At 43.7% G+C, this 63,288-nt stretch overlaps 2 protein-coding genes and 1 pseudogene across 2 annotated transcripts; all 3 read left to right on the top strand.

Annotated features, from left to right (window-relative positions):
* The first annotated feature begins 1,255 nt into the window (after nucleotides 1-1,255).
* Nucleotides 1,256-2,285, top strand: LOC139574731 (ladderlectin-like). The gene has a single exon (XM_071399619.1). It carries the CDS (start codon nucleotides 1,323-1,325, stop codon nucleotides 1,881-1,883), a length of 561 nt encoding a protein of 186 aa, XP_071255720.1. The 5' UTR covers nucleotides 1,256-1,322; the 3' UTR covers nucleotides 1,884-2,285.
* A 34,146-nt stretch (nucleotides 2,286-36,431) lies between these two features.
* Nucleotides 36,432-43,042, top strand: LOC139571168 (immunoglobulin lambda-1 light chain-like). Its single transcript, XM_071393784.1, has 4 exons — nucleotides 36,432-36,498; nucleotides 36,600-36,932; nucleotides 41,582-41,611; nucleotides 42,464-43,042. The coding sequence occupies exons 1-4, from the start codon at nucleotides 36,459-36,461 to the stop codon at nucleotides 42,787-42,789; spliced, it is 729 nt and encodes a 242-aa protein (XP_071249885.1). The 5' UTR covers nucleotides 36,432-36,458; the 3' UTR covers nucleotides 42,790-43,042.
* Nucleotides 43,043-46,442: 3,400 nt separating this feature from the next.
* LOC139571230 (immunoglobulin lambda-1 light chain-like) lies at nucleotides 46,443-51,017 on the top strand (annotated as a pseudogene).
* Nucleotides 51,018-63,288: the final 12,271 nt, after the last annotated feature.

Raw genomic sequence — 63,288 nt, 5'->3', positions numbered from 1 at the left:
TATTGTGGTGAAATAGTATAGGAGAGACTTTGTAACTACTGTGACCTCAAAGAGGTAGAGAAAGAAATTCACTCAATACTCTATTGCCCTTTAAAACATGATATATGTGTCTTTCTATTCCAGAAAGCCCACCAGGTATACCCTGGCATTATGTGGCTGAGCGACGATGAAAATGTTATATAAACCTATAATTGAATTACATATTTAGTTATAGGCGTATATCAGGTCCATGTACGTATGGATTGTGCATAGGCTTATACAGCTTTCACATTTTAATTATTTCTTGGGGCCCGAATGTGTTTAAATCGGTTTTTTTCAGTTTCATTCACCTGTATTTATACATCTGTATTTATTTATTTTTGTTTTTGCTCTTTAAAGGTAGTTGTTTTTGCCTAGACAACCTTGTAATCATGTTGATTCTTTGTATGCGGTGCACACTGCACAGCACACCAGAGGACTCTTTGTAAGAATCATTGTCATTTTCTTTTAAAGTGTCAATTGATCCTGTAACGGATGGGTCGCCAACTGACAATTTGACACTGAAATAAAACATGAAATCAATCATTCAGGTGTTTCACTGTTCATGTGTCTGATTGTTTAATTTAGGTAGTTGCAAGTGTTTGTGTGTTCTTGGCTTTTGAGTGGTTTCAAATAGGATCACACCACCAGCATGGTTATAGTTTGTGGGCTGGTATAGGGATGTGTGTGTAAGTTGTCTAGGTAGTTGTGTCAGCTGACTAAAGATGTCAGATGTTCTCTCTATAGATGAAGAAGAAGAGGGGAAGGGGGGGGGGGGTGGCTGGAACTCAATATTAGGAAGATGATCTTAATGTTTTGTAGACACCAGAAACTGTTGAGCGTGAAAACCCAGCAGCGTTGCAGTTCTTGACACAAAAAGGTGCGCCTGGCACCTACATGTACTGTCATACCCCGTTCAAAGACACTTCATTATTTTGTTTTGCCCATTCACCTTTCGAATGGCACACATACACAATACATGTTTAAATTGTCTCAAGGTTTAAAAAACCTTCTTTAAGCATCTACATTGTTTGAAGTGGGTTTAACAAGTGACATTAATAAGGGATTATAGCTTTCACCTGGATTCACCAGGTGTTCTTAATGTTTTGTACACTCTGTGTATGTTTGGCAGAAGGATTAGGATACATTTCCCAATAGGATGTGGAATCAGTATCAACATGTTTTTTTGTACATTGTCCTTGTGGCTTGGTGGGCTACATGTATAAAAGGGTTCCTCTTTCTCAAGCTGAACAGAACCTACAGACTACCACCTGTGATTCCTTCTCTGACAGGAAAAGATTACCATGGAGAAGTTGGCCGTCCTTCTGCTTCTGAGTGCTGCCATTGCACTGGGCGACGCAAACCTGATCCAGCTCCTTGGTTTAGAACCCTTACTGAAGACTAAGGTGGAACAGACTCCTCCTGCCGAGGCTCACGTGGCAGCAGTGCAGGAGGGGATAAAGGAAAGTTCATGTCCCTCAGACTGGCACACATATGGATCACACTGTTTCAAGTTTGTCAGCATTCAGCAATCATTCGTAGATTCGGAGCAAAACTGTTTGGCACTTGGTGGAAACCTAGCATCCGTGCATAGCCTTTTAGAGTACCAGTTTATGCAAGCACTGACAAATGATACCAATGGCCACCTACATAGCACCTGGCTTGGAGGTTTTGATGCAATCAAGGAGGGCACATGGATGTGGTCAGATGGGTCCAGATTTGATTACACTAACTGGGACACCGATGAGCCCAATAACGCTGGAGAAGGAGAGGACTGTCTGCATATGAACGCTGCAAGTGCGAAGCTCTGGTATGACGTGCCCTGTGAGTGGAAGTTTGCATATCTCTGTTCCAGAAGAATGTAGGCTAGGAAATGCCACAGCTACTTCCCCTCCACCTCCAGGGGTGAACAGTCTGCACTTCAATAATCAAACCAAGATCTGCCACTCACTGCAGCTCACCAACATGACAAATAAAACCTGTATTCACAAAAAAAGCTAGCCACCTATCTAATAATTAGCTAACGAGCCACATCTAACAGTTAAAAATAATGACAGAGGAATTTACAAGAAACAGCAAACAGAAAACATGTAGTTATCGAAGGAACAGTCTTTGAAGCTCAATGCAGACTCATTATCTGCTGTTAGCTAGCTACTGTTTAGGTAGGCTAACATTTCAGGTTAACTAACATTAGCTAAGCTTGTGATGAAACTGTGTGTTGTTGCTAATTCTGCTTTTGAAATTAAAGATACATTACATACTCTGAATTGTTTTAGTTTTTTTTTTTTTGCTAATGCTTGACAAGTTGTCATGCCGCATTAATAAGTCAATGGTATATGTGTGATTTGTACCAACTGTACAATGAGTCTCACAAAGACACTTGGCTAATTAGCATTAAGAAATAATACTTAAAGCACACACAATCTATTTTTAAACTAGAATAAATATAATCTCTCAATAACATGAACCTGCATCACTAAAAATGATTGATACATGATAAAACCTTAACATACTGTTAATATTAATTGTTAACTCTTTACTAACATACCATTCGTTAATGAATGGTTTAGATGTGGGACATTAAGGTTATTTAACTATTAACTCAAATGAATTATCAGCTTTATAAACAATGTATTAATGCATTTTTTATGGCTTAGTAAAAATGCATACAATTAATAAATGCTTAGTAGATACATTCACAAAATGATTTTTTTAGGTTAACTAATGCATTGACTAATGTTAATGTAACCTTATTGTAAAGTGTTACCTTTCCCTGTCTTTCATATCTGAGGCTAAATCCATGAGGCTGATTAATGTGATAGGGAACATGTCCAGACAGAGAGCGAGAGAGAGGGAGGGAGCGAGAGAGAGAAAGAGATAGGGAGTGAGAGAGAGGGAGTGAGAGAGAGAGATAGAGGGGGTGAGAGAGAGAAGGAGAGAGAGAGAGGGAGTGAGTGAGACAGAAGGAGGGAGTGAGTGAGTGAGAGAGAGAGGGAGAGAAAGAGGGAGTGAGTGAGGCAGAAGGAGGGAGGGAGTGAGTGAGTGAGTGAGTGAGTGAGTGAGTGAGTGAGTGAGTGAGTGAGTGAGTGAGTGAGTGAGTGAGTGAGTGAGTGAGTGAGTGAGAGAGAGAGAGAGAGAGAGGGATAAAGTGCTATTCTATTTCTCCATTGAATGACGGACTGAAACAAAAACAGAAAAGAAAGAGAAGGCAGAGTGTCCCTCAGACAACAATGTTACAGTCAGTAAGAGGAGGGAGATATGAGGAGGAAGCTGCTTCTATTGGGCTGTTGTCGGAGGATATTAGTTTGTGACAGTAGGGTATATTGAAATTATACTTCACTTGATTAGCAAGTACATGTCACGCCCTGACCGTAGATTGCTTTGTATGTTTCTATTTTTAGTTTGGTCAGGGTGTGATGTGGGTGGGTATTCTATGTTGTCATTCTATGTTGTATGTCTAGGGTGTTATATTTCTATGTGTTTGGCCTAGTATGGTTCTCAATCAGAGACAGGTGTCGATCGTTGTCTCTGATTGAGAATCATACTTAGGTAGCCTGTTTTCCCACTGTGTTTGTGGGTGGATGTTTAGTGTTTTTGTTTCACCTTTCAGGACTGTTCGTTTGTCGTGTTTGTTGTTTTGTCTAGTGTTGCGTATTTCATTAAATAATATGAACACTTACCACGCTGCACCTTGGTCCTCCTCTCCTTTCCCAGATGACAAGCGTTACAGTACAATGCTTAAGGCGATATTAGCGTATAGGCTCACTGTCAACAAAGTTGAAGAAAGTGCAGTGTCAGTGACACAAATTACGATCAAATGAAAACATCTGTTTTCTCCATTCCATTATAAGTATAATTTGAAGATAAATACACAACGCAGAGCATGAGAGGACTAAAAACTAGAGTACTAATAGTCAATAGCAAATTGTAAATAGGAGGTGAATTTCAGTTCAACATCTGTTAGAATCTGTGGAATGTCACTCCTGAACTCAGATCGACGTGTGCCAGGTTTTCATTGGTCTGTACATTGAGTCGGGAGCAGAATACTGGTTATTTGGCCATTGGCCCAGTCGTTCTGCAAGGACATCTGATTGGTCAACCCCAGGATGGAGTGGGGGTTATAAATGGCATCCGGTTCCTTTGTTCAGTGGGGAAAAGCTGAGGACAGGGGAGACTGAACATCTGACTCCCAGCATAACATCTTGATTTGTCCTCTCTGAATAAACCTATTTTTCTCCCCCTAATTTGCTTTGGAGTTAGTGTTATTGAAGAATAACATCAATTGCCAACACCGTCATGAGTGTAGCAATTATTACAAAATGTTAAAAACAAATGATTTAAATGACTCTTTATACACATTTCCATTAGAACCATCAGAACTCAAAACTATGAAGCGGTCGGATATAAGCTTACCTCATGCTTCAGATCGATAGTGAAGTCAATCTTGACAGGGTCCTCTCTCACTTTGTTTGTGAGCCTGGAATATCAAATCACTGTCTATTAGAGTTTGTAGTTAGAACTGAATAGAAGTGTTATTACTTTCCCTAGACCACTTGGAATTTTGATGACAGAATGAAATAGACAGTTTAACCTCTACGGGATCGGTGTCGCTATACCGGGACGGTTGAGCTAATGTGCGCTAATATGAAAGCTTACATTCTTGTTCATCTAACAGCAATGTCCAATTTACAGTAGCTATTACAGTGAAAAAATACCATTGTTTGAGGAGAGTGCACAACAACAAAAACTTTTATCACAGCAACTGGTTTGATACATTCACCTCTGAAGGTAAATAATGTACTTACATTCAGTAATCTGGCTCTGATTTGTCATCCTGAGGGTCCCAGAGATAAAATGTAGCCTAGTTTTGTTTGATAAAGTCCATTTTTATATTTAAATGTAGGAACTGGGTTCTACAGTTTGAACCCTTGTATTCTCTGGCTCACAAGAGGGAGGTGAGGCTCTCCTCCGCCTACACCAGGGGTCCAGGACAGCATCGGAGTACGCTCTGGATTTCCGGACAGTGGCAGCGCACCCTGGCTGGAGCGACCAGGCCCTGTTGACGGCTTTCCGCAGGATGGCTGTCCTGCCCTAGTGGACTCAGGTGCTGCAGGCAATTTCCTAGGCCGGTCAGTGGCCTTATCATTACGCGTTCCTCTAGTCCCTTTACAACCCCCTATCCCAGTCTCTGCCCTAGACAACCGTCCCCTAGGAACAGGACTGGTGCGCTAGACCACGATTCCCATTTCCCTCACAGTTACTCACAACCACCATGAATGGATCACTTTCCTCATCTTAAACTCTCCTGCACAGTCAGGACCAGGACTTTTAGAAGACTCGTGCCACGTGCCTGCCCCCTCATCGCCCATGGGAAACCGTGGATTGATGGCAGCATTCGCGCAAAACTAAAAGCGCAAACCACTACTTTTAATAATGGCAAGGCAACAGGAAACATGACCGAACACAAAAATCTGGTTGAAAATCTGCCACCAAATCCAAACAGGAAGTGGAACTTCTCAGGTTTTTGCCTGCCATATGAGTTCTGTTATACTCAGACATAATTCAAACCGTTTTAGAAACTTCAGAGTGTTTTCTATCCAATACTAATAATATGCAAATATTAGCAACTATGACTGAGGAGCAGGCCGTTCTTAGGGTTTGCCAACTACTACCGGAGGTTTATCTGGGCCTTTGGTCAGGTAGCGGCCCCCATTACCTCCTTGCTGAAGGAAGGACCGGTGCGACTGCAGTGGTCAGCTGGGGCGGACAGGGCTTTTAGTCACCTGAAGGCTCTGTTTGCCTCGGCTGCTGGCTCATCCTGATCCCTCCTTGGCATTCATAGTAGAGGTGGACGCGTCCGAGGCTGGGATAGGAGCTGTGCTGTCTCAACGCTCGGGTACACCACTAAAGCTCTGCCCCTGTGCTTTCTTTTCGAAGAAGCTCAGCCCGGCGGAGCGAAACTATGATGTGGGGGACCGGGAGCTGTTGGCTGTTGTCGGGGCTCTGAAGGCGTGGAGACATTGGCTTGAGGGGGCTAGACACCCTTTCCTCATTTGGACTGACCACCGCAATCTGGAGTACATCCGGGCGGCGAGGAGACCAAACCCTCGACCAGGCGAGGTGGGCCATGTTTTTCACCCGCTTTGTTTTCACCCTATCATACAGACCAGGTTCCCAGAACGTGAAGGAAGACGTGCTGTCCCGGATGTATGACACAGAGGAGCAGTCCACGGATCTCACTCCCATAATTCCGGCTTCTTGCCTGGTGGCACCGGTGGTATGGGAGATGGACGCGGACATCGAGCGGGCGTCACGTACAGAGCCCACTCCCGCACAGTGTCCAGTTGGGCATCTGTACGTTCCGTCTGATGTCCGCGATCATTTGATCTGTTGGGCCCACACGTCACCCTCCTCTGGTCATCCGGACATCGGTCGGACAGTGCGCTGTCTCAGTGGGAAGTACTGGTGGCCCATGTTAGCCAAGGACGTGAGGGTTTATGTTTCCTCCTGCTCGGTGTGCGCCCAGTGCAAGGCACCTAGACACCTGCCTAGAGGGAAATTACAACCCCTACCCGTTCCACAACGGCCGTGGTCACACCTATCGGTGGATTTCGTGACGGATCTTCCCCCGTCACGGGGTAACACCACAATCCTGGTCATTGTGGATCGGTTTTCAAAGTCCTACCATCTCCTTCAATTTGCCCGGTCTCCCTACGGCCCTACAGACTGCGGAGGACCTGTTCACCCACGTATTCTGGCACTACGGGGTGCCTGAGGATATAGTTTCTGATCGGGGTCACCAATTCACGTCTAAAGTCTGGAGGGCATTTATGGAATGCCTGGGGGTCTCGGTCAGCCTCACCTCAGGTTTTCACCCCGAGAGTAACGGGCAGGTGGAGAGAGTTAACCAGGATGTGGGTAGGTTTCTGGGGAGTGGGGTGGGGGTCGGGGGAGTGGGCGGTTCTCATTCCTTGGGCGGAGATGGCCCAAAACTCCCTCCGCCACTCCTGCACTAACCTATCACCTGTTCAGTTTGTGCTGGGTTATCAGCCGTTTCTGGCACCGTGGCATCAGAGCCAGATCGAGGTTCCTGCGGTGGATGAATGGTTTCGGCACTCGGAGGAAACATGGGACGCTGCCCATGTGTGTCTACAACGGGCCATCAGGCGGCAGAAGACGAGTGCCGACCGCCATCGCAGTGAGGCCCCGGTGTATGCACCGGGGGACCGGGTCTGGCTATCGACCCGAAACCTGCCCCTTCGCCTGCCCTGCCGGAAGTTGGGTCCGCGGTTTGTGGGGCCATTTAAAGTCCTGAGGAGACTGAACGAGGTTTGTTATAAGTTACAACTCCCACCTGATTACCGTATTAACCCCTCGTTCCATGTGTCTCTCCTCAGGCTGGTGGTGGCTGTTCCGCTCCAGCAGTCTGAGGTGCGGGAGGTTCCTCCGCCCCCTCTGGACATCGAGGGGGTCCCGGCGTATACGGTGCGAGCCATCATGGACTCAAGGCGTCGGGCGAGAGGCCTCCAGTACCTCGTGGAGTGGGAGGGGTACGGTCCGGAAGGGAGATGCTGGGTGCCGGTGGAGGACATCCTGGATTCGTCCTTAATGCAGGAATTTCACCGTCTCCATCCGGATCGCCCTGCGTCTCGTCCTCCGGATTGTCCCCGAGGCCGGTGTTCGGCGGTCGACATCACCGGCTTTCTAGGCACCACCGATCCATGTTTCATTTTAGTTTTGTTTTGTCTTCATTATACTCACCTGGTTTTCATTCCATAATCAGTGTTCCTTATTTAACCCTCTGGCTTCCCCTTTTGTTTTGTGCGTGATTGTTTTTGTCAAGTGGTTCCGTGTACGTGATCTGGATGTTTTATGTTCATCCTTGTTGTATTATTGTTGAATTTGAGTAAATATCGTGGCTTTACTCATACCTGTGTCCTGCGCCTGACTGCGCCTAATTCCATTCACCTAGAACATTGACACACATTTTGTTGTGTTAGATCATTAGCTAGATCACCAATGTAATATTTTACCGAGTTAGCATCTATTGATGCTTGTTACGTCCCAAAAAACAAATCTGTACTTCTCACAGAAACCCCTTCATGTTACAACCCCCCCCCCCCCCCCCCCCAATTGACACAACATTTGCTCATCTAAAAAAAGTAATGTCTCATCACAGTTGAAGTGACTCCCCCCCAAAAAATAATATTGAGGTAGGGTGGCGTTTTACCCAAAGTTACCGTACAGTTGACCCATTTTACATTTAGCCCCACTCTCCGCTATACACTCATGGGGAATTGCAGGGTGGTAACGTTTTTAACCAGGACTTTGCTAAAAGGTTTTTAGGAGTTGAGAAATAAATAAAGTAGGAATTGAAAGCTGGGATCACCCTCTTTTTAACATTGGCCATTAAAACTGCTGTTTTGTTGTGCATTGACTGCTTGTCAGAATGCATGTTTCCCTCCCTATGGCACTCGTAACTTGAATACGCCTTCAGAGGAATATTTATCTTGCATAGAACACACAACAACAAGCCGATTGTCACTCCCTGACCGTAGAGAGCCTTTTAATGTCTCTATTTGGTTTGGTCAGAGTGTGATTTGGGGTGGGCATTCTTTGTATTGTGTTTCTATGATTTTCTATTTCTATGTTTTGGCCAGGTATGGTTCTTAATCAGGGACAGCTGTCTATCGTTGTCTCTGATTGGGAACCATACTTAGGTAGCCTTTTTTCCCACCTGTCTTTGTGGGAAGTTAACTTTGTTTGATGGCACATTGCCTTAAGCCTCACGGTTTGTTTTGGTATTGTTTATTGTTTTGTTGGAAACATCTACTATTAAAAGTATGTACGCTTACCACGCTGCACCTTGTTCCTCTTCTTACGACAGCCGTGACAGAACTTCCCACCACCAAAGGACCAAGCAGCGTGGTAAGAAGGAGGACTGGACATGGGAGGACATTTTAAATGGCAAGGGATTCTGGACGTGGGAGGAGATCCTGGCCGGGAAGGATCGCTTGCCCTGGGAGAAGGTAGAAGCAGAGAGGAAGGCGAAGGCAGCAGCTAAAGCGGAGCGGCAACGTTATGAGGGAACATGGCTTGCAAGGAAGCCCGGGCTAGGGTGAGCATCCAGCCAGGACGGATTGTGCCAGCCCTGCTCTCCAGACCTCCAGGGCGTCTCCTCGGGACAGGATATCCTGCGCCGGCTCTGCGCACTGTGTCTCCAGTGCGTCTGCACAGCCCAGTGTGTCCTGTGCCTGCGCCCCGCACGTGCCGGGCCAAAGTCACCATCCAGCCAGGACGGGTTGTGCAGGCTCTTAGCTCGAGACCTCCAGTGCGCCTCCACGGCCCAGTGTATCCGGTGCCTCGGCCAAGGACAAGGCCTCCTGTATGTCTCCCCAGCCTGGTGAGTCCTGTGCCTCGGCCAAGAACTAATCCTCCTGTATGTCTCCCCAGCCTGGTGAGTCCTGTGCCTGCTCCCAGAGCCAGGCCTCCTGTGTGTCTCTCCACTTCAGTGATGATCCATGGCAAGAAACCTCCAATGATGATCCATGGCACGAAGCCTCCAGGGATGATCCATGGCACAAAGCCTCCAGTGATGATCCATGTCACGAAGCCTCCAGTGATGATCCATGGCAAGAAGCCTCCAGAGGTGAGACATGGCACGAAGCCTCCAACGAAGGCCTCCAGTCCGGAGCCTCCAGCGACGGCCTCCAGTCCGGGGCCCACAACGAGGGTCGCCAGTCCGGGGCCCGCAGCAACGAGGGTGCCCATTCCGGGGCCTGCAGCAACGAGGGTGCCCAGTCCGGGGCCCACAACGAGGGTGCCCAGTCCGGGGGCGGCGGCGAGGTCCCCCACACCAGAGGCGTCACCAAAGCGGGGTGAGCCAGAGGTGTAGCGGGTTCTGCGTCCCGCACCTGAGCCGCCACCGCGGATGGATGCCCACCCAGACCATCCCCTATAGGTTCAGGTTTTGCGGCCGGAGTCCGCACCTTTGGGGGTACTGTCACACATTGCCTTTAGCTTCACGGTTTGTTTTGGTATTGTTTATTGTTTTGTTGGCGACATCTACTATTAATAGTATGTACGCTCACCACGCTGCACCTTGTTCCTCTTCTTATGACAGCCGTGACACCGACTAGGTAAACAGATCAACTATTCTACTATGGGGTTGGCCGATTTTTGTATTCAGAACACAAAAAGTAAATGTGGACTGTTCGAGTATTTTCAAAGTGTGCCTCTACATAAATATTTTTGGGCAATGATTTTGCAGTGACGAAGCACCACAGTTAATGACTGCAGCTGAAACACTGTTACTTAGTAAACTGACCACTGAGTGTCTTATTGTAATCTTTACTGTTAAATGACTGCAGCTGAAACACTGTTACTTAGTAACCTGACCACTGAGTGTCTTATTGTAATCATTTACTGTTAATTCTTGTGAATAGGGGGGCGCTGTTTTCACTTTGGAAAAAATCGTGCCCAATTTAAACGGCCTCGTACTCTGTTCTAGATCATACAATATGCATATTATTATTACTATTGGATAGAAAACACTCTGAAGTTTCTAAAACTGTTTGAATTATATCTGTGAGTAAAACAGAACTCAATTGGCAGCAAACTTCCATACAGGAAGTGAAAAATCTGAAAACGAGGCTCTGTGTCAGGGCCTGCCTATTCAACTGGCTTTTATTTATGGATCTGTATGCACTTCATACGCCGTCCACTAGATGTCAACAGGCAGTAGAAGGTTGAATGGGGTGTCTAGCTTGATGTGAGGCCGAATAAGAGCTTTTGGAGTGGCAGGTCCGGTCTTTTGTCAGTTTTCGACGGCGCGTGAGGGAGCTCCACATTGTCTTCTGGAAAGTGTTCGGTATACACGGCGAATTGCTCCGGCTCTGATTTTATTTGATACATATGAGAAAATCATCATAAAGTAGGATTTTTCACCCGAGTTTGACCAGTTTATTCAACGTTTATTGGGAACTTTGGAATTTTTCGTTCCATGCGCTAAGAGTTGATGGGCATGTTCGCGCCACAATGCTAGCCAAAGTTCCCAATTCGACAGAAGAAATGGACATTCTAAAACCAAACAACGATTTATTCTGGAAATAGGACTCCTTGCACAACATTCTGATGGAAGATCAGCAAAAGTAGGAGAATATTTATGATGTTATTTCGTATTTTTGTGGTAAATGTTGGCTCCAACACGGTGAGAATAGGTGAGCGCTGTCTCACAATAATGCATTTTGTATGTTGTAGTAAAGTTATTTTAAAAAATCTAACACAGCGGCTGCATTAAGAACCAGTGTATCTTTCATTTGCCATACAAGTCTTTTTATGTCAAGTTTATGATGAGTTCTTTGATTAGATTAGGTGACTGTCCAAAATATCTCCGGAGATTTTGGTGAATTGTTGCTACGTATTCACAATGTATAACCACGATTTGCAGCTCTAAATATGCAAATTTTCGAACAAAACATAAGTGTATTGTATAACATGATGTTATAAGACTGTCATCTGATGAAGTTGTCCAAAGGTTAGTGATTAATTTTATCTCTATTTGTCGGTTTTGTGAAAGCTATCTTTACGGTGAATAAATGGCGTTGTGTGTTTGGCTATTGTGGTGAGCTAATATAAATACATATTGTGTTTTCGCTGTAAAACATTTTACAAATCGGAAATGATGGCTGGATTCACAAGATGTTTATCTTTCATTTGCTGTATTGGACTTGTGATTTCATGAAATTATATTATATGATATCCCTGTCGCGTTAGGCTAGGCTACAGTGAGGGAAAAAAGTATTTGATCCCCTGCTGATTTTGTACGTTTGCCCACTGACAAAGAAATGATCAGTCTATAATTTTAATGGTAGGTTTATTTGAACAGTGAGAGACAGAATATCAACAAAAAAATCCAGAAAAACGCATGTCAAAAATGTTATGAATTGATTTGCATTTTAATGAGGGAAATAAGTATTTGACCCCTCTGCAAAACATGACTTAGTACTTGGTGGCAAAACCCTTGTTGGCAATCACAGAGGTCAGACGTTTCTTGTAGTTGGCCACCAGGTTTGCACACATCTCAGGAGGGATTTTGTCCCACTCCTCTTTGCAGATCTTCTTCAAGTCATTAAGGTTTCGAGGCTGACGTTTGGCAACTCGAACCTTCAGCTCCCTCCACAGATTTTCTATGGGATTAAGGTCTGGAGACTGGCTAGGCCACTCCAGGACCTTAATGTGCTTCTTCTTGAGCCACTCCTTTGTTGCCTTGGCCGTGTGTTTTGGGTCATTGTCATGCTGGAATACCCATCCACGACCCATTTTCAATACCCTGGCTGAGGGAAGGAGGTTTTCACCCAAGATTTGATGGTACATGGCCCCGTCCATCGTCCCTTTGATGCGGTGAAGTTGTCCTGTCCCTTTAGCAGAAAAACACCCCCAAAGCATAATGTTTCCACCTCCATGTTTGACGGTGGGGATGGTTTCTTGGGGTCATAGGCAGCATTCCTCCTCCTCCAAACACGGCAAGTTGGGTTGATGCCAAAGAACTCCATTTTGGTCTCATCTGACCACAACACGTTCACCCAGTTGTCCTCTGAATCATTCAGATGTTCATTGGCAAACTTCAGACGGGCATGTATATGTGCTTTCTTGAGCAGGGGGACCTTGCGGGCGCTGCAGGATTTCAGTCCTTCACGGCATAGTGTGTTACCAATTGTTTTCTTGATGACTATGGTCCCAGCTGCCTTGAGATCATTGACAAGATCCTCCTGTGTAGTTCTGGGCTGATTCCTCACCGTTCTCATGATCATTGCAACTCCACGAGGTGAGATCTTGCATGGAGCCCCAGGCTGAGGGAGATTGACAGTTCTTTTGTGTTTCTTCCATTTGCGAATAATCACAGAAACTGTTGTCACCTTCTCACCAAGCTGCTTGGCGATGGTCTTGTAGCCCATTCCAGCCTTGTGTAGGTCTACAATCTTGTCCCTGACATCCTTGGAGAGCTCTTTGGTCTTGGCCATAGTGGAGAGTTTGGAATCTGATTGATTGATTGCTTCTGTGGACAGGTATCTTTTATACAGGTAAGAAACTGAGATTAGGAGCACTCCCTTTAAGAGTGTGCTCCTAATCTCCGTTCGTTACCTGTATGAAAGACACCTGGGAGCCAGAAATCTTTTTGATTGAGAAGGGGTCAAATACTTATTTCCCTCATTAAAATGCAAATCAATTTATAACATTTTTGACATGCATTTTTCTGGATATTTTTGTTGTTATTCTGTCTCTCACTGTTCAAATAAACCTACCATTAAAATTATAGACTGATAATTTCTTTGTCAGTGGGCAAACGTACAAAATCAGCAGGGGATCAAATACTTTTTTCCCTCACTGTATGCTAGTCAGATTTTTTGATGAGGATGCTCCCGGATCCGGGAAGGGTATCAATGAAAGGTTAAATGACTGCAGCAGAAACACTGTTACCTAGTAAACTGACCACTGAGTGTCTTATTGTAATCCTTTACTGTTAAATGACTGCAGCTGAAACACTGTTACCTAGTAAACTGACCACTGAGTGTGTTATTAACCTGTTGAGGACAGAGGGCACTGTTTTCACTTTGGGGGAAAATCGTGCCCAATTTAAACGGCCTCGTACTCAATTCTTGCTCGTACAATATGCATATTATTATTACTATTGGATAGAAAACACTCTCTAGTTTCTAAAACCGTTTGAATTATATCTGTGAGTAAAACAGAACTCCTTTTGCAACAAACTTCCTGACAGGAAGTGGAAAATCTGAAATCGATGCACTGTTCCAGGGCCTGCCTATTAATGTCCTTGATATTTATTAGTATAGATGCACTTCATACTTCTTCCACTAGATGTCGACAGGCAGTGAGAGAAGAAATGGAGTGTGTAACTTGATCTGGGGTCGAATAATAGCTCTCGGCATGACGTGTCACCAGTTTCCTGTTTTCTGGAGAGCGCGAAGGGACCTGGATTTGCCTTCTGATAAGCTGTCGTTATGGACGACTAATATTTCCGGCTTTGATTTTATTTGATACATGTGACAATATCATCGTAAAGTATGTTTTTTCAATATAGTTTTATTAGATTATTGAAATTTATTCGGGACGTTAGGCGTGTTGCGTTGTGTGCCTTTGTTCAGGAAGGAGAGCTTAGCGCCACTTTGCTAGCTTTCCGTGCTAATTGACTGGAGAAGAGGACATTCTAAATCCAAACAACGATTGTTCCCGACAAAGGACCCCTTGTACAACATTCTGATGAAAGATCATCAAAAGTAGGACCCATTTTATGATGCTATTTCATATATCTGTCGAACATGTTGTACTAGTCGTTTGCGCCCAAATTTTGGGTACTCTCTCGCTATACCTAAGCTGGATGTCGTAATGAAGTTATTTTTAGAATTCTAACACTGCGATTGCATTAAGAACTAGTGTATCTATCACAACATGTATTTTCTAGTAACGTTTATGAAGAGTTATTTGGTCAGAATAGTTGGAGTGTCATAAAAATATCCGCACATTCTGGGAAAAAGATGCTACGTTAGCACAATGTATAACCACTGATTTCAGCTCTAAATATGCACATTTTCGAACAAAACATAAGTGTATGTATAACCTGATGTTATAGGACTGTCATCTGATGAAGGTTTATGAAGGTTAGTGAAAATTAATATCTTTTGCTGGTTTATTCCCTATCGCTAACGTGCCTATTGCTATCGCTAACTAACGTGCCTTGATGAATGAATGCGGTAGTGTGGTAGGCTATTGTAGTAAGCTAATATAATGCTATATTGTGTTTTCGCTGTAAAACACTTAAAAAATCGGAAATATTGGCTGGATTCACAAGATGTTTGTCTTTAATTTGCTGTACACCATCGATTTTTCAGAAATGTTTTATGATGAGTATTTAGGTATTTGACGTTGGTGTCTGTAATTACTCTGGCTGCTTCGGTTCTATTTCTGACGGTAGCTGTGATGGTAGCTGCAATGTAAAACTGATTTATACCTCAAATATGCACATTTTTCGAACAAAACATAGATTTATTGTATAACATGTTATAAGACTGTCATCTGATGAAGTTGTTTCTTGGTTAGTTTGGTTGGTTCTTGGTTAGTTAGGTTGGCTTTGTGCATGCTACCTGTGCTGTGAAAAATGTCTGTCCTTTTTTGTATTTGGTGGTGAGCTAACATAAATATATGTGGTGTTTTCGCTGTAAAACATTTAAAAAATCGGACATGTTGACTGGATTCACAAGATGTGTATCTTTCATTTGCTGTATTGGACTTGTTAATGTGTGAAAGTTAAATATTTCTAAAAAATATCTTTTGAATTTCGCGCTCTGCCTTTTCAGTGGAATGTGGGAGGAGTTCCGCTAGCGGAACGCCGGAGCCAGACAGGTTAAAAACCTCTGACTGCAACACTTCTGCTTCTTGACTGAAAGAGGGACAAGCCATTAATCAGATGTGTCAGTTCAAGTGAGTCAGTGATTATTGATTACAATGAGATAAAGGATCATTCAAAGACATTGTCTGAACATCATCATCATCACCAAGTCAACACTGCATCACATGGATATTGCTCAAATGGACCAGACACCAACAGCAGAATATGATGCTATACTATATACTGTTACTTCATAGAGAGGAACTCTAGAAAAACCTGAGATGTTTGAAGAGAGAGTGAAGCTCTGTCTGAATGGATGTTTCAGTTCCTGTCCTCTCAGTAGAGAGAGTGAAGCTCTGTCTGAATGGATGTTTCAGTTCCTGTCCTCTCAGTAGAGAGAGTGAAGCTCTGTCTGAATGGAATGGTTCAGTTCCTGTCCTCTCAGTAGAGAGAGTGAGGTTCTTGTACGGCCGTGTAAACAAATGTAATCACTGTGGTATTCGGACGAGGAACCAAGCTCATAGCTACTGGTGAGTTCCCTTCTAATGTTTTAATCTACAGAATATGTTTTGTTTCTAATGTACTGTTGGTCAGATATATATATTTTTAAATGTTTATTTAATAAAATGTCATTTATATTCACTGATTTAATATTTTGCACCTGCTTTAATCCTGTCTCGTATGTTGTTTGTAAATTACTTATGAAACAGTTTGATGACAGTGTTAATGTCTCTGGTTGGTCTGCTCTGTTCATGTTTTATCATTCATATCTTGTGTTTCTGTTGTCTATATAACTCAATGTAAAGAGATCTTTCATCTCCAGAAATTTTATCCAGCTCAATTCTTAGACAAATATATATATTTTTTAATCCCATTTCCTTGTGAATTATTTGTATTTTACAGTTAAAATGTCCACATTTCGTTCAGCTTTTAGCATTTTAGTCTTCCAGAGCTGTGATGTAATATTATAAATAATGTATTAATAAATTGCTCTGTCTCTCATTTTAAAACCTTAACACCGTATGATTCCTTCTATCAATGTCATTGTGAACATAATGAAGAGCAGTTCTCTATTTAATTGCTCTTAATGCAGGGTGTATTGGTAATGATACCCACATGTACTGAAATATAAACTGTTATCCATTGTGTTTTCTTCTCATCCCATCCGTTGACTACTTTCTACAGATGGAGATCTTGCTACACCTGCTGTGACTCTGTTCCCTCCATCCACTGAAGACCTCAAGTCCAGCAGAGCAACACTGGTGTGTCTGACTAGTAACCTGTCTCAGAAGTCCAAGGGGTTGGCAGATGTCAGATGGATGTCTAACAGTGAATCAGTGACAGAAGATGTTTCTACCAGCCCTGCTGAGCAGCAACCAGACAAAACCTTCAAGATCAGCAGCTATCTGACCATTCAGACTGCAGAGTGGGATAAGGGCGTGGTTGTCGTGTCTTTACTATCATTAAATTGAAGACTTATAGTATTTATCAAAAATTCTCTGTAATTAGTTATTACGCGTTCAACTGATTAATAACGTAACTAATTAACTAGGAAGTTGGGGCACCAAGGAAAAATATTCAGATTACAAAGTTATCATTACCTAAAATAACTTTTCAGATATTTTATCTGATCAATTAGTCTTCGAATTAATTAATTATTTACTTTACCTCACGTTAGTCTCATTCCAAACGTCGTAAATTGTTGGTTATCTGCACGAACCCAGTCTTCACTATGAGTCATCCATACATCAATTGTCTTAAATCATTTATTTATTACTAACTAAGTAATTCACAGAAATGCATAAACAAACAAACAAACAAATTAAATGTGGTTACAACAAATGATAGGAGAATCGGCCCTAGTGGGCTAAACCGGCATGGCGGCTTGTTAGACAAGAGGGGGAGTGGGGGTCGACTAAGAAGTCACTACAAAGTGATAACTATAACAATTGAGATGCTAATCCTTTGCACATGAACGCTCACTCATTCGGGAACAATTGCAATCAATATATATATATTTACGCTTAGTGTGTCGTCTTGATCGCTGGTGAAAAGTTTGTTTCTGTTGGAGAGTTTCGTCCTCTCTCTCCCTCTCTCTGTCGTGGTTATTGTGGATAGTTCAGAGTGACATTCGTTATAGAATGGATGTTTCGGCGGTTGTCGTTCTTCGCGTTCAATGATACCGAATTCCTAGATGTAGACTAGTAATCAATATCAAAGACTTGTTCTTATTCTGTCGGTATCGATAGTCTAAGAGTTTAACCACGTGGTATGGTTAAAAGATTCAGCAATGGTCTGCAACCTTCTTCCACTCCTAATGGAGAAAAACATGGTCTAGTGATAATTTCTCAAAGTTGGGTTTTTATTCAGAATTGCAGAAAGGGGCTGTCCCAGGATGTCTGACCCTAACTGGGCTCAGGGGCGGTCCTCTGATTTAGTTCAAATCAAAAGTGATTAAATTTTTCTTCATTAAACAGTCCAAAATCATATTGCACAATTATACAAACAGTATCATACTCACTCATTCATCTTATACAACAATTAGATGTAAACCTCATATCTGAGGCTATTATATAAACAGCGGTATGGTAATGTAGCCACACAGTCTCCCGTGAGTTTCCCAAGTTGTGACAAACGGACCAGTTCATTGCTGGAATCTTCACCGATCTTTTATACTTTTCCCGGAACATGAAATTTGTTCGTACCTCAAGTTCTGTGAGGTGGAAGAAATCCCTTTGTTCTCTATGAAAGTGTACCCTCTGCTATACTGTGTGTCCATGAGGAGATTCTCAGGAATTTACGACGTCTCTCTGACCACAGCAACCTAGTTGAAGGAGGAAAGGGGAAGGCAGGGAGTGGCAGGGAGAGGGGGATGGGGCTTGCTGTACCCAAACAGGCAATGTCATGACATGGTGTTCACATGTAAAGTGTCGTTGGGGTCAACATTCTCTGAGAAAGAGATCAGAAAGACTAGTTGTAGTCTGTAAATCAATAGTTTCAGACAATCAATACAACTGGTAGTTCGTTATAGCTTCACAGCGAGTGAAGCTGTTATTTTGTTAGAACGTTTTAGTGATGTTTTGATCCTTGCTTTGCTGTTAAATATAGAAGTTAAAATCTTAACATGGATGATATTGGGCTGAAGTCTGAATGCAGCAGTGAATAGTATGACAATAACCAATGTAATGTCAAATAGTTGTTGAGGGTTGTTTCTCATGACAAGTTACTATTGATGCATTCACTGTACCAGCATCATGTTCTCTAAAACATAACATCTGAAATACTGTCATGATGACTAGGTCTCTCTACTATTGTGAAATGAGTTGAATTACTAATGATTAATAGAGGAATAGTTAGAGCTTTGTTGTATTGTAGATATTAAATAAAGAACATTCTAAAGAACAAGTGTTTGTATTTGAGCATGTTGATGAGCATCAGTGTTAGCAGCACTAAATGAGGGTGAATCTGGATAATGACTGTTTAAATTGAACCAAGACAGAGGAGCCCAGAATCCTTACCTGGTTTATTATCATAAGAAGGATTCTGACCAACCAGTGATGACCTAACAGTTGACTGTAGCCTTACATTGAAGAGCCTGTGGTTAATATGATGGAAATGTAGGCAGAATTTTTCACAGCACTGAATGAGGTGGAATCTGGAAACTATTGAACCAAGATAGAGGGTGGAGGGATGTGGAGTGGAACTATGGACACTTAGAGACACAGAGGAGGGAGAGAAAGTTACAGAAGTTAGGCGGAGAGAAAGAGAAGCATCCAGGTATTTCAGACTAAAACACCGGCCTCCATTTTAACTGAGGATGCAGGAATGACAGGTCAATGTTTAGAGAGTTTGAAGCTGTCATTATTACATGGTTTAAACTGTTCTCTAGTATTAATATTAGATGTTGGACTCAGTATCATTTCAGCATGAATTACAACTGTATAAGTCTGGTCTTCACTTAGTCTCCAATTGGCATCAATCCATGACTAAGTAAACACTCAATGAGGTCCTTTATCTACTTCCCCAGAGTCAGATGAAGATCGCACAATGACTGGAAGTCTATGGGAAACGCTAGTTAACATTGACTGACTAAACTAACTAACTTCCTTCAAACTGGACACAGAGAAATACAAATGGTATGAACAAGTCCATCTGACTCTGGGGAAGTATATAAAGGGCCTCATTGCCAAAATTAGAAGGGATGGTAAAGTATCCCCTTAAGTGGAAGTTAGAATTGGTCCAACATATAGAGGGTCATGTCATGCTGTGTTTCATATTCTGCATCAGTGATCAGAACAGAGGCTGCAGTTCTATCAACGTACAGCAGAGGAGGACATACAACCACCAATAATGACTGAGGAAAGATCTACATGTACTTTACAACAGGAACAGCTGTCTGTAGACCACTGGTTTCAGTCCCACCCAAAGACCAGCTGATAGTTTCATGTCTACTATCTCTAGTTATCAGAGTCATTCACCAGGGACGTGTTCTCGCTCTGACACTGAGTTACAGGCAGTGATGTGTTGCTCCCTTTCTCCCCCTTTCTCCCCCAGGACACCTGCTTCCCCTCCTCCCCTTATTTATAGCTTCATGTAAATTAAGAGGTTGTTTTATCTCCTCTCAGAACTGTGTGTGTGGGGGGAGAGGACAAAAACTGAGACTATGTCCCTAATTGCACTCTATTCCCTTTACAGTGCACTACTTATGACAAAGTCTCATTGGGTTCTGGTCAACAGTAGTCCACTATAAAAGGATTAGGGAGACATTTGGGACTAAAATTGAGTACCTCATCATTATGTTGGTCCTGTGTAGAACTAGTATAGGATATTAAACTACAGTTATGGTTTGATGGAGGTAGAATATGAGTCAGTGATGAAGACAGGTCCTCATGTAGAGCAATGAGAGTAGCTGGTGATTGGTTAACTGTAGAGGTCCCTCCCTCTAGTCCTCCCTGTCTGTCTCCTTATAGTTGGGTCCTGCAGCCTCTCCTCTCCTCACACTCCAACCCTGCTCATCTCTCAGCTGGACAGTAAGGGCCGTTCACACCACACACTGACAACATGCTGGGGACACTCTGCACTCTCATCACTGCTCTAACATGTAAGGAATTTACTGTTTGTTCATTCTGAATCTAAAAACAATGCCAATGAAGTTTTACATTCATGTATGATTAATTGTCTTAATAAATGGTGTGTTTAATTCCCACAGATGTCAGTTGCCAGAAAGCAGTGACACAGACACCTTCAGTACTGACTGTCAGTACAAAGGGGACTGCTACTTTTTACTGTGACATTACCAAACATGAAGGCAATTATGTAAGCTGGTATAAACAGGTTCCAGGAGGAGCTCCTCAGTATGTATTAAGGTTTTACCGTACTCATGCCTCTCCTGATGAATATGGATCTGGTTTCTCCTCTGATCGTTTCACATCTAAAGCCACGTCTGATAAGGATTATCAGTTTATAATCAGTAATGTGGAGGAGACAGACTCAGCAGTGTATTACTGTCAGACTCGGAATGACTCTCCTTATGCGCAAGTATCACAGTGATATACACCATGACAAAAACCTCCTCACCAAACACACTCACTTCTGCTTTCAGATGTTCTGAATATAGACACTAACTGAATGTCAAGTCATCCTGAACCAGTGTGTCTGCAGTAGGAGAACATTCCATGCTTGTGTTTTACACAAAACCCTTCACACATTTACTAGAATGTTGTCATTAACAATTACACCTAGTTGTCACAAAGCATGAATGATAAAGTGATATTCCAGAAGGTTCAGTCCTAACAGAAGACTCCATGTATCAGACAACCTCCATGATAGTCAGTCCCCTGGTTTACAGTAGAGACATATTACATCAACAGTCATTTAGTGACGTACTGTTAGTTCAGAACCCCACTATCAGGTCCAGATAATATTATTATAATGTTATTATCTATATTATGACATGCTGATTTTAAGGAAACTTACCAACATAACTCAAATGAAACCAAATACTGCTCTTTTCAGTGTAACCAAAATGATCCCATATGGTTGTTGTTAGTCCAATATAAAATATTGATATTTTTGATTGTTGAATAGTTACAGTAATTTAAATTTATTAAATGTCCATCATACAGAAGTTGATAGGGTGAGATATAGAGGCCCCTCCCTCTGGTCCTCCCTGGTTTGGTGATAGGTTAACTACAGAGGCCCCTCCCAGTGGTCCTCCCTGTCTGTCTCCTTATAGGTGGGTCCTGCAGCCTCTCCTCTCCTCACACTCCAACCCTGCTCATCTCTCAGCTGGACAGGTCGTTCACACCACACACTGACAACATGCTGGGTACACTCTGCACTCTCATCACTGCTCTAACATGTAAGAAGTCTGACTTCCCGGAGGTTTTACTTCCTGGTTTATTGATAATGAGTCTGTATGTTTCTCTTCACTACATGTCATCTTATTATTTCCCAGGTGTCAGTGGTGTGACTGTGGTGACACAGAAGCCAATTGTTGTAACGGTGAGGAAAGGAGAGACGGCCACTCTGGACTGTAACCTGGGGACTGTTGATAATAGAGACGGGCACTCTGGACTGTAACCTGGGGTCTGTTGATAATAGAGACGGCCACTCTGGACTTTAACCTGGGGACTGTTGATAATAGAGACGGGCACTCTGGACTGTAACCTGGGGACTGTTGATAGTAGAGACGGCCACTCTGGACTGTAACCTGGGGACTGTTGATAATAGAGACGGGCACTTTGGACTGTAACCTGGGGACTGTTGATAATAGAGACGGGCTCTCTGGACTGTAACCTGGGGACTGTTGATAATAGAGACGGCCACTCTGGACTGTAACCTGGGGACTGTTGATAATAGAGACGGGCACTCTGGACTGTAACCTGGGGACTGTTGATGATAGAGACGGGCACTCTGGACTGTAACCTGGGGACTGTTGATAATAGAGACGGGCACTCTGGACTGTAACCTGGGGACTGTTGATAATAGAGACGGGCACTCTGGACTGTAACCTGGGGACTGTTGATAATAGAGACGGGCACTCTGGACTGTAACCTGGGGACTGTTGATAATAGAGACGGCCACTCTGGACTGTAACCTGGGGACTATTGATAATAGAGACGGGCACTCTGGACTGTAACCTGGGGACTGTTGATATTAGACACGGCCACTCTGGACTGTAACCTGGGGACTGTTGATGATAGAGACGGCCACTCTGGACTGTAACCTGGGGACTGTTGATAATAGGGACGGGCACTCTGGACTGTAACCTGGGGACTGTTGATAATAGAGACGGCCACTATGGACTGTAACCTGGGGACTATTGATAATAGAGACGGGCACTCTGGACTGTAACCTGGGGACTGTTGATATTAGACACGGCCACTCTGGACTGTAACCTGGGGACTGTTGATAATAGAGACGGCCACTCTGGACTGTAACCTGGGGACTGTTGATAGTAGAGACGGCCACTCTGGACTGTAACCTGGGGACTGTTGATAGTAGAGACGGCCACTCTGGACTGTAACCTGGGGACTGTTGATAATAGAGACGGCCACTCTGGACTGTAACCTGGGGACTGTTGATAATAGAGAAGGCCACTCTGGACTATAACCTGGGGACTGTTGATAATAGAGACGGCCACTCTGGACTGTAACCTGGTGACTGTTGATAATAGAGACGGCCACTCTGGACTGTAACCTGGGGACTGTTGATAATAGAGATGGCCACTATGGACTGTAACCTGGGGACTGTTGATAGTAGAGACGGCCACTATGGACTGTAACCTGGGGACTGTTGATAATAGAGACGGCCACTCTGGACTGTAACCTGGGGACTATTGATAATAGAGACGGCCACTATGGACTGTAACCTGGGGACTGTTGATGATAGAGACGGCCACTATGGACTGTAACCTGGGGACTGTTGATGATAGAGACGGCCACTCTGGACTGTAACCTGGGGACTGTTGATAATAGAGACGGCCACTCTGGACTGTAACCTGGGGACTGTTGATAATAGAGACGGCCACTCTGGACTGTAACCTGGGGACTGTTGATGATAGAGATGGCCACTCTGGACTGTAACCTGGGAACTGTTGATAATAGAGACGGCCACTATGGACTGTAACCTGGGGACTGTTGATGATAGAGATGGCCACTCTGGACTGTAACCTGGTGACTGTTGATGATAGAGATGGCCACTCTGGACTGTAACCTGGGTACTGTTGATAATAGAGACGGCCACTCTGGACTGTAACCTGGGAACTGTTGATAATAGAGTTGGCCACTATGGATGGTAACCTGGGGTCTGTTGATAATAGAGACGGCCACTCTGGACTGTAACCTGGGGACTGTTGATGATAGAGATGGCCACTCTGGACTGTAACCTGGTGACTGTTGATGATAGAGATGGCCACTCTGGACTGTAACCTGGGGACTGTTGATGATAGAGACGGCCACTCTGGACTGTAACCTGGGGACTGTTGATGATAGAGATGGCCACTCTGGACTGTAACCTGGTGACTGTTGATGATAGAGATGGCCACTCTGGACTGTAACCTGGGGACTGTTGATGATAGAGATGGCCACTCTGGACTGTAACCTGGGAACTGTTGATAATAGAGACGGCCACTATGGACTGTAACCTGGGGACTGTTGATAATAGAGACGGCCACTCTGGACTGTAACCTGGGGACTGTTGATAATAGAGACGGGCACTCTGGACTGTAACCTGGGGACTGTTGATAATAGAGACGACCACTCTGGACTGTAACCTGGGGTCTGTTGATAATAGAGACGGCCACTCTGGACTTTAACCTGGGGACTGTTGATAATAGAGACGGGCACTCTGGACTGTAACCTGGGGACTGTTGATAGTAGAGACGGCCACTCTGGACTGTAACCTGGGGACTGTTGATAATAGAGACGGGCACTCTGGACTGTAACCTGGGGACTGTTGATAATAGAGACGGCCACTCTGGACTGTAACCTGGGGACTGTTGATAATAGAGACGGGCACTCTGGACTGTAACCTGGGGACTGTTGATAATAGAGACGGGCACTCTGGACTGTAACCTGGGGACTGTTGATAATAGAGACGGGCACTCTGGACTGTAACCTGGGGACTGTTGATAATAGAGACGGACACTCTGGACTGTAACCTGGGGACTGTTGATAATAGAGACGGGCACTCTGGACTGTAACCTGGGGACTGTTGATAATAGAGACGGCCACTCTGGACTGTAACCTGGGGACTATTGATAATAGAGACGGGCACTCTGGACTGTAACCTGGGGACTGTTGATATTAGACACGGCCACTCTGGACTGTAACCTGGGGACTGTTGATGATAGAGACGGCCACTCTGGACTGTAACCTGGGGACTGTTGATAATAGAGACGGGCACTCTGGACTGTAACCTGGGGACTGTTGATAATAGAGACGGCCACTCTGGACTGTAACCTGGGGACTATTGATAATAGAGACGGGCACTCTGGACTGTAACCTGGGGACTGTTGATATTAGACACGGCCACTCTGGACTGTAACCTGGGGACTGTTGATAATAGAGACGGCCACTCTGGACTGTAACCTGGGGACTGTTGATAGTAGAGACGGCCACTCTGGACTGTAACCTGGGGACTGTTGATAATAGAGACGGCCACTCTGGACTGTAACCTGGGGACTGTTGATAATAGAGAAGGTCACTCTGGACTATAACCTGGGGACTGTTGATAATAGAGACGGCCACTCTGGACTGTAACCTGGTGACTGTTGATAATAGAGACGGCCACTCTGGACTGTAACCTGGGGACTGTTGATAATAGAGATGGCCACTATGGACTGTAACCTGGGGACTGTTGATAGTAGAGACGGCCACTATGGACTGTAACCTGGGGACTGTTGATAATAGAGACGGCCACTCTGGACTGTAACCTGGGGACTGTTGATAATAGAGACGGCCACTATGGACTGTAACCTGGGGACTGTTGATGATAGAGACGGCCACTATGGACTGTAACCTGGGGACTGTTGATGATAGAGACGGCCACTCTGGACTGTAACCTGGGGACTGTTGATAATAGAGACGGCCACTCTGGACTGTAACCTGGGGACTGTTGATAATAGAGACGGCCACTCTGGACTATAACCTGGGGACTGTTGATAATAGAGACGGCCACTCTGGACTGTAACCTGGTGACTGTTGATAATAGAGACGGCCACTCTGGACTGTAACCTGGGGACTGTTGATAATAGAGACGGCCACTCTGGACTGTAACCTGGGGACTGTTGATAATAGAGAAGGTCACTCTGGACTATAACCTGGGGACTGTTGATAATAGAGACGGCCACTCTGGACTGTAACCTGGTGACTGTTGATAATAGAGACGGCCACTCTGGACTGTAACCTGGGGACTGTTGATAATAGAGATGGCCACTATGGACTGTAACCTGGGGACTGTTGATAGTAGAGACGGCCACTATGGACTGTAACCTGGGGACTGTTGATAATAGAGACGGCCACTCTGGACTGTAACCTGGGGACTGTTGATAATAGAGACGGCCACTATGGACTGTAACCTGGGGACTGTTGATGATAGAGACGGCCACTATGGACTGTAACCTGGGGACTGTTGATGATAGAGACGGCCACTCTGGACTGTAACCTGGGGACTGTTGATAATAGAGACGGCCACTCTGGACTGTAACCTGGGGACTGTTGATAATAGAGACGGCCACTCTGGACTGTAACCTGGGGACTGTTGATGATAGAGATGGCCACTCTGGACTGTAACCTGGGAACTGTTGATAATAGAGACGGCCACTATGGACTGTAACCTGGGGACTGTTGATGATAGAGATGGCCACTCTGGACTGTAACCTGGTGACTGTTGATGATAGAGATGGCCACTCTGGACTGTAACCTGGGTACTGTTGATAATAGAGACGGCCACTCTGGACTTTAACCTGGGAACTGTTGATAATAGAGTTGGCCACTATGGATGGTAACCTGGGGTCTGTTGATAATAGAGACGGCCACTCTGGACTGTAACCTGGGGACTGTTGATGATAGAGATGGCCACTCTGGACTGTAACCTGGGGACTGTTGATGATAGAGATGGCCACTCTGGACTGTAACCTGGGGACTGTTGATGATAGAGACGGCCACTCTGGACTGTAACCTGGGGACTGTTGATGATAGAGATGGCCACTCTGGACTGTAACCTGGTGACTGTTGATGATAGAGATGGCCACTCTGGACTGTAACCTGGGGACTGTTGATGATAGAGATGGCCACTCTGGACTGTAACCTGGGAACTGTTGATAATAGAGACGGCCACTATGGACTGTAACCTGGGGACTGTTGATAATAGAGACGGCCACTCTGGACTGTAACCTGGGGACTGTTGATAATAGAGACGGCCTCTCTGGACTGTAACCTGGGGACTGTTGATAGTAGAGACGGCCACTCTGGACTGTAACCTGGGGACTGTTGATAATAGAGACGGCCACTCTGGACTGTAACCTGGGGACTGTTGATAATATTGCTGGTTGGTATAAGCAGGTTCCAGGAGGAGTCCCTCAGTACGTGTTAAGGTGGTACCACACTGGTTGGAGCTCTGTAGAATATGGTTCTGGTTTCTCCTCTCCTAAATTCACATTTAATCATCAGTCTAAATCGGATTATTGTTTGATTATTAACAATGTGGAGGAGACAGACTCAGCAGTGTATTACTGTCAGACTCAAAATGACTTTCCTATCACTGTGATAAACACCATGACAAAAACCTCCTCACCAAATACACTCACTTCTGCTTCATGCGTGGCAGTGGGGTGAACTCTAAGAAACAGCAGTTGGTCAGTGATTATTATAACAATATATACATGTCACAATGGGAGATCTGGAAATGGAAGAACCATTCATTCCTACATGTCAAAAAGATTATAAGAAGACATTGTCTGAAAGGAAACTGATGTTGTTTCTCTTGTTGTGATCATCATCATCATCAGCATCAGCATCACCATCATCATCACCACCACCATCATCATCATCATCATCATCACCATCACCACCACCATCATCATCACCACCACCACCACCATCATCATCATCATCATCATCATCATCATCACCATCATCATCACCACCATCATCACCACCATCATCACCATCATCATCATCATCATCATCATCATCATCCTCAGGTCAATACTGCATCATATGGATAGTGCTTTAACTGATGGATTCAAAAGGACCAGACACCAACAGCAGAATATGATGCTATACTATATACTGTTACTTCATATAGAGGAACTCTAGAAAAACAAGAGATGTTTGTAGTGAGAGTGAAGCTCTGTCTGAATGGGATGTTTCAGTTCCTGTCCTCTCAGTAGAGAGAGTGAAGCTCTGTCTGAATGGGATGTTTCAGTTCCTGTCCTCTCAGTAGAGAGAGTGAAGCTCTGTCTGAATGGGATGTTTCAGTTCCTGTCCTCTCAGTAGAGAGAGTGAAGCTCTGTCTGAATGGGATGTTTCAGTTCCTGTCCTCTCAGTAGAGAGAGTGAAGCTCTGTCTGAATGGGATGTTTCAGTTCCTGTCCTCTCAGTAGAGAGAGTGAAGCTCTGTCTGAATGGGATGTTTCAGTTCCTGTCCTCTCAGTAGAGAGAGTGAAGCTCTGTCTGAATGGGATGTTTCAGTTCCTGTCCTCTCAGTAGAGAGAGTGAAGCTCTGTCTGAATGGGATGTTTCAGTTCCTGTCCTCTCAGTAGAGAGAGTGAAGCTCTGTCTGAATGGGATGTTTCAGTTCCTGTCCTCTCAGTAGAGGGAGTGAAGCTCTGTCTGAATGGGATGTTTCAGTTCCTGTCCTCTCAGTAGAGAGAGTGAAGCTCTGTCTGAATGGGATGTTTCAGTTCCTGTCCTCTCAGTAGAGCGAGTGAAGCTCTGTCTGAATGGGATGTTTCAGTTCCTGTCCTCTCAGTAGAGAGAGTGAAGCTCTGTCTGAATGGGATGTTTCAGTTCCTGTCCTCTCAGTAGAGAGAGTGAAGCTCTGTCTGAATGGGATGTTTCAGTTCCTGTCCTCTCAGTAGAGAGAGTGAAGCTCTGTCTGAATGGGATGTTTCAGTTCCTGTCCTCTCAGTAGAGAGAGTGAAGCTCTGTCTGAATGGGATGTTTCAGTTCCTGTCCTCTCAGTAGAGAGAGTGAAGCTCTGTCTGAATGGGATGTTTCAGTTCCTGTCCTCTCAGTAGAGAGAGTGAAGCTCTGTCTGAATGGGATGTTTCAGTTCCTGTCCTCTCAGTAGAGAGAGTGAAGCTCTGTCTGAATGGGATGTTTCAGTTCCTGTCCTCTCAGTAGAGAGAGTGAAGCTCTGTCTGAATGGGATGTTTCAGTTCCTGTCCTCTCAGTAGAGGGAGTGAAGCTCTGTCTGAATTGGATGTTTCAGTTCCTGTCCTCTCAGTAGAGAGAGTGAAGCTCTGTCTGAATGGGATGTTTCAGTTCCTGTCCTCTCAGTAGAGCGAGTGAAGCTCTGTCTGAATGGGATGTTTCAGTTCCTGTCCTCTCAGTAGAGAGAGTGAAGCTCTGTCTGAATGGGATGTTTCAGTTCCTGTCCTCTCAGTAGAGAGAGTGAAGCTCTGTCTGAATGGGATGTTTCAGTTCCTGTCCTCTCAGTAGAGAGAGTGAAGCTCTGTCTGAATGGGATGTTTCAGTTCCTGTCCTCTCAGTAGAGTGAGTGAAGCTCTGTCTGAATGGGATGTTTCAGTTCCTGTCCTCTCAGTAGAGAGAGTGAAGCTCTGTCTGAATGGGATGTTTCAGTTCCTGTCCTCTCAGTAGAGAGAGTGAGGAGGTTTTTGTACGGCTGTGTATACAAACTGAATCACTGTGGTATTCGGACAAGGAACCAAGCTCTTTGTTTGTAACGGCTTTCTTCCATAGGTGAAGGAGAGGACCAAAGTGCAGCGCGGCTAGTGTTCAACATGTTTAATAAAAGAACAAGTGAAACACTACAAACAACATACAAAATAACAAATGTGCAAAACCGATACAGACCTATCTGGTGCAGAACACAAACACAGAGACAGGTAACAAACACCCACCAAATCCCAACACAAAACAAGCCTCCTATATATGATTCTCAATCAGGGACAACGATTACCATCTGCCTCTGATTGAGAACCATATTAGGCTGGACATAGAAACAGACAAACTAGACACACAACATAGAATTCCCACCCAGCTCACGTCCTGACCAACTAAACACATACAAAACAACAGAAAACAGGTCAGGAACGTGACAGAACCCCCCCCTCAAGGTGCGAACTCCGGGCGCACCCCTAAAACTCAAGGGGAGGGTCTGGGTGGGCATCTGTCCGCGGTGGCGGCTCCGGCGCAGGACGTGTACACCACTCCACCACTGTCTTTGTCCCCCTCCTTAGCGTCCTTTGAGTGGCGACCCTCGCCCACGACCTTGGCCTAAGAATCCTCCCCAAGGCCCCCACATGATTTAGGAGGTAGCTCAGGACAGAGAGGTAGCTCAGGACAGAGAGGTAGCTCAGGACAGAGAGGTAGCTCAGGACAGAGAGGTAGCTCAGGACAGAGGGACAACTCCGGACTAATGGCAGCTCCGGACTGAGTGGCAGCTCCGGACTGAGTGGCAGCTCCGGACTGAGTGGCAGCTCCGGACTGAGTGGCAGCTCCGGACTGAGTGGCAGCTCCGGACTGAGTGGCAGCTCCGGACTGAATGGCAGCTCCGGACTGAGTGGCAGCTCCGGACTGAATGGCAGCTCCGGACTGAATGGCAGCTCCGGACTGAGTGGCAGCTCCGGACTGGGTGACCGCTCATGACTGTAGGGCAGCTCATGACTGTAGGGCAGCTCATGACTGTAGGGCAGCTCATGACTGTAGGGCAGCTCATGACTGTAGGGCAGCTCATGACTGTAGGGCAGCTCATGACTGGAGGGCAGCTCATGACTGTAGGGCAGCTCATGACTGTAGGGCAGCTCATGACTGTAGGGCAGCTCTGGCAGCTCCTGACTGGCTGGCGTCTCTGGCAGCTCCTGACTGGCTGGCGTCTCTGGCAGCTCCTGACTGGCTGGCGTCTCTGGCAGCTCCTGACTGGCTGGCGTCTCTGGCAGCTCCTGACTGACGGACGGCTCTAGCGGCTCCTGACTGACGGACGGCTCTAATGGCTCGGGACAGACGGGCGGCTATAATGGCTCGTGGCAGACGGATGACTCAGATGGCGCTGGGCAGACAGATGGCTCAGATGGCGCTGGGCAGACGGATGGCTCAGATGGCGCTGGGCAGACGGATGGCTCAGACGGCGCTGGGCAGACGGATGGCTCAGACGGCGCTGGGCAGACGGATGGCTCAGACGGCGCTGGGCAGACGGATGGCTCAGACGGCGCTGGGCAGACGGATGGCTCAGACGGCGCTGGGCAGACGGATGGCTCAGACGGCGCTGGGCAGACGGATGGCTCAGACGGCGCTGGGCAGACGGATGACTCTGGCCGGCTGAGACGCACAATAGGCCTGATGCGTGGTGCCGGAACTGGAGGTACCGGGCTGAGGGCACGCACCTCAGGGCGAGTGCGGGGAGGAGGAACAGGGCTCTGGAGATGCACTGGAAGCCTGGTGCGTGGTGTAGGCACTGGTGGTACTGGTCTGGGGCGGGAAGGTGGCGCCGGATATACCGGACCGTGAAGGAGGACACGCGCTCTTGAGCACCGAGCCTCTCCAACCTTACCAGGTTGAATGGTCCCCGTAGCCCTGCCAGTGCGGCGAGGTGGAATAACCCGCACTGGGCTATGCAGGCGAACCGGGGACACCACCTGTAAGGCTGGTGCCATGTACGCCGGCCCGAGGAGACGTACTGGAGGCCAGATACGTTGGGCCGGCTTCATGACATCCGGCTCGATGCCCAACCTAGCCCTCCCAGTGCGGCAAGGTGGAATAGCCCGCACTGGGCTAAGCACGCGTACTGGGGACACCGTGCGCTTTACCGCATAACACGGTGTCTGACCAGTACGACGCCCTCTCACTCCACGGTAAGCCCGGGGAGTTGGCTCAGGTATCCAACCCGGCTTCGCCACACTCCCATTTAGCCTCCCCCCCAAGAAATTTTTGGGTGAGCCTCTCGGGTTTCCAGCCACTCTGCCTTGCAAGCGCCTCATAATGCCGCCTCTCCGCTTTTGATGCCTCCAGCTCCGCTTTGGGACGGCGACACTCCTCTGGCTCTGCCCAGGGTCCTTCTCCGTCCAGAATCTCCTCCCATGTCCATTCCTCCTTGTACTGCTGCTGCTGTTGCTGCTGCCCGTTGCCACGCTGCTTGGTCCGGGTTTGGTGGGTGTTTCTGTAACGGCTTTCTTCCATAGGTGAAGGAGAGGACCAAAGTGCAGCGCGGCTAGTGTTCAACATGTTTAATAAAAGAACAAGTGAAACACTACAAACAACATACAAAATAACAAATGTGCAAAACCGATACAGACCTATCTGGTGCAGAACACAAACACAGAGACAGGTAACAAACACCCACCAAATCCCAACACAAAACAAGCCTCCTATATATGATTCTCAATCAGGGACAACGATTACCATCTGCCTCTGATTGAGAACCATATTAGGCTGGACATAGAAACAGACAAACTAGACACACAACATAGAATTCCCACCCAGCTCACGTCCTGACCAACTAAACACATACAAAACAACAGAAAACAGGTCAGGAACGTGACATTGTTACTGGTGAGTACGCTTTCTTTTAACCTTATATGGTTTTTTAAAATGGGTTTTTGTAATACATAATAGTTAATAAAGTTAAAGTACTTAACATTATATTATTTTTTCATATTTATTTAGTGTAAATAACCTACTTTGTAGACTGATTATCAAGAGTCATGGACACCATGTGACAGCTTCATAGCCTACAGTATATCTGTAGTTGTTGATTTCACATTTAAACTTAAGAAACGTGATGGACTATTTGACCATGTAGGTTACTGCTGTCACTTGACAACACTACTCATTTATAATGTCTCATACAATAATAATATATTTACTCAGAGGTAGATTTGAATGTGAAGTCTACATAAAGTTGTATGAACCTTTAAAATGTTGGTCCCATGTTATATTAAATAATGATAAAACCATGTATATGGTAGTTACACACAATATTGCTACATGCTTCATTACATTGCAGGCTACTACATTACAGTTGGTAACTCCGTTTGCTGGTTGACTAGTAGTAGGATATATGTTTGATTGTATCCCTCATTCAGCACATCTGACTTCTTGATTATGTTTAAACGTAGAGATCTGAACTCATTATCCACTTGCACAGAAATCTGCTTTACCTCTGAAAAGTCACATATGGAGAGTTACTTAGAAAGTTTAAAAATAAGTCCAGCTACAAACAGACATATGAGTAATATGTAACAATAGAATTACATGGTGTTAGTGCCTTTTCATTTATGAGCCCAACATGTTAATTGTTTGTAGCCTTTGAGAAAATGTAATATTTTTTATTCTACAGTATAATCACACAACCCTGTTTCATTCTACTAATTTATCAAATGATTTAGTGTAATATTTATTCTGCTCATTCCATTGGTCCAGACTCTACCCTCCCTCCGCCTGTCTTGACCATCTTCCCTCCGTCCAGCGATGAGTTGAAGTCCAGCAAAGTCACCCTGGTGTGTCTGGCCAGTCAGATGGCCATGGGCTACGCTGATGTCAGCTGGACCGCGGGAGGGAATCGGGTCACCGGCGGCATCGCTACGAGTGGCCCGGTGCCGCAAGCCGACAAGACGTTCCAACTCAGCAGCTGTCTGACCGTTGACACGTCAGAATGGAACCAGGACAAAGTGTTCTCATGTAAAGTCACCGCGGGCTCCAAGTTCGCTGAGAAAGACATCAAGAAGTCTGAATGCAGCACTGAATAGCCTGAGAACCATTGTAATATCCAGTTGATTTTCTACATCACTTTTCAACATATTGTTAATGCATTAGAAGTTTAACCTGCATATATACATTATGTTCCATAAAAGATAAATAGCTAATCACACTGATATCATAGGCTATATGATAAGTAGACTTTTTATATTTGAAATGGGTTGCTTTGCAGATGTATAATAGAGGAATAGTTAGAGCTTTGCTGTATTGTGGATATTCAATAAAGAACATTCTAAAGAACAAGTGTTTGTATTTGAGCATGTTGATGAACATCAGTGTTAGCAGCACTAAATGAGGGGGAGTTTAACTGAACTCAAATAGAGCAGCCTGCTCTCTGACTTTAGTCCAGATCCAGAAATAGTTGATCTAGATATCCAGGATGTAGAGCAGGTTTACTGTAATGTTAATGAATAACCAGAGATGGACCAGAGGTTTAAATTACAACTTCACATTATTGAGAACCTTCATTACTGTGATATGATTGTATTATAAGAACATTCTGAAAGTATATATTTAATAATCTATTTAAAATAGTTAATTTGAAAAGGCAACTTGATTATTTCCTAGGCAATATTTGCTTGTACTTTTCACTGTATGAAGAATTAAAACAACGGTACAGTAACATGATAAATTCAATATATTCATAGTTTATATTCAATAGTGTTATAAACGTACGTCTTACTATAATGTACAAAAACATTTTACTCATGAATATTTTCTCTCCGTACATCTTTGCCAGCAGGGGGAAAAACAAGAGATATAATATTATAATATGCTTCCACCTTGTGGCTCAAACAGTTGTATTTCATTATAGTTGTATTTCATTATAGTTGTAGTTCATTGTAATAATTTCCAGACTAAATCCATCACGCTGTTTCAAATCATTCAGAAATGATAACGTTATGGAAAGTTAGTGTACAATATCTCTGTTGTCAGTACAAAGCTCTGCTCAGTTCTGTGTTGGTCTGGTTCAGAGAGGAGTGTAGTGATGTAGTTGAGACTATATCAGTCTAACTAAGGTTTAGGGACCCTCCTTCCTCTAGTACTAGTGGATGGGTGTAGTAGTAGAGAGACTATATCTGTCTAACTAAGGTTTAGGGACCCTCCTTCCTCTAGTACTAGTGGATGGGTGTAGTAGTAGAGAGACTATATCTGTCTAACTAAGGTTTAGGGACCCTCCTTCCTCTAGTACTAGTGGATGGGTGTAGTAGTAGAGAGACTATATCTGTCTAACTAAGGTTTAGGGACCCTTCTTCCTCTAGTACTAGTGGATGGGTGTAGTAGAGAGAGACTATATCTGTCTAACCAAGGTTTAGGGACCCTCCTTCCTCTAGTACTAGTGGATGGATGTAGTAGAGAGAGACTATATCTGTCTAACTAAGGTTTAGGGACCCTCCTTCCTCTAGTACTAGTGGATGGGTGTAGTAGTAGAGAGACTATATCTGTCTAACTAAGGTTTAGGGACCCTTCTTCCTCTAGTACTAGTGGATGGGTGTAGTAGTAGAGAGACTATATCTGTCTAACCAAGGTTTAGGGACCCTCCTTCCTCTAGTACTAGTGGATGGGTGTAGTAGAGAGAGACTATATCTGTCTAACTAAGGTTTAGGGACCCTCCTTCCTCTAGTACTAGTGGATGGGTGTAGTAGTAGAGAGACTATATCTGTCTAACTAAGGTTTAGGGACCCTCCTTCCTCTAGTACTAGTGGATGGGTGTAGTAGAGAGAGACTATATCTGTCTAACCAAGGTTTAGGGACCCTCCTTCCTCTAGTACTAGTGGATGGGTGTAGTAGAGAGAGACTATATCTGTCTAACTAAGGTTTAGGGACCCTCCTTCCTCTAGTACTAGTGGATGGGTGTAGTAGTAGAGAGACTATATCTGTCTAACTAAGGTTTAGGGACCCTCCTTCCTCTAGTACTAGTGGATGGGTGTAGTAGAGAGAGACTATATCTGTCTAACTAAGGTTTAGGGACCCTTCTTCCTCTGGTCCTCATGAACCCTTGTCCTGTTCCATTTTCTCTCTCTGTGTCCTCATCTGGTTCCTCACATCTGTCCTCGGTGGTGCCCTCACTCAGTCTGGTCTTGTTCACATTGGGGAGAATCCTAACTTGCAGTTCAGTCACATTTTCACTTAGTCTCCCATTGGCATCAATGCATGACTAAGTAAAGATTCACCTGAATTGGAAGTTTGTATTCACCCCACTGTGCATCAGTGATCAGAATAGAGTCTGCAGTTCTATCAACGTACAGCAGAGGAGGACATAGGACCACCAATAATGACTGAGGAAAGATCTACATGTACTTTACAACAGGAACATCTGTCTGTAGCCCACTGGTTTCAGTCCCACCCAAAGACCAGCTGATGGTTTCATGTCTACTATCTCTAGTTATCAGAGTCATTCACCAGGGACGTGTCCTAGATCTGACACTGAGTTACAGGCAGTGATGTGTTGTTCCCCTTCTCCCCCAGAACACACCTGCTTCCCCTCCCCTCCTCCTCTCCTTATTTATAGCTTCATGCAAATGAAGAGGTTATTTTATCTCCTCTCAGAACTGTGTGGGGGGAGGGGGTGGTGGGGGGGTCTGCAGGTGACCAGAGGAGTAGACTGAAACTGAAAATGTGTCCCAAATGGCACTATGTTCCCTTTATAGTGCACTACTTTTGACAAAGGCCCATTGGGTTCTGGTCAACAGTAGTGCACTATAAAGGGAATAGGGAGACATCCTGAGTACCTCATAATTATGTTAGTCTTGTGTAGAACTAGTATAGGATAATAAACTCCATTCATGGTTTGATGGAGGTAGGAGATTAGATACCTCATCATTATGTTAGTCTTGTGTAGAACTAGTATAGGATATTAAACTCCAGTTATGGTTTGATGGAGGTAGAATATGAGTCAGTGAAGAAGACAGGGCCTCATGTAGAGCAATGAGAATAGCTGGTGATTGGTTAACTTCAGAGGCCCCTCCCTCTGGTCCTCCCTGTCTGTCTCCTTATAGGTGGGTTCTGCAGCCTCTCCTCTCCTCAAACTCCAACCCTGCTCATCTCTCAGCTGGACAGTAAGGGCCTTTCACACCACACACTGACAACATGCTGGGGACACTCTGCACTCTCATCACTGCTCTAACATGTAAGGAATTTACTATATGTTCAACATGAATCAAAACAAGACATTAGAAGTTGTTAATTCATGTATGATTACATGTCTTAAATTGTATTTCATTCCCACAGATGTCAGTTGCCAGAAAGCAGTGACACAGACACCTTCAGTACTGACTGTCAGTACAAAGGGGACTGCCACTTTTTACTGTGACATTACCAAAGATGAAGGCAATGTTGTAAGCTGGTATAAACAGGTTCCAGGAGGAGCTCCTCAGTATGTGTTAAGGTTTTACTACACAAATGACTCTCCTGATGAATATGGATCTGGTTTCTCCTCTGATCGTTTCACATCTAAAGCCACGTCTGGTAAGGATTATCAGTTTATAATCAGTAATGTGGAGGAGACAGACTCAGCAGTGTATTACTGTCAGACTCGGAATGACTCTCCTTTTGCCCTCGTATCACAGTGATATACACCATGACAAAAACCTCCTCACCAAACACACTCACTTCTGCTTTCAGATGTTCTGAATATAGACACTAACTGAATGTCAAGTCATCCTGAACCAGTGTGTCTGCAGTAGGAGAACATTCCATGCTTGTGTTTTACACAAAACCCTTCACACATTTACTAGAATGTTGTCATTAACAATTACACCTAGTTGTCACAAAGCATGAATGATAAAGTGATATTCCAGAAGGTTCAGTCCTAACAGAAGACTCCATGTATCAGATAACCTCCATGATAGTCAGTCCCCTGGTTTACAGTAGAGACATATTACATCATCAGTCATTTAGTGATGTACTGTTAGTTCAGAACCCCACTATCAGGTCCAGATAATATTATTATAATGTTATTATTATACATATTATGAACTGCTGATTTAAACTAACTAACATAACTGAGAAGAAACATAATACTGATCTTTACAATGCAACAAAACAAATCCAATATGTTTATGAAATAGTCTTATCTCAAATATTTGCATTTTTTATAGTTTAATATTGACTCTAATTGAAATGTATGTCACAGTTATGAAGATATAGGATACGTCCAGATATTATTTAGAAATCTGTCTGTTGGTCTTGTGAAGACCCAGATACAGTATGTTTGAGAGTAGAGAGTGATTGGTTAACTGTAGAGGCCCCTCCCTCTGGTCCTCCCTGGCTTGGTGATAGGTTACCTGCAGAGGCCCCTCCCTCTGGTCCTCCCTGTCTGTCTCCTTATAGGTGGGTTCTGCAGCCTCTCCTCTCCTCACACTCCAACCCTGCTCATCTCTCAGCTGGACAGTAAGGGCCGTTCACACCACACACTGACAACATGCTGGGGACACTCTGCACTCTCATCACTGCTCTAACATGTAAGGAGTCTGACTTCCTGGAGGTTTTATTTCCTAGTTTATTAATAATGAGTCTGTATGTTTCTCTTTACTACATGTCATCTTCTTATTTCCCAGGTGTCAGTGGTGTGACTGTGGTGACACAGAAGCCTCCTGTTGTGACAGTGAGCAAAGGAGACACGGCCACTATGGACTGTAACCTGGGGACTGTTGATAATAGAGACGGCCACTCTGGACTGTAACCTGGGGACTGTTGATAATAGAGAAGTCCACTCTGGACTGTAACCTGGGGACTGTTGATAATAGAGACGGCCACTCTGGACTGTAACCTGGGGACTGTTGATAATAGAGACGACCACTCTGGACTGTAACCTGGGGACTGTTGATGATAGAGACGGACACTCTGGACTGTAACCTGGGGACTGTTGATAATAGAGACAGCCACTATGGACTGTAACCTGGGGACTGTTGATAATAGAGACGACCACTCTGGACTGTAACCTGGGGACTGTTAATAATAGAGACGACCACTCTGGACTGTAACCTGGGGACTGTTGATAATAGAGACGACCACTCTGGACTGTAACCTGGGGACTGTTGATAGTAGAGAAGGCCACTATGGACTGTAACCTGGGGACTGTTGATAATATTGCTGGTTGGTATAAACAGGTTCCAGGAGGAGTCCCTCAGGACGTGTTAAGGTGGTACCACACTGGTTGGAGCTCTGTAGAATATGGTTCTGGTTTCTCCTCTCATAAATTCACATCTAATCATCAGTCTAAATCAGATTATTGTTTGATTATTAACAATGTGGAGGAGACAGACTCAGTAGTGTATTACTGTCAGACTCAAAATGACTCTCCTATCACAGTGATATACACCATGACAAAAACCTCCTCCCCAAATACACTCACTTCTGCTTCATGCGTGGCAGTGGGGTGAACTCTAAGAAACATCAGTTGGTCAGTGATTATTATAACAATATATACATGTCACAATGGGAGATCTGGAAATGGAAGAACCATTCATTCCTACATGTCAACAAGATTATAAGAAGACATTGTCTGAAAGGAAACTGATTTTGTCTCTCTTGTTATGATCATCATCATCATCATCATCATCATCATCATCATCATCAATCAATCAATCAATTTTATTTTATATAGCCCTTCGTACATCAGCTAATATCTCGAAGTGCTGTACAGACACCCAGCCTAAAACCCCAAACAGCTAGTAATGCAGGTGTAGAAGCACGGTGGCTAGGAAAAACTCCCTAGAAAGGCCAAAACCTAGGAAGAAACCTAGAGAGGAACCAGGCTATGAGGGGTGGCCAGTCCTCTTCTGGCTGTGCCGGGTGGAGATTATAACAGAACTATGCCAAGATGTTCAAAAATGTTCATAAGTGACAAGCATGGTCAAATAATAATCATGAATAATTTTCAGTTGGCTTTTCATAGCCGATCATCAAGAGTTGAAAAACAACAGGTCTGGGACAGGTGGCGGTTCCATAACCGCAGGCAGAACAGCTGAAACTGGAATAGCAGCAAGGCCAGGCGGACTGGGGACAGCAAGGAGTCACCACGGGCGGCAGTCCCGACGCATGGTCCTAGGGCCCAGGTCCTCCGAGAGAAAGAAAGAGAGAAGGAGAAAATTAGAGAGAGCCAAGATTTTCAAAATTTCCATAAATGACAAGCATGGTCAAATAATAATCAGGAATAAATCTCAGTTGGCTTTTCATAGCCGATCATTAAGAGTTGAAAACAGCAGGTCTGGGACAGGTAGGGGTTCCATAACCGCAGGCAGAACAGTTGAAACTGGAATAGCAGCAAGGCCAGGCGGACTGGGGACAGCAAGGAGTCACCACGGCCGGTAGTCCCGACGTATGGTCCTAGGGCTCAGGTCCTCCGAGAGAAAGAAAGAGAGAAGGAGAAAATTAGAGAGAGCCAAGATTTTCAAAATGTTCATAAATGACAAGCATGGTCAAATAATAATCAGGAATAAATCTCAGTTGGCTTTTCATAGCCGATCATTAAGAGTTGAAAACAGCAGGTCTGGGACAGGTAGGGGTTCCGTAACCGCAGGCAGAACAGTTGAAACTGGAATAGCAGCAAGGCCAGGCGGACTGGGGACAGCAAGGTGTCATCATGCCCGGTAGTCCTGATGTATGGTCCTAGGGCTCAGGTTCTCATCATCATCATCATCATCATCAGGTCAAAACTGCATCATATGGATAGTGCTTTAACTGATGGATTCAAAAGGACCAGACACAACAGCAGAATATGATGCTATACTATATACTGTTACTTCATAGAGAGAAACTCTAGAAAAGCCTGAGATGTTTGTAGAGAGAGTGAAGCTCTGTCTGAATGGGATGTTTCAGTTCATGTCCTCTCAGTAGAGAGAGTGAAGCTCTGTCTGAATGGATGTTTCAGTTCCTGTCCTCTCAGTAGAGAGAGTGAAGCTGTCTGAATGGGATGTTTCAGTTCCTGTCCTCTCAGTAGAGAGAGTGAAGCTCTGTCTGAATGGATGTTTCAGTTCCTGTCCTCTCAGTAGAGAGAGTGAAGCTGTCTGAATGGGATGTTTCAGTTCCTGTCCTCTCAGTAGAGAGAGTGAAGCTCTGTCTGAATGGGATGTTTCAGTTCCTGTCCTCTCAGTAGAGAGAGTGAAGCTCTGTCTGAATGGGATGTTTCAGTTCCTGTCCTCTCAGTAGAGAGAGTGAAGCTCTGTCTGAATGGGATGTTTCAGTTCCTGTCCTCTCAGTAGAGAGAGTGAAGCTCTGTCTGAATGGGATGTTTCAGTTCCTGTCCTCTCAGTAGAGAGAGTGAAGCTCTGTCTGAATGGGATGTTTCAGTTCCTGTCCTCTCAGTAGAGAGAGTGAAGCTCTGTCTGAATGGGATGTTTCAGTTCCTGTCCTCTCAGTAGAGAGAGTGAAGCTCTGTCTGAATGGGATGTTTCAGTTCCTGTCATCTCAGTAGAGAGAGTGAAGCTCTGTCTGAATGGGATGTTTCAGTTACTGTCCTCTCAGTAGAGAGAGTGAAGCTCTGTCTGAATGGATGTTTCAGTTCCTGTCCTCTCAGTAGAGAGAGTGAAGCTCTGTCTGAATGGGATGTTTCAGTTCCTGTCCTCTCAGTAGAGAGAGTGAAGCTCTGTCTGAATGGGATGTTTAAGTTCCTGTCCTCTCAGTAGAGAGAGAGAAGCTCTGTCTGAATGGGATGTTTCAGTTCCTGTCCTCTCAGTAGAGAGAGTGAAGCTCTGTCTGAATGGGATGTTTCAGTTCCTGTCCTCTCAGTAGAAAGAGTGAAGCTCTGTCTGAATGGGATGTTTCAGTTCCTGTCCTCTCAGTAGAGAGAGTGAAGCTCTGTCTGAATGGGATGTTTCAGTTCCTGTCCTCTCAGTAGAAAGAGTGAAGCTCTGTCTGAATGGGATGTTTCAGTTGCTGTCCTCTCAGTAGTGACAGTGAAGCTCTGTCTGAATGGGATGTTTCAGTTCCTGTCCTCTCAGTAGAGAGAGTGAAGCTCTGTCTGAATGGGATGTTTCAGTTCCTGTCCTCTCAGTAGAGAGAGTGAAGCTCTGTCTGAATGGGATGTTTCAGTTCCTGTCTTCTTAGTAGTGACAGTGAAGCTCTGTCTGAATGGGATGTTTCAGTTCCTGTCCTCTCAGTAGAGAGAGTGAAGCTCTGTCTGAATGGGATGTTTCAGTTCCTGTCCTCTCAGTAGAGAGAGTGAGGAGGTTTTTGTACGGCTGTGTATACAAACTGAATCACTGTGGTATTCGGACAAGGAACCAAGCTCATTGTCACTGGTGAGTACCCTTTCTTTTAACCTTATTTTTGTTTTCAAGGTTTTTTGTAATACGTAATAGTTAATAGAGTTACATATTTAACATTATATTCTTATTTCATATTTATTTCGTGTAAATAACCTACTTTGTGGACTGATTATCAAGAGTCATGGACACCATGTGACAGCTTCATAGCCTACAGTATATCTGTAGTTGTTGATTTCACATTTAAACTTAAGAAACGTGATGGACTATTTGACCATGTAGGTTACTGCTGTCACTTGACAACACTACTCATTTATAATGTCTCATACAATAATAATATATTTACTCAGAGGTAGATTTGAATGTGAAGTCTACATAAAGTTGTATCAACCTTTAAAATGTTTGTCCCACGTTATATTAAATAATGATAAAACCATGTATATGGTAGTTAAACACAATGTTGCTACATGATTCATTACATTGCAGGCTACTACATTACAGTTGGTAACTCTGTTTGCTGGTTGACTAGTAGTAGGATATATGTGTGATTGTATCCCTCATTCAGAACATCTGACTACTTGATTATGTTTAAACTTAGAGATCTGAACTCATTATCCACTTGCACAGAAATCTGCTTTACCTCTGAAAAGTCACATATGGAGAGTTACTTAGAAAGTCCAGCTACAAACAGACATATGAGTAATATGTAACAATAGAATTACATGGTTTTAGTGCCTTTTAATTTGAGCCCAACATGTTAATTGTTTGTAGCCTTTGAGAAAATGTAATATTTTTTATTCTACAGTATAATCACACAACCCTGTTTTATTCTACTAACATATCAAATGATTTAGTGTAATATTTATTCTGCTCATTCCATTGGTCCAGACTCTACCCTCCCTCCGCCTGTCTTGACCATCTTCCCTCCGTCCAGCGATGAGTTGAAGTCCAGCAAAGTCACCCTGGTGTGTCTGGCCAGTCAGATGGCCATGGGCTACGCTGATGTCAGCTGGACAGCGGGAGGGAATCCGGTCACCGGCGGCATCGCTACGAGTGGCCCGGTGCCGCAAGCCGACAAGACGTTCCAACTCAGCAGCTGTCTGACCGTTGACACGTCAGAATGGAACCAGGACAAAGTGTTCTCATGTAAAGTCACCGCGGGCTCCAAGTTCGCTGAGAAAGACATCAAGAAGTCTGTATGCAGCACTGAATAGCCTGAGAACCATTGTAATGTCCATTTGATTTTCTACATCACTTTTCAACATATTGTTAATGCATTAGAAGTTTAACCTGCATATATACATTATGTTCCATAAAAGATAAATAGCTAATCACACTGATATCATAGGCTATATGATAAGTAGACTTTTTATATTTGAAATGGGTTGCTTTGCAGATGTACAATAGAGGAATAGTTAGGGCTTTGCTGTATTGTGGATATTAAATAAAGAACATTCTAAAGAACAAGTGTTTGTATTTGAGCATGTTGATGAACATCAGTGTTAGCAGCACTAAATGAGGGGGAGTTTAACTGAACTCAAACAGAGCAGCCTGCTCTCTTTTGACCAGATCTAGAAATAGTTAATCTAGATATCCAGGATGTAGAGCAGGTTTACTGTAATGTTAATGAATAACCAGAGATGGACCAGAGGTTTAGTTTAAATTACAACTTCACATTATTGAGAACCTTCATTACTGTGATATGATTGTATTATAAGATCATTCTGAAAGTATATATTTAATAATCTATTTAAAATAGTTGATTTGAAAAGGCAACTTGATTATTTCCCAGGCAATATTTGCTTGTACTTTTCACTGTATGAAGAATTAAAACAACGGTACAGTAACATGATAAATTCAATATATTCATAGTTTATATTCAATAGTGTTATAAACGTACGTCTTACTATAATGTACAATAACATTTTACTCATGAATATTTTCTCTCCATACATCTTTGCCAGCAGGGGGAAAAAGAAGAGATATAATATTATAATATGCTTCCACCTTGTGGCTCAAACAGTTGTATTTCATTATAGTTGTATTTCATTGTAATCATTTCCAGACTAAATCCATCACCAGTTTCAAATCAATCACAAATGACGTTATGGAAAGTTACTGTACAGTATCTCTGTTGTCAGTACAAATCTCTCCTCAGTTCTGTGTTGGACTGGTTCAGAGAGGAGTGTAGTGATGTAGTTGAGACTAAATCAGTCTAACTAAGGTTTAGGGACCCTCCTTCCTCTAGTACTAGTGGATGGGTGTAGTAGTAGAGAGACTATATCAGTCTAACTAAGGTTTAGGGACCCTCCTTCCTCTAGTACTAGTGAATGGGTGTAGTAGTAGAGAGACTATATCTGTCTAACTAAGGTTTAGGGACCCTTCTTCCTCTAGTACTAGTGGATGGGTGTAGTAGTAGAGAGACTATATCAGTCTAACTAAGGTTTAGGGACCCTCCTTCCTCTAGTACTAGTGGATGGGTGTAGTAGTAGAGAGAATATATCTGTCTAACTAAGGTTTAGGGACCCTCCTTCCTCTAGTACTAATGGATGGGTGTAGTAGTAGAGAGAATATATCTGTCTAACTAAGGTTTAGGGACCCTCCTTCCTCTAGTACTAGTGGATGGGTGTAGTAGAGAGACTATATCTGTCTAACTAAGGTTTAGGGACCCTCCTTCCTCTAGTACTAGTGGATGGGTGTAGTAGTAGAGAGACTATATCAGTCTAACTAAGGTTTAGGGACCCTCCTTCCTCTAGTACTAGTGGATGGGTGTAGTAGTAGAGAGAGACTATATCTGTCTAACTAAGGTTTAGGGACCCTCCTTCCTCTAGTACTAGTGGATGGGTGTAGTAGTAGAGAGACTATATCTGTCTAACTAAGGTTTAGGGATCCTCCTTCCTCTAGTACTAGTGGATGGGTGTAGTAGAGAGAGACTATATCTGTCTAACTAAGGTTTAGGGACCCTCCTTCCTCTAGTACTAGTGGATGGGTGTAGTAGAGAGAGACTATATCTGTCTAACTAAGGTTTAGGGATCCTCCTTCCTCTAGTACTAGTGGATGGGTGTAGTAGTAGAGAGACTATATCTGTCTAACTAAGGTTTAGGGACCCTCCTTCCTCTAGTACTAGTGGATGGGTGTAGTAGAGAGAGACTATATCTGTCTAACTAAGGTTTAGGGATCCTCCTTCCTCTAGTACTAGTGGATGGGTGTAGTAGTAGAGAGACTATATCAGTCTAACTAAGGTTTAGGGACCCTCCTTCCTCTAGTACTAGTGGATGGGTGTAGTAGAGAGAGACTATATCTGTCTAACTAAGGTTTAGGGACCCTCCTTCCTCTAGTACTAGTGGATGGGTGTAGTAGAGAGAGACTATATCTGTCTAACTAAGGTTTAGGGATCCTCCTTCCTCTAGTACTAGTGGATGGGTGTAGTAGTAGAGAGACTATATCAGTCTAACTAAGGTTTAGGGACCCTCCTTCCTCTAGTACTAGTGGATGGGTGTAGTAGAGAGACTATATCAGTCTAACTAAGGTTTAGGGACCCTCCTTCCTCTAGTGCTAGTGGATGGGTGTAGTAGAAAGACTATATCAGTCTAACTTAGGTTTAGGGACCCTCCTTCCTCTAGTACTAGTGGATGGGTGTAGTAGAGAGAGACTATATCTGTCTAACTAAGGTTTAGGGACCCTCCTTCCTCTAGTACTAGTGGATGGGTGTAGTAGTAGAGAGACTATATCAGTCTAACTAAGGTTTAGGGACCCTTCTTCCTCTAGTACTAGTGGATGGGTGTAGTAGAGAGAGACTATATCTGTCTAACTAAGGTTTAGGGACCCTCCCTCCTCTGGTCCTCATGAACCCTTGTCCTGTTCCATTTTCTCTCTCTGTGTCCTCATCTGGTTCCTCACATCTGTCCTCGGTGGTGCCCTCACTCAGTCTGGTCTTGTTCACATTGGGGCGAATCCTAACTTGCAGTTCAGTCACATTTTCACTTAGTCTCCCATTGGCATCAATGCATGACTAAGTAAAGATTCACCTTAATTGGAAGTTAGGATTCACCCCATCGTGCATCAGTGATCAGAATAGAGTCTGCAGTTCTATCAACGTCCACCAGAGGAGGACATACGACCACCAATAATGACTGAGGAAAGATCTACATGTACTTTACAACAGGAACAGCTGTCTGTAGACCACTGGTTTCAGTCCCACCCAAAGACCAGCTGATAGTTTCATATCTACTATCTCTAGTTATCAGAGTCATTCACCAGGGACGTGTTGTAGATCTGACACTGAGTTACAGGCAGTGATGTGTTGTTCCCCTTCTCCCCCAGCACACACCTGCTTCCCCTCCCCTCCTCCTCTCCTTATTTATAGCTTCATGTAAATGAAGAGTTTATTTTATCTCATCTCAGAACTGTGTGGGGGAAGGGGTGGTGGGGGGGTCTGCAGGTGACCAGAGGAGTGGACTGAAACTGAAAATGTGTCCCAAATGGCACTATGTTCCCTTTATAGTGCACTACTTTTGACAAAGGCCCATTGGGTTCTGGTCAACAGTAGTGCACTATAAAGGGAATAGGGAGACATCCTGAGTACCTCATAATTATGTTGGTCTTGTGTAGAACTAGTATAGGATAATAAACTCCATTCATGGTTTGATGGAGGTAGGAGATTAGATACCTCATCATTATGTTAGTCTTGTGAAGAACTAGTATAGGATATTAAACTCCAGTTATGGTTTGATGGAGGTAGAATAGGAGTCAGTGAAGAAGACAGGGCCTCATGTAGAGCAATGAGAATAGCTGGTGATTGGTTAACTTTAGAGGCCCCTCCCTCTGTTCTTCCCTGTCTGTCTCCTTATAGGTGGGTCCTGCAGCCTCTCCTCTCCTCACACTTCAACCCTGCTCATCTCTCAGCTGGACAGTAAGGGCCGTTCACACCACACACTGACAACATGCTGGGGACACTCTGCACTCTCATCACTGCTCTAACATGTAAGGAATTTACTATATGTTCAACATGAATCACAAAAAGCCATTAGAAGTTGTTAATTCATGTATGATGAAATGTCCTAAATTGTATTTCATTCCCACAGATGTCAGTTGCCAGAAAGCAGTGAAACAGACACCTTCAGTACTGACTGTCAGTACAAAGGGGACTGCTACTTTTTACTGTGACATTACCAAACATGAAGGCAATTATGTAAGCTGGTATAAACAGGTTCCAGGAGGAGCTCCTCAGTATGTGTTAAGGTTTTACCGTACTCATGCCTCTCCTGATGAATATGGATCTGGTTTCTCCTCTGATCGTTTCACATCTAAAGCCACGTCTGATAAGGATTATCAGTTTATAATCAGTAATGTGGAGGAGACAGACTCAGCAGTGTATTACTGTCAGACATGGGACGACTCTGTTGAAGAGGCTGTATCACAGTGATATACACCATGACAAAAACCTCCTCACCAAACACACTCACTTCTGCTTTCAGATGTTCTGAATATAGACACTAACTGAATGTCAAGTCATCCTGAACCAGTGTGTCTGCAGGAGGAGAACATTCCATGCTTGTGTTTTACACAAAACCCTTCACACATTTACTAGAATGTTGTCATTAACAATTACACCTAGTTGTCACAAAGCATGAATGATAAAGTGATATTCCAGAAGGTTCAGTCCTAACAGAAGACTCCATGTATCAGATAACCTCCATGATAGTCAGTCCCCTGGTTTACAGTAGAGACGTATTACATCAACAGTCATTTAGTGATGTACTGTTAGTTCAGAACCCCACTATCAGGTCCAGATAATATTATGTTATTATCTATATTATGACATGCTGATTTAAGTAAACTAACCAACACAACTCACATGAAACTAAATACTGCTCTTTTCAGTGTAACCAAAATGATCCCATATAGTTTTTGTTATACCAATCTAAAATATATATAATTTTGATAGTTGAATAGTTACAGTATGTTACGAATCCCTTTGGCCCAGTAGTCTAGGGGGGATGGTAACGAGACCCGTAACATAACTCATGCAAATTATAGTAGTGAAAAAGTAAGTGAGAACGAAATAACCACAGACAACTAAATTACCATCAAACACTCATGGTTTATTTTTAAACACACGGTAAAGGAGGGCAGGAAAAGGGGCTGAGCTGGATCCAAGGAAAGAAACAAATATCCCAAAACACCCCTAAGCTAGTCTAGCCTACTTCAATACAGCTAACTAACCAAAGATACAGCGGGTGGTCCGCCCAGTTCTAACTAGTGTTCTTAAACAAAGTATTCCTACAGGTAGTGTATGCCCATGGACGACTTGTCTTGGTACCCCCTTTTCCCACCATCAAACAAACAGCCAAACACCATAACAAAACAATACTCACAGGGTAACAGACAAAGTGACATGTAGTTGCAAACCACAAGAGATCTAGAGAGAAATTGCATGACATAGAGATCGAGCTCCAGAGAAAACAACTGACAGGGTTTTAAACCAAGGGAAAGGGAATGTGATAGGGTAGGAGAAAAGGAGCAGGTGTCTTCTGATTAGCGACTGATTGGTGACTGATTGGGGAATGATGATTGCCACCTGTGAGGGGAGAAGGAGAGAAAAGAAATACACACACAGGATACACACACACAGGATACCTGTATCCGTAACACAGTAATTAAAATTGATCAGAAGTCCATCTTTACAGAAGCTGATAGGCTTAGATATAGAGGCCCCCCCCTCTGTTCCTCCCTGTCTGTCTCCTTATAGTTGGGTCCTGCAGCCTCTCCTCTCCTCACACTCCAATCCTGCTCATCTCTCAGCTGGACAGTAAGGGCCATTCACACCACACACTGACATCATGCTGGGGACACTGCACTTTCATCACTGCTCTAACATGTAAGGAGTCTGACTTCCTGGAGGTTTTACTTCCTGTTTTATTATTAATGAGTCTGTATGTTTCTCTTTACTGCATGTCGTCTTCTTATTTCCCAGGTGTCAGTGGTGTGACTGTGGTGACACAGAAGCCTCCTGTTGTGACAGTGAGGAAAGGAGAGGCGCCTCTCTGGACTGTAACATGGGGACTGTTGATGATAGAGACGGCCACTATGGACTGTAACCTGGGGACTGTTGATAATAGAGATGGACACTCTGGACTGTAACATGGGGACTGTTGATGATAGAGACGGCCACTATGGACTGTAACCTGGGGACTGTTGATGATAGAGACGGCCACTATGGACTGTAACCTGGGGACTGTTGATAATAGAGAAGGCCACTCTGGACTGTAACCTGGGGACTGTTCAGTTTAGTGGTGCTCGTTGGTATAAACAGGTTCCAGGGGGAGTCCCTCAGTACGTGTTAAGGTGGTACCACACTGGTTGGAGCTCTGTAGAATATGGTTCTGGTTTCTCCTCTCATAAATTTACATCTAATCATCAGTCTAAATCAGATTATTGTTTGATCATTAATACTGTGGAGGAGACAGACTCCGCAGTGTATTATTGTAAGACACATGATGCTAATGAAATCGTATCACAGTGACATACACCATGACAAAACCTCCTCACCAAATACACTCACTTCTGCTTCATGCGCGTCAGAGGGGTGAACTCTAACAAACAGAAGTTGATCAGTGATTATTATAACAATATATACATGGCACAATGGGAGATCTGGAAATGGAGGAACCATTCATTCCTACATGTCAAAAAGATTATAAGAAGACATTGTCTGAAAGGAAACTGATGTTGTCTCTCTTGTTGTGATCATCACCAACATCATCACCCCCATCATCATCATCATCATCATCATCATCATCATCATCATCAGGTCAATACTGCATCATATGGATATTGCTTTAACTGATGAATTCAAAAGGACCAGACACCAACAGCAGAATATGATGCTATTCTATATACTGTTACTTCATAGAGAGGAACTCTAGAAAAACCTGAGATGTTTGTAGAGAGACTGAAGCTCTGTCTGAATGGGATGTTTCAGTTCCTGTCCTCTCAGTAGAGAGAGTGAAGCTGTGTCTGAATGGGATGTTTCAGTTCCTGTCCTCTCAGTAGAGAGAGTGAAGCTCTGTCTGAATGGGATGTTTCAGTTCCTGTCCTCTCAGTAGAGAGAGTGAAGCTGTGTCTGAATGGGATGTTTCAGTTCCTGTCCTCTCAGTAGAGAGAGTGAAGCTCTGTCTGAATGGGATGTTTCAGTTCCTGTCCTCTCAGTAGAGAGAGTGAAGCTCTGTCTGAATGGGATGTTTCAGTTCCTGTCCTCTCAGTAGAGAGAGTGAAGCTCTGTCTGAATGGGATGTTTCAGTTCCTGTCCTCTCAGTAGAGAGAGTGAAGCTCTGTCTGAATGGGATGTTTCAGTTCCTGTCCTCTCAGTAGAGAGAGTGAAGCTCTGTCTGAATGGGATGTTTCAGTTCCTGTCCTCTCAGTAGAGAGAGCTAGGAGGTTTTTGTACGGCTGTGTATACAAACTGAATCACTGTGGTATTCGGACAAGGAACCAAGCTCATTGTCACTGGTGAGTACCCTTTCTTTTAACCTTATTTTTGTTTTCAAGGTTTTTTGTAATACGTAATAGTTAATAGAGTTACATATTTAACATTATATTCTTATTTCATATATATTTAGTGTAAATAACCTACTTTGTGGACTGATTATCAAGAGTCATGGACACCATGTGACAGCTTCAGAGCCTACAGTATATCTGTAGTTGTTGATTTCACATTTAAACTTAAAAAATGTAATGGGCTATTTTAGCCTTTGAGAAAACGTTTTATTTTTTATTCTACAGTATAATCACACAACCCTGTTTCATTCTACTAACATATCAAATGATTTAGTGTAATATTTATTCTGCTCATTCCATTGGTCCAGACTCTACCCTCCCTCCGCCTGTCTTGACCCTTCCCTCCGTCCAGCGATGAGTTGAAGTCCAGCAAAGTCACCCTGGTGTGTCTGGCCAGTCAGATGGCCATGGGCTACGCTGATGTCAGCTGGACAACGGGAGGGAATCCGGTCACCGGCGGCATCGCTACGAGTGGCCCGGTGCCGCAAGCCGACAAGACGTTCCAACTCAGCAGCTGTCTGACCGTTGACACGTCAGAATGGAACCAGGACAAAGTGTTCTCATGTAAAGTCACCGCGGGCTCCAAGTTCGCTGAGAAAGACATCAAGAAGTCTGTATGCAGCACTGAATAGCCTGAGAACCATTGTAATGTCCAGTTGATTTTCTACATCACTTTTCAAGATATTGTTAATGCATTAGAAGTTTAACCTGCATATATACATTGTTCCATAAAAGATAAATAGCTAATCACACTGATATCATAGGCTATATGATAAGTAGACTCTGTATATTTGAAATGGGTTGCTTTGCAGATGTATAATAGAGGAATAGTTAGAGCTTTGCTGTATTGTGGATATTAAATAAAGAACATTCTAAAGAACAAGTGTTTGTATTTGAGCATGTTGATGAACATCAGTGTTCGAAGCACTAAATGAGGGGGAGTTTAACTGAACTCAAATAGAGCAGCTCTCTTTAATCCAGATCCAGAAATAGTTGATCTAGATATCCAGGATGTAGAGCAGGTTTACTGTAATGTTAATGAATAACCAGAGATGGGCCAGAGGTTTAGTTTAAATTACTTCACATTATTGAGAACCTTCATTAGTGTGATATGATTGTATTATAAGATCATTCTGAAAGTATATATTTAATAATCTATTTAAAATAGTTGATTTGAAAAGGAAACTTGATTATTTCCCAGGCAATATTTGCTTGTACTTTTCACTGTATGAAGAATTAAAACAACAGTCCAATAACATGATAAATTCAATATATTCATAGTTTATATTCAATAGTGTTATAAACGTACGTCTTACTATAATGTACAATAACATTTTACTCATGAATATTTTCTCTCCGTACATCTTTGCCAGCAGGAGAAAAACAAGAGATATAATATTATAATATGCTTCCACCTTGTGGCTCAAACAGTTGTATTTCATTATAGTTGTATTTCATTATAGTTGTATTTCATTATAGTTGTATTTCATTATAGTTGTATTTCATTATAGTTGTATTTCATTATAGTTGTATTTCATTATAGTTGTATTTCATTATAGTTGTATTTCATTATAGTTGTATTTCATTGTAATCATTTCCAGACTAAATCCATCACGCAGTTTCAAATCAATCACAAATGACGTTATGGAAAGTTACTGTACAATATCTCTGTTGTCAGTACAAAGCTCTGCTCAGTTCTGTGTTGGTCTGGTTCAGAGAGGAGTGTAGTGATGTAGTTGAGACTAAATCAGTCTAACTAAGGTTTAGGGACCCTCCTTCCTCTAGTACTAGTGGATGGGTGTAGTAGAGAGACTATATCAGTCTAACTAAGGTTTAGGGACCCTCCTTCCTCTAGTACTAGTGGATGGGTGTAGTAGAGAGACTATATCAGTCTAACTAAGGTTTAGGGACCCTCCTTCCTCTAGTACTAGTGGATGGGTGTAGTAGTAGAGAGACTATATCAGTCTAACTAAGGTTTAGGGACCCTCCTTCCTCTAGTACTAGTGGATGGGTGTAGTAGAGAGAGACTATATCAGTCTAACTAAGGTTTAGGAATCCTCCTTCCTCTAGTACTAGTGGATGGGTGTAGTAGTAGAGAGACTATATCAGTCTAACTAAGGTTTAGGGACCCTCCTTCCTCTAGTACTAGTGGATGGGTGTAGTAGAGAGACTATATCAGTCTAACTAAGGTTTAGGGACCCTCCTTCCTCTAGTACTAGTGGATGGGTGTAGTAGAGAGACTATATCAGTCTAACTAAGGTTTAGGGACCCTCCTTCCTCTAGTACTAGTGGATGGGTGTAGTAGTAGAGAGACTATATCAGTCTAACTAAGGTTTAGGGACCCTCCTTCCTCTAGTACTAGTGGATGGGTGTAGTAGTAGAGAGACTATGTCAGTCTAACTAAGGTTTAGGGACCCTCCTTCCTCTAGTACTAGTGGATGGGTGTAGTAGTAGAGAGACTATATCAGTCTAACTAAGGTTTAGGGACCCTCCTTCCTCTAGTACTAGTGGATGGGTGTAGTAGTAGAGAGACTATATCTGTCTAACTAAGGTTTAGGGACCCTCCTTCCTCTAGTACTAGTGGATGGGTGTAGTAGTAGAGAGACTATATCAGTCTAACTAAGGTTTAGGGACCCTCCTTCCTCTAGTACTAGTGGATGGGTGTAGTAGAGAGACTATATCAGTCTAACTAAGGTTTAGGGACCCTCCTTCCTCTAGTACTAGTGGATGGGTGTAGTAGTAGAGAGACTATGTCAGTCTAACTAAGGTTTAGGGACCCTCCTTCCTCTAGTACTAGTGGATGGGTGTAGTAGAGAGACTATATCAGTCTAACTAAGGTTTAGGGACCCTTCTTCCTCTAGTACTAGTGGATGGGTGTAGTAGAGAGACTATATCTGTCTAACTAAGGTTTAGGGACCCTCCTTCCTCTAGTACTAGTGGATGGGTGTAGTAGTAGAGAGACTATATCAGTCTAACTAAGGTTTAGGGATCCTCCTTCCTCTAGTACTAGTGGATGGGTGTAGTAGAGAGACTATATCAGTCTAACTAAGGTTTAGGGACCCTCCTTCCTCTAGTACTAGTGGATGGGTGTAGTAGAGAGACTATATCAGTCTAACTAAGGTTTAGGGACCCTCCTTCCTCTAGTACTAGTGGATGGGTGTAGTAGTAGAGAGACTATATCAGTCTAACTAAGGTTTAGGGACCCTCCTTCCTCTAGTACTAGTGGATGGGTGTAGTAGTAGAGAGACTATATCAGTCTAACTAAGGTTTAGGGACCCTCCTTCCTCTAGTACTAGTGGATGGGTGTAGTAGTAGAGAGACTATATCAGTCTAACTAAGGTTTAGGGACCCTCCTTCCTCTAGTACTAGTGGATGGGTGTAGTAGAGAGACTATATCAGTCTAACTAAGGTTTAGGGACCCTCCTTCCTCTAGTACTAGTGGATGGGTGTAGTAGTAGAGAGACTATATCAGTCTAACTAAGGTTTAGGGATCCTCATTCCTCTAGTACTAGTGGGTGAGTGTAGTAGAGAGACTATATCAGTCTAACTAAGGTTTAGGGACCCTCCTTCCTCTAGTACTAGTGGATGGGTGTAGTAGAGAGACTATATCAGTCTAACTAAGGTTTAGGGACCCTCCTTCCTCTAGTACTAGTGGATGGGTGTAGTAGTAGAGAGACTATATCAGTCTAACTAAGGTTTAGGGACCCTCCTTCCTCTAGTACTAGTGGATGGGTGTAGTAGAGAGACTAAATCAGTCTAACTAAGGTTTAGGGACCCTTCTTCCTCTAGTACTAGTGGATGGGTGTAGTAGAGAGACTAAATCAGTCTAACTAAGGTTTAGGGACCCTCCTTCCTCTAGTACTAGTGGATGGGTGTAGTAGAGAGACTAAATCAGTCTAACTAAGGTTTAGGGACCCTCCTTCCTCTAGTACTAGTGGATGGGTGTAGTAGAGAGACTAAATCAGTCTAACTAAGGTTTAGGGACCCTCCTTCCTCTAGTACTAGTGGATGGGTGTAGTAGAGAGACTATATCAGTCTAACTAAGGTTTAGGGACCCTCCTTCCTCTAGTACTAGTGGATGGGTGTAGTAGAGAGACTATATCAGTCTAACTAAGGTTTAGGGACCCTTCTTCCTCTAGTACTAGTGGATGGGTGTAGTAGTAGAGAGACTATATCAGTCTAACTAAGGTTTAGGGACCCTCCTTCCTCTAGTACTAGTGGATGGGTGGAGTAGTAGAGAGACTATATCAGTCTAACTAAGGTTTAGGGACCCTCCTTCCTCTAGTACTAGTGGATGGGTGTAGTAGTAGAGAGACTATATCTGTCTAACTAAGGTTTAGGGACCCTCCTTCCTCTAGTACTAGTGGATGGGTGTAGTAGAGAGACTAAATCAGTCTAACTAAGGTTTAGGGACCCTCCTTCCTCTAGTACTAGTGGATGGGTGTAGTAGAGAGACTAAATCAGTCTAACTAAGGTTTAGGGACCCTCCTTCCTCTAGTACTAGTGGATGGAGTGTAGTAGTAGAGTAGACTATATCAGTCTAACTAAGGTTTAGGGACCCTCCTTCCTCTAGTACTAGTGGATGCGGTGTAGTAGAGAGACTATATCAGTCTAACTAAGGTTTAGGGACCCTCCTTCCTCTAGTACTAGTGGATGGGTGTAGTAGTAGAGAGACTATAGTACTAGTGGATGGGTGTAGTAGTAGAGAGACTATATCAGTCTAACTAAGGTTTAGGGACCCTCCTTCCTCTAGTACTAGTGGATGGGTGTAGTAGTAGAGAGACTATATCAGTCTAACTAAGGTTTAGGGACCCTCCTTCCTCTAGTACTAGTGGATGGGTGTAGTAGAGAGACTATATCAGTCTAACTAAGGTTTAGGGACCCTCCTTCCTCTAGTACTAGTGGATGGGTGTATTAGTAGAGAGACTATATCAGTCTAACTAAGGTTTAGGGATCCTCATTCCTCTAGTACTAGTGGGTGAGTGTAGTAGAGAGACTATATCAGTCTAACTAAGGTTTAGGGACCCTTCTTCCTCTAGTACTAGTGGATGGGTGTAGTAGAGAGACTAAATCAGTCTAACTAAGGTTTAGGGACCCTCCTTCCTCTAGTACTAGTGGATGGGTGTAGTAGAGAGACTAAATCAGTCTAACTAAGGTTTAGGGACCCTCCTTCCTCTAGTACTAGTGGATGGGTGTAGTAGAGAGACTAAATCAGTCTAACTAAGGTTTAGGGACCCTCCTTCCTCTAGTACTAGTGGATGGGTGTAGTAGAGAGACTATATCAGTCTAACTAAGGTTTAGGGACCCTCCTTCCTCTAGTACTAGTGGATGGGTGTAGTAGAGAGACTATATCAGTCTAACTAAGGTTTAGGAATCCTCCTTCCTCTAGTACTAGTGGATGGGTGTAGTAGAGAGACTATATCAGTCTAACTAAGGTTTAGGGACCCTCCTTCCTCTAGTACTAGTGGATGGGTGTAGTAGAGAGACTATATCAGTCTAACTAAGGTTTAGGGACCCTCCATCCTCTAGTACTAGTGGATGGGTGTAGTAGTAGAGAGACTATATCAGTCTAACTAAGGTTTAGGGACCCTCCTTCCTCTAGTACTAGTGGATGGGTGTAGTAGAGAGAGACTATATCAGTCTAACTAAGGTTTAGGGATCCTCCTTCCTCTAGTACTAGTGGATGGGTGTAGTAGTAGAGAGACTATATCAGTCTAACTAAGGTTTAGGGACCCTCCTTCCTCTAGTACTAGTGGATGGGTGTAGTAGAGAGACTATATCAGTCTAACTAAGGTTTAGGGACCCTCCTTCCTCTAGTACTAGTGGATGGGTGTAGTAGTAGAGAGACTATATCTGTCTAACTAAGGTTTAGGGACCCTCCTTCCTCTAGTACTAGTGGATGGGTGTAGTAGTAGAGAGACTATATCAGTCTAACTAAGGTTTAGGGACCCTCCTTCCTCTAGTACTAGTGGATGGGTGTAGTAGTAGAGAGACTATGTCAGTCTAACTAAGGTTTAGGGACCCTCCTTCCTCTAGTACTAGTGGATGGGTGTAGTAGTAGAGAGACTATATCAGTCTAACTAAGGTTTAGGGACCCTCCTTCCTCTAGTACTAGTGGATGGGTGTAGTAGTAGAGAGACTATATCTGTCTAACTAAGGTTTAGGGACCCTCCTTCCTCTAGTACTAGTGGATGGGTGTAGTAGTAGAGAGACTATATCAGTCTAACTAAGGTTTAGGGACCCTCCTTCCTCTAGTACTAGTGGATGGGTGTAGTAGAGAGACTATATCAGTCTAACTAAGGTTTAGGGACCCTCCTTCCTCTAGTACTAGTGGATGGGTGTAGTAGAGAGACTATATCAGTCTAACTAAGGTTTAGGGACCCTCCTTCCTCTAGTACTAGTGGATGGGTGTAGTAGTAGAGAGACTATATCAGTCTAACTAAGGTTTAGGGACCCTCCTTCCTCTAGTACTAGTGGATGGGTGTAGTAGTAGAGAGACTATGTCAGTCTAACTAAGGTTTAGGGACCCTCCTTCCTCTAGTACTAGTGGATGGGTGTAGTAGTAGAGAGACTATATCAGTCTAACTAAGGTTTAGGGACCCTCCTTCCTCTAGTACTAGTGGATGGGTGTAGTAGTAGAGAGACTATATCTGTCTAACTAAGGTTTAGGGACCCTCCTTCCTCTAGTACTAGTGGATGGGTGTAGTAGTAGAGAGACTATATCAGTCTAACTAAGGTTTAGGGACCCTCCTTCCTCTAGTACTAGTGGATGGGTGTAGTAGAGAGACTATATCAGTCTAACTAAGGTTTAGGGACCCTCCTTCCTCTAGTACTAGTGGATGGGTGTAGTAGTAGAGAGACTATGTCAGTCTAACTAAGGTTTAGGGACCCTCCTTCCTCTAGTACTAGTGGATGGGTGTAGTAGAGAGACTATATCAGTCTAACTAAGGTTTAGGGACCCTTCTTCCTCTAGTACTAGTGGATGGGTGTAGTAGAGAGACTATATCTGTCTAACTAAGGTTTAGGGACCCTCCTTCCTCTAGTACTAGTGGATGGGTGTAGTAGTAGAGAGACTATATCAGTCTAACTAAGGTTTAGGGATCCTCCTTCCTCTAGTACTAGTGGATGGGTGTAGTAGAGAGACTATATCAGTCTAACTAAGGTTTAGGGACCCTCCTTCCTCTAGTACTAGTGGATGGGTGTAGTAGAGAGACTATATCAGTCTAACTAAGGTTTAGGGACCCTCCTTCCTCTAGTACTAGTGGATGGGTGTAGTAGTAGAGAGACTATATCAGTCTAACTAAGGTTTAGGGACCCTCCTTCCTCTAGTACTAGTGGATGGGTGTAGTAGTAGAGAGACTATATCAGTCTAACTAAGGTTTAGGGACCCTCCTTCCTCTAGTACTAGTGGATGGGTGTAGTAGTAGAGAGACTATATCAGTCTAACTAAGGTTTAGGGACCCTCCTTCCTCTAGTACTAGTGGATGGGTGTAGTAGAGAGACTATATCAGTCTAACTAAGGTTTAGGGACCCTCCTTCCTCTAGTACTAGTGGATGGGTGTAGTAGTAGAGAGACTATATCAGTCTAACTAAGGTTTAGGGATCCTCATTCCTCTAGTACTAGTGGGTGAGTGTAGTAGAGAGACTATATCAGTCTAACTAAGGTTTAGGGACCCTCCTTCCTCTAGTACTAGTGGATGGGTGTAGTAGAGAGACTATATCAGTCTAACTAAGGTTTAGGGACCCTCCTTCCTCTAGTACTAGTGGATGGGTGTAGTAGTAGAGAGACTATATCAGTCTAACTAAGGTTTAGGGACCCTCCTTCCTCTAGTACTAGTGGATGGGTGTAGTAGAGAGACTAAATCAGTCTAACTAAGGTTTAGGGACCCTTCTTCCTCTAGTACTAGTGGATGGGTGTAGTAGAGAGACTAAATCAGTCTAACTAAGGTTTAGGGACCCTCCTTCCTCTAGTACTAGTGGATGGGTGTAGTAGAGAGACTAAATCAGTCTAACTAAGGTTTAGGGACCCTCCTTCCTCTAGTACTAGTGGATGGGTGTAGTAGAGAGACTAAATCAGTCTAACTAAGGTTTAGGGACCCTCCTTCCTCTAGTACTAGTGGATGGGTGTAGTAGAGAGACTATATCAGTCTAACTAAGGTTTAGGGACCCTCCTTCCTCTAGTACTAGTGGATGGGTGTAGTAGAGAGACTATATCAGTCTAACTAAGGTTTAGGGACCCTTCTTCCTCTAGTACTAGTGGATGGGTGTAGTAGTAGAGAGACTATATCAGTCTAACTAAGGTTTAGGGACCCTCCTTCCTCTAGTACTAGTGGATGGGTGGAGTAGTAGAGAGACTATATCAGTCTAACTAAGGTTTAGGGACCCTCCTTCCTCTAGTACTAGTGGATGGGTGTAGTAGTAGAGAGACTATATCTGTCTAACTAAGGTTTAGGGACCCTCCTTCCTCTAGTACTAGTGGATGGGTGTAGTAGAGAGACTAAATCAGTCTAACTAAGGTTTAGGGACCCTCCTTCCTCTAGTACTAGTGGATGGGTGTAGTAGTAGAGAGACTAAATCAGTCTAACTAAGGTTTAGGGACCCTCCTTCCTCTAGTACTAGTGGATGGGTGTAGTAGTAGAGAGACTATATCAGTCTAACTAAGGTTTAGGGACCCTCCTTCCTCTAGTACTAGTGGATGGGTGTAGTAGAGAGACTATATCAGTCTAACTAAGGTTTAGGGACCCTCCTTCCTCTAGTACTAGTGGATGGGTGTAGTAGTAGAGAGACTATGTCAGTCTAACTAAGGTTTAGGGACCCTTCTTCCTCTAGTACTAGTGGATGGGTGTAGTAGTAGAGAGACTATGTCAGTCTAACTAAGGTTTAGGGACCCTCCTTCCTCTAGTACTAGTGGATGGGTGTAGTAGAGAGACTATATCTGTCTAACTAAGGTTTAGGGACCCTCCTTCCTCTAGTACTAGTGGATGGGTGTAGTAGTAGAGAGACTATATCAGTCTAACTAAGGTTTAGGGACCCTCCTTCCTCTAGTACTAGTGGATGGGTGTAGTAGTAGAGAGACTATATCAGTCTAACTAAGGTTTAGGGACCCTCCTTCCTCTAGTACTAGTGGATGGGTGTAGTAGAGAGACTATATCAGTCTAACTAAGGTTTAGGGACCCTCCTTCCTCTAGTACTAGTGGATGGGTGTATTAGTAGAGAGACTATATCAGTCTAACTAAGGTTTAGGGATCCTCATTCCTCTAGTACTAGTGGGTGAGTGTAGTAGAGAGACTATATCAGTCTAACTAAGGTTTAGGGACCCTCCTTCCTCTAGTACTAGTGGATGGGTGTAGTAGAGAGACTATATCAGTCTAACTAAGGTTTAGGGACCCTCCTTCCTCTAGTACTAGTGGATGGGTGTAGTAGTAGAGAGACTATATCAGTCTAACTAAGGTTTAGGGACCCTCCTTCCTCTAGTACTAGTGGATGGGTGTAGTAGAGAGACTAAATCAGTCTAACTAAGGTTTAGGGACCCTTCTTCCTCTAGTACTAGTGGATGGGTGTAGTAGAGAGACTAAATCAGTCTAACTAAGGTTTAGGGACCCTCCTTCCTCTAGTACTAGTGGATGGGTGTAGTAGAGAGACTAAATCAGTCTAACTAAGGTTTAGGGACCCTCCTTCCTCTAGTACTAGTGGATGGGTGTAGTAGAGAGACTAAATCAGTCTAACTAAGGTTTAGGGACCCTCCTTCCTCTAGTACTAGTGGATGGGTGTAGTAGAGAGACTATATCAGTCTAACTAAGGTTTAGGGACCCTCCTTCCGCTAGTACTAGTGGATGGGTGTAGTAGAGAGACTATATCAGTCTAACTAAGGTTTAGGGACCCTTCTTCCTCTAGTACTAGTGGATGGGTGTAGTAGTAGAGAGACTATATCAGTCTAACTAAGGTTTAGGGACCCTCCTTCCTCTAGTACTAGTGGATGGGTGGAGTAGTAGAGAGACTATATCAGTCTAACTAAGGTTTAGGGACCCTCCTTCCTCTAGTACTAGTGGATGGGTGTAGTAGTAGAGAGACTATATCTGTCTAACTAAGGTTTAGGGACCCTCCTTCCTCTAGTACTAGTGGATGGGTGTAGTAGAGAGACTAAATCAGTCTAACTAAGGTTTAGGGACCCTCCTTCCTCTAGTACTAGTGGATGGGTGTAGTAGTAGAGAGACTAAATCAGTCTAACTAAGGTTTAGGGACCCTCCTTCCTCTAGTACTAGTGGATGGGTGTAGTAGTAGAGAGACTATATCAGTCTAACTAAGGTTTAGGGACCCTCCTTCCTCTAGTACTAGTGGATGGGTGTAGTAGAGAGACTATATCAGTCTAACTAAGGTTTAGGGACCCTCCTTCCTCTAGTACTAGTGGATGGGTGTAGTAGTAGAGAGACTATGTCAGTCTAACTAAGGTTTAGGGACCCTTCTTCCTCTAGTACTAGTGGATGGGTGTAGTAGTAGAGAGACTATGTCAGTCTAACTAAGGTTTAGGGACCCTCCTTCCTCTAGTACTAGTGGATGGGTGTAGTAGAGAGACTATATCTGTCTAACTAAGGTTTAGGGACCCTCCTTCCTCTAGTACTAGTGGATGGGTGTAGTAGTAGAGAGACTATATCAGTCTAACTAAGGTTTAGGGACCCTCCTTCCTCTAGTACTAGTGGATGGGTGTAGTAGTAGAGAGACTATATCTGTCTAACTAAGGTTTAGGGACCCTCCTTCCTCTAGTACTAGTGGATGGGTGTAGTAGAGAGACTATATCAGTCTAACTAAGGTTTAGGGACCCTCCTTCCTCCAATGCATGACTAAGTAAAGATTCACCTTAATTGGAAGTTAGGATTCACCCCATTGTGCCTCAGTGATCAGAATAGAGTCTGCAGTTCTGTCAACGTACACCAGAGTGAGACATAGGACCACCAATAATGACTGAGGAAAGAACTACATGTACTTTACAACAGGAACAGCTGTCTGTAGACCACTGGTTTCAGTCCCACCCAAAGACCAGCTGATAGTTTCATGTCTACTGTCTCTAGTTATCAGAGTCATTCACCAGGGACGTGTTCTAGCTCTGACACTGAGTTACAGGCAGTGATGTGTTGTTCCCTTTCTCACCCAGCACACACCTGCTTCCCCTCCTCCTCTCCTTATTTATAGCTTCATGCAAATTAAGAGGTTATTTTATCTCCTCTCAGAACTGTGTGGGGGGAGGGGGGTGGTGGGGGGGTCTGCAGGTGACCAGAGGAGTGGACTGAAACTGAAAATGTGTCCCAAATGGCACTATGTTCCCTTTATAGTGCACTACTTTTGACAAAGGCCCATTGGGTTCTGGTCAACAGTAGTGCACTATAAAGGGAATAGGGAGACATCCTGAGTACCTCATAATTATGTTGGTCTTGTGTAGAACTAGTAAAGGATAATAAACTCCATTCATGGTTTGATGGAGGTAGGAGATTAGATACCTCATCATTACGTTGGTCTTGTGTAGAACTAGTATAGGATAATAAACTCCAGTTATGGTTTGATGGAGGTAGGAGATTAGATACCTCATCATTATGTTGTCCCTGTGTAGAACTAGTACAGGATATTAAACTCCAGTTATGGTTTGATGGAGGTAGAATATGAGTCAGTGAAGAAGACAGGGCCTCATGTAGAGCAATGAGAATAGCTGGTGATTGGTTAACTGCAGAGGTCCCTCCCTCTAGTCCTCCCTGTCTGTCTCCTTATAGGTGGGTCCTGCAGCCTCTCCTCTCCTCACACTCCAACCCTGCTCATCTCTCAGCTGGACAGTAAGGGCCGTTCACACCACACACTGACATCATGCTGGGGACACTCTGCACTCTCATCACTGCTCTAACATGTAAGGAATAACTATATGTTCAACATGAATCAAAACAAGCCATTAGAAGTTGTTAATTCATGTATGATTAAATGTCTTAAATTGTGTTTCATTCCCACAGATGTCAGTTGCCAGAAAGCAGTGACACAGACACCTTCAGTACTGACTGTCAGTACAAAGGGGACTGCTACTTTTTACTGTGACATCACCAAAGATGAAGGCAATTATGTAATCTGGTATAAACAGGTTCCAGGAGGAGCTCCTCAGTATGTGTTAAGGTTTCACCATTCTCATGCCTCTCCTAATGAATATGGTTCTGGTTTCTCCTCTGATCGTTTCACATCTAAAGCCACGTCTGATAAGGATTATCAGTTTATAATCAGTAATGTGGAGGAGACAGACTCAGCAGTGTATTACTGTCAGACATATGATGCCTCTGTTAAAGTGTACATATCACAGTGATATACACCATGACAAAAACCTCCTCACCAAACACACTCACTTCTGCTTTCAGATGTTCTGAATATAGACACTAACTGAATGTCAAGTCATCCTGAACCAGTGTGTCTGCAGTAGGAGAACATTCCATGCTTGTGTTTTACACAAAACCCTTCACACATTTACTAGAATGTTGTCATTAACAATTACACCTAGTTGTCACAAAGCATGAATGATAAAGTGATATTCCAGAAGGTTCAGTCCTAACAGAAGACTCCATGTATCAGATAACCTCAATGATAGTCAGTCCCCTGGTTTACAGTAGAGACATATTACATCAACAGTCATTTAGTGATCTACTGTTAGTTCAGAACCCCACTATCAGGTCCAGATATTCTCATTATGTTATTATCTATATTATGACATGCTGATTGCAGTAAGCTTACCAACATTCCTCATGTTATGTTCTGTTAATTACTGATGTCCCAGTTAAGAATGGAGCACCCTTGGTCATGCGCAGTGTTGTTCTATGTTATTCTGGTACTAACTCGTTTTAGTAAATGTGAAGCTCCAGTTCCATTTCTTGTATTCAGAGTCTTTCTTATTATATGAATAAGTAATAAGACACTACAACTCACATGAAACTAAATACTTCTCTTTTCAGTGTAACCAAAATGATCCCATATAGTTTGTTATACCAATCTAAAATATATATATTTTTGATAGTTGAATAGTTACAGTATGTTACGAATCCCTTTGGCCCAGCAGTCTAGGGGGGATGGTAACGAGACCCGTAACATAACTCATGCAAATTATAGTAGTAAAAAAGTAACAGTGAGAACGAAAT

The sequence above is a fragment of the Salvelinus alpinus genome, chromosome 1 (genome assembly GCF_045679555.1).
Source record: "Salvelinus alpinus chromosome 1, SLU_Salpinus.1, whole genome shotgun sequence".
NCBI lineage: Eukaryota > Metazoa > Chordata > Actinopteri > Salmoniformes > Salmonidae > Salvelinus > Salvelinus alpinus.
Note: the sequence above shows the minus strand (reverse complement) of the source record. Positions and strands in the feature narration are given on the sequence as shown.

Excerpts from the sequence above, each read along its gene's own strand:
- LOC139571168 (XM_071393784.1), top strand. The coding sequence starts at position 36,459 with ATGCTGGGGACACTCTGCACTCTCATCACTGCTCTAACAT. Across the intron at positions 36,933-41,581 it reads CTCTCCTTTTGCCCTCGTAT|TCGGACAAGGAACCAAGCTC; the intron begins CACAGTGATATA and ends TCACTGTGGTAT. Across the intron at positions 41,612-42,463 it reads AACCAAGCTCATTGTCACTG|ACTCTACCCTCCCTCCGCCT; the intron begins GTGAGTACCCTT and ends CCATTGGTCCAG.
- LOC139574731 (XM_071399619.1), top strand. The coding sequence starts at position 1,323 with ATGGAGAAGTTGGCCGTCCTTCTGCTTCTGAGTGCTGCCATTGCACTG.